Below are 72089 nucleotides of genomic sequence, written 5' to 3'. Positions count from 1 at the left end.
CACATTTATGTTAAAAAATAAATCATGATTCTATCCATTTTGAATAGCTTGAATACATGATTATATGCAATTGACAGATTGTTGATATTATTGACATTTGTTCTCAGTTAATAAGTAGTATGTTTAGAAATGGTAGTGGTACAGCCCACCCAGCTCGCTGTAACTTGTACTTGTTTAAAATAAAAAATATGTCGTAGCCCCGACCCCCCCCCCCCCTCCCCCCTACAAGGTGGTAGGGGTTCCCTGCTCCATCTCCCCATCAGTTTGGGGGTCCCCGGCCTGAAAACGTTGAAGACCCCTGCTGTAATAGACAAATATGCCATGAGTAGGCCTATTATGTAGATAGCTTTTTCTCTCTTTCTCCTTTATGGAAATTATGAGCTTCCACAAAATTGGACTTCACCCAAACAACTGTAAACCTAACAACTATGCTTCAAGTTCATCGTGACAAACAGTACATGATACATTTTAAATGTATTTTGCTGTACATGGGGGCTAAATGTATTTGTTTATGTTGGCGATGTTTGTAACCACTTAAGTACATTTGGATTGGGCATTTAACATAGTTAAGCTCCAGCTGATAAACATACAGAAACTGAAATGAACTTCAGCTACTAAAAGTCGACCTGCTAGCGTTAGCCATTGTGGTATACATGCCTGTGTGTTCTCTCCCCTTTGCTTTCTTTGTCGCTTTTCACAGATTTAGCAGCATCCATGTGAGCTGAAGGTCTGATGGAAACGTCATGACAAAACTTTGATTCAACTTCATCAAGCAGCTCATCCAAGTCGTCATCCATAGTGCTGGTGTTTAGCTAGCTCGCTAAAATGATAACACACTGTGGTAAGCAAGCACGCGTCCTGTTCGTTGCTAGGTAGCGACAACGAAAATGGCGGTCTGTGTCTCCAGAGGTCGCTGTTGAGCTATAAGCGTAACATTGAGTGCATTTGTGTGACATTCTAAATAAAATAATAAAGTCCCATCAATGGTGATTCATGATTAGCAGCAGCATGAATGAATAGACATTTTGACAAAAGCTGAGCCAAGAAACGAACCCTGTACATCCATGGCAGGCTGGAACGGAACCGATACAATAGTCAATAGGCACACATCTGTAGTGTAAAACAAAGCACCAGGATAGTCTACATTTCCTCGCGAAGGGTTAAATGTAGTTGTATTCGTTTGTAACCATGAAAAAAAAATAGAAAATAGAAAAGTAGATCGTTGTCGGCAGGATTCGAACCTGCGCGGGAAGATCCCAATGGATTTCTAGTCCATCGCCTTAACCACTCGGCCACGACAACTGGTTATTGGACTACCTCGTCATGTAGAACTTTGAATATAGTAACATAATTCGGGGTGTCATTCGATGTTATTAATGTGTCATGTGCTATAACATGCATTGTGGGTGATTTTACTGTAATTAAAGTCATTCTAGAATTTAGATACGTCACCTCCATGACCGGTAGGGTAAAGGGTTTCAAGAAAAGATTCTGAGCTGCGCTAAAATCGACTCTTGGTCAAATCAAAGAAAATACAGCAGAGGGCGCCGTTGTCCTTTTTTGCCGATGGGTTTACATGAGACAGTCAGCACCTCATCGATTCCTGCCTTCAACTTAGGAGAATTCTCAATGAATCAAGATATTTTTTCGTACAAGAGAAACCTACCGTTTCAGTTTGTATGAATTGAGTAAAAAGGGACCCCAATGCAAACAAGTCTAACAGCTTACTTGGGGGTCTTTATCCTTTTAGTTTTTTAGTTGACCTTGTAGACCCAGTGAACTGTTAGCCTGGCGGGGCCATACGTCATACTGTGTTGGAACTTGGAAGGAATGAGTGAGTGAACGCAGTGTGACGTCGGGCCCCGCCAGGCTAGTGAACTGTTAGGCCTACTGTCATTTTCCTATGCAAACTTGTAATAAAATAAATAAAATAAAATAAATTAAATAATAAATAGGCCCTATAGTGTTGTTTGTAGCAAAATATAGCCTACCGTCTACAACAGCCTACCCACCGCGGTCCTAGCCTAGCAGGCCCCAGCGCATGTTGGTCCAAAGTTAGCAGACAGTTTTCTTCTTTTACTGGAAGTTTTGACTTGCATAAACCCAACGTAAGAGCAGAATAAAATAAACAAACAAAAATGTTAAAGTTGTAAATACAAATAATACAATACACAATTAAAACAGAAGGATACCGCTCACAGCTGCAAAACCAGGCCATACCTTAATTAGTGTCAATTAGACGCAGCATGTGTTGCCAGTGCACCGTGGTGACGTTGGTAAAAATCAAACGAAGATGCTTAATTAACCACATTTTCACTGCAAACCTAATGTAGCCATAGATCCATTATGTAGCCTATGTAATTGATGCATCGCTGGTCTGCCGTTGCTGAAAACAGCCTACGGCATGTATGTCGATGTTCTAACTCTGAATTCTGACTAGTAGGCGTTAACTAACTATCAGCGTCACCGTCTAATTCTAATTTCTAAAGGTACCTTTCAAAATAAAATACAGATTGCAAGAACAAAAAAATATTTATGTTAAAAAACAAAAAACAAAAAAAAACATCTAAAACAGAACAAATTATACATAACATAGTATCAGTCACAGTGAGGTGGTACAATGTGAAATGGCAACCGGTCAGGTGGGCACCTCGGACATCTGGGCACCTCGTGGTAAGAGAGAGGTAAGAGTCAAGAGAGCACCATGCTGAAACATTTCGGGCCATAAATACCGTGCATGTTCACATCATGCAGGTAGGTTGTAGGCCTACATTTTCTTTGACTTAAGTCAATGTTTCTAATATTACATAGGAAAGTATAACAGCATCAAATATATAGGCATATAAGCAACACAACAGCCATAGCAACAAGCAGAGACAGAGAAACACGTACCCACCTATATATCCGTCCCCTCAATGGCGAGCCTTGGCCCTTGATGAGTTTCAGCTCTCCTCGCTCCCTTAATTAGTTTTACTGATGCTTTCCCTTTCCACACTGCAGACGGCACTGCAAACTTTTTTGACCGCTGTCTCTGTAGTCTCTCTCCTGATCATCTTATTGACAACAGCTGCTGCTCAGTACTTCTTTCAAAATAAAGGTTTCTTACTCATCTAGGCCTATACTATAATTTTGCGAATGTCTGAGTGAGTGTCTGTCTGAGTGTCTGAGTGTCTGTCACAGTGTTTCTCCTCAGTGGCTGGAGCAATTGATCTGAAATCGCATCACCATTAGCATATGAACACACCTGACATAACTGTGAAGCCCGTTTGTCACTTTCACAAATCATATGCTGTATATTAGCATTTTTATGGTGTATCTACTATCTATTCTGCATCTAGCATGAGGCACATCTATTCTGCATCTAGCATGAGGCAAAATGTTTAACCAGCTCTCTGTGTGTGTGTGTGTGTGTGTGTGTGTGTGTGTGTGTGTGTGTGTGTGTGTGTGTGTGTGTGTGTGTGTGCAGGCAGGCGGATGTGTGTGCAGGCGGGGGGGCGGGCGGGCTGGGGGGGGGGGGGGGGGGGGGACAGTATCTCTGTAGCCATTAAACGAAACGGGTTTCTTATATTGATGCTCCTACATCATGCAAGCACCAGTTAAAGTTACTTTCCATCCCTCATATACTGTATGCACAGTGCACAGTGCACATCCCATAACCCACACACTGCACATCATTTTGGAGCTCATATCTTTGAACGGGTAAGGGCTAGTTTAGGTAGGTTTTGATTTTCCTCCGAGGTGGAAAGACTGGTGATGCGAGGTTATAGTCCTGGAGCCGTGGGGGTGAACGTGGATTCGCCTGTAAAAGTTTTTTTCTCAACTGATTCTTGTAGCTTGGGGTCACCTCTTAAGGATTCAAGAGGATGACCAGTGATATCCATTGAGCATTTTTTATTATTAACCCCTTAATGCCTGAAACATGGGCTCCCATTGACTTTCTATACACGAGGAAAATACCCAGAAAAAGATTATTTTTCTGGGTAGGCCTATTTAAGGAGGATCTGAGGGGTCTAACTAGGGGTTTGTCATGATGCTGAATCCATTGCAGGCATTTGTTTTGCACAAAAAAAACATTCCGTGGGCTAGAAATAGCCTCAGAAAACAATACACGTATGGGTGAGTATTCATGTTAGTCGGAGGCCTTAGGGTTTTTTTTCTCGTGCTAATCAGTCTAAAAGTGCAAAATTTTGCACAGATGTAGCTCAGGGCATGCTCTAATGATTTAGCTAGGGCGCCCGAGTCGGCGACCTTCGGGGTCACCACAACACCCACAAAAGTGATGACTCATCACTTTTCATCACTAAAGTCGATGGGAGCCCAACTTGATTTGGCCGCTGTGGCGACCCCGAAGGTCGCCGACTCGGGCACCCTAGCTAAATCATTAGAGCAAGCCCTGAGGCCTGAGCTACATCTGTGCAAAATTTTGCACTTTTAGACTGATTAGCACACCCGTGTGAAGTGGAGCTGTGTGTGTGTGTGTGTGTGTGTGTGTGTGTGTGTGTGTGTGTAGATCATGTGTACCGATTTTTGTGACATTTGAAGAAAATATGTAGGAAAAGGAGCAAAAAGTGTGTTTTGGAGAAAATTCAAGATGGCGGAAAATCTATCTATCTATCTATCTAGAATTATCTAGAATCTAGAATTTTAATTTTCCGATCCACGGTTCAAGAGTTACGGGGCAAAACGTAAAGTGGGCCGTTATAGCGCCACCATGAGGCCGAGTGATGTAATTATTTTTAGATTCATTCTTAAAATCATTATGAATCTCCTCTCCGAGGTTTGAAACTGTAGCTCCTATGGTTTACGAGAGAAAAATACTTGAAAGTGATTTCTTGCATTGTCCCATTATAAGTCAATGGGGACAATTAAGCGTCGTTTTTTGCCGATTACGTCGGCATGGTAAGGCGGATCGGAACGAAAGGTAATAGAACACCATTCCCGGCCGAGCCGCACATTTTGATGTATATATTGCGCGAGTGGCGTAAATGGTGCGGCACTAGTTACGCGCCGAAGTCAGGCTACATACACACACACACACACAGACACACACACAGACAGACCCACACAGCCACGTATAGGGAGCCTGTGTTTCACACAGCTCCAAAAAAACCCTAAGGCCTCCGACTAACATGAATACTCACCCATACGTGTATTGTTTTCTGAGGCCATTTCTAGCCCACAGAATGTTTTTTGTGCAAAACAAATGCCTGCAATGTATTCAGCATCATGACAACCCCCTAGTTAGACCCCTCAGATCCTCCTTAAAGGGATAAGAAACCCCGCCTCTAATTTGTTTTATGGGATTTCAGAACATGAAAAGATTTCTAAAATGTAGGCGTGGTTATCTGCCGTTGTGGGGGGAGGGGGCGGAGTAATGCGTCTTGTAACAGAGAGAGACAGAGCGAAGCTGTCAGCAGTGGGCACTTGTTGCTTTTCTATTTCGGAAACATTTTTTAAAACCAGCCATTGGAGGTGTAAAAAGTATAAAGATTCGGCAACTCCATGTTCTGTAAGCTCCATGTTCAGCTCTGGACCACGGAACCAGTGAAGAATGGACGCTAGGCTCGCTATTTGCTGTGTAGTGTGTGTGTGTGTGTGTGTGTGTGTGTGTGTGTGTGTCGTGACAGTGCGTGCGCACACACAACGTCCACACACACGAAAACTAGCAGATCTACAAGCTCACAACGCGTCGCGGGGCGCGTTGTGAGCTTGTATATTAGCTATGTAGCTATGTAGCCTAGCTAACAGCCGTAGCAGCAATAGCTTCTCATGTAAACACGTTGGTTTCGGCTCTACGGCTATTAGCTAGGCTACATACATAGCCGATATACAAGCTCACAAGGCGTCGCTTTCGCGACGCGTTGTGAGGTTGTAGATCTGCTATTTTCCGTGTGTGGACGTTGTGTGTGTGCGTGCACTGTCACGACACGCACGCACACACACACACACACACACACACACACACACACACACACACAGGCTACACTACACGGAAAATAACACAGGCACTACACAGTGTAACTGTCTGTTGACAGAGAGCCTGCTCTTCTCTCTGGCTGAAACAAGCGTACAGTGAAACCACGCCCCCCCTTGATACGACTCTGTAAAACAAACGTTAATATTAATTGGATATGCCTACGTCACGTTACACCACAGAACATTGATAGCTAATATTTAATGAGTGGCACGAAATATTTCTTTTTGACCTAGAAACTGGAAGTACACAGAAATAGCTACAGAGACAGCAGAAAGCTCTGAATCCCCAAGCCTATGGGCAAATTGAACCATATCACTGCTCCCTATCACAAGTGACTCATTGATATAATATATATTTATAGAAAAAGTGATTTTGTGTTTCATGCTCCTTTAAATACCCAGAAAAATAATCTTTTTCTGGGTATTTTCCTCCTGTATAGAAAGTCAATGGGAGCCCATGTTTCAGGCATTAAGGGGTTAATAATAAAAAATGCTCAATGGATATCACTGGTCATCATCTTGAATCCTTAAGAGGTGACCCCAAGCTACAAGAATCAGTTGAGAAAAAAACTTTTACCATCGAAACCACGTTCAGCCAAAAATCACCCTTTTTTTCCCGGACTATTAGGTTTCGTCAGGCGTCAGCACACATTCTCAAATAATGTGAACAACAACAACAACAACAACTTACAACATAATTGATTGGATCAAGCTTATACAGACAGCATATTGGTTCGTTAAGATACATTATTTTTGATTGAATGCTTTAGTTACAGTTTGTAAAAAGTGCACAGTTGTAGGCTACAATAATGCTAAAAGGATAACACAAGCAGCCATGATGGCTTGTTTCCATTGTGGTCCTATGTAGGTTATTCAATCCATCAAGAAATCATCAATACTATGAGCAATAAAAGTATATTTACAGAAAAACAGTGGGGGGTAATTTATTTTGTGCTCAGTTATGAAGGAGGGTGGCCATTCCACGCTTGTGCCGAATCTGGGGAGAATGAGGTCAGTGGAGCTCCCATTGTGTTGTGCCTGTGGGTGTTTCTCACTCTTTTTAAGTAGTTTGACAGGTACGTGGACACTGGTCCCTTGAGTATCTTGTAAACCAGGCCCATTGTGAAAGCAAGTTACTCACACCTTTCCCTGAGTCCTAATGAGCAGCGGTCAGTCGAGTCCAGGTGTGAGGTCTAGTAGTCTGACTAGTTTGTTTTGAGAAGTTTGTAGTTTTGATTTAGTGTCTTTGAGGTGCATGCAGGACATTGGATGAGTGTTCCAGCTAGTGTCTTCCAGTGCATACTGACAAACGAAAAGATCCTTTCCAAAAATAGTATTCTTTGGTTGACTTTTGTTGCCATTTTATCACCAGAAACATTGTTATCTAAAACGTAATAATCTCTACATACAACTACATTTAAACGGGTTGATGTTGTGAATGGACATCAACTGTTCTCGTCCCTCCAGTTCATCAAAACTGATGGAGGTCTAACATGACCATGCAGCAGTATTTGCCCAAGACCACCTCATGTTTGATCAAATCGAGAAGGCAGGGGATAGTGGAATGTGATGTTCTAGAGACAGATTGGAATTTATTTATTAGTGTTCTGCAAGATATATGAATTAATAATCTTTTAATAAGATTCTATTTGGACAGTGTAGTCTGTAGTGCTTCATTACAAATCACAAATCTACTATTTTAGGCAGCAGATTCTATGGTCTTGAGCCACTGACCCAGGCTATCTCTTCTCAAGTTGTTGGGGATTGCACAAATCCCTCCAGGATCCTAAACATTTAACTTTGAAAACACAACAAACGATACAAAAGATGAACATTGTTGTTTGCATGCATTTATTTGGGCACTCATGCATAGGCTACAATAAGGTGTCTGCAGAGCAAAAAGTGCAATCGTTGTTTAGTAGTACAGTAGCTGCCACTTAGTTCACAGTATGCGGTCATTATAATAATAAATAACAATAATAGCTCAGATTTATGTAGCGCTTTTACCCAAAGTGACCAACATTGCTTTACATAAAGAAAAGGATGTGCAAGGATTGGGTCTCAAGGGGTGCATGCAGCTGGTATGCTGTAGTTTGGAGCTCAAACACATATTTGTTTCAGGTTCGATTTCAGGCATTTGGTACCCAACGTATGGATCAACATTAAGTCCTTCTTTTCTAGTGGTTTAAATGGTGAATTGGATGTTATTTCTTTATGGGTTGTAGTGTTCTTTTCTGTGAGTATTTTCCTCAGACAAGACTGCAATGAAAAGAAGAAAATATGTTCAGATTAGAGACACAACAGAATACAGAGACAGTTACTTAGTGTAATGATCTGGTCAGAACAGTTTATATCATACAGCTGTTTGACAGTTGATATTTACTTACATAACTCATGCAGAATATCAATAGAGCCAGTACCAGCAGTACTGTGGCAAAAATCACCATGTAAACATCTTCCATCTGGTCATCTGATGGACTGTCAGGACAACCTGTGAATGGAGAAACCATTTCCATTTTAATGTTTCCCCTTTCATCAGTTGCTGTACTAGCTAGAAAAGAGACAACAGAAATTCTAGAAAAATGCTGTCAGAGAAGTGTCTAATGGGATCAGTACCTGTTACAGTGAGGTGGACCTGTCCTTCCTGGTTCTGTTCACCCACTGGTGCAGACAGGAGGCACTTGTACGTGCCGCTGTCTTTGCATGTGATGTTTTGTAGAAGGATATCCCGTGAGTCATCCCACAGTTCCACTGCTCGCTCCAAACCAGCGTACCATTGAGTGGTGCCATTAGGAAGACTTCTCATCAAGAGCCCATTCAGTGAGCCATCCTCACCTATCTGTGAAATTTTAGCACATCGTCACTAAAGACATGCCTTTAAAATGTACTGTTGACTTGAGTGTTGACTTGTTTTATTTTAGTTTTATTGCTTAAAGCTCAATTCAATCAAAGATCCCCAAACGTTAATAATCATGTTTTACTTGATTTGGGGAGAGAATTGTAATCATGCTATTAATGTCTGATCTGTTATTATAATTTCTTTTTTTATTATAGAGTTAATACAATATTACGTTATGTATACAATCAGGGTGATTGTATTTTGTTTCCCTGCTATTCTATGAAACATTTAGATCATGTCAAAGGTCATGTCTCACCTAGACACAGGATCTGACACAAATCTTGACCTGAAGGTCAAGATTCAATTTATCCCAAGCAAGCAGGCAGACTCTATTAGGCCTAGTACAGTGGTAAAAATTGCAGCACTTTCGCAGGAGACCGGGTTCAATTCAAGAAGAGGAAAGTTACATAGTGCAGCTTTAAAGGAAGTTATAACTCCTTTTTATTATCTTGAAATCCAATCCAACCAATGAGATTACGCCATGTCCTCAAAATCTAAAAATATTAAATATATGTAAATCTAATACAAATATTTACACACATATAAACAAGCTGGACTCACCTTATACCACGTTACAGCGCGATACTGGACCCCACTTTTGTAATGAGCTGTACATCTCACAACACAATCCTCTCCATCGTTACACATCGTCTCTGCCCGCAAGTTGTTTATAGCCACACTGTCGATGTGACAGATACCTGATGAAAACAACAATTTTACAATGTACAGTCAGTGAGTGCTTTTCCCCCTTCATCTCACCGAAATGAGGATTTTAGATAAAGAATACTCACACAGTGCAAATAACACGACCCGGTGCATCATAACTGAAGGCATAGGATATTTACAAATAAAGATGTTAGGCTACAGACAGTCAGACAAGACTGTATGCTCTGAACTCTCTTGTTAAAAGTATCCACTCTTCTTATACTCCAATGTAGTACCAATCCTTTTATATAGGCTGGGACGGGAATAGTTTATCTGTTATTATCATGCTTTTGTTTCCCTTTCGGAAATCCCCATGTGGGTGTGCTTTTCTGTTTCACTTCAGCATGCAGTAGACCCCGCCCACTCCACAAGCTTTAGGGCTATTAGTAGAATATCAACAGCTTTCATGGCAGGCGGCTGCTGCTCACTGCTGCTATACAACCTGTGACTATAGAAGGAAGCAGAAGCAGGTGTAGTGTCGCAGTCGCTCCCATAGTGAAAATAATACGTTTTCCAAGCTGAAATGGATGCTAGTGTCTGTCAAAATATGAGACTAATAATGACCGTGTGCCTGTTTGCTTGTGTGCTTCGTGGTGAGTACAATTCTACAAAGTATAGAATAACATGTTGTCCATTCATTCATGTTGTTTAATTATTGCTGAACATTTATCTTTTTTTGAGCAGTGCTACAGTAACTGCTCATCTGGCTTTGTCTGTTTTGGTACGCTTAATGAAAAATGAGAAAGCACCGCTCACTTCACACTGGGTGTGATTTTTATTTTTATTTTATTGTTGGCAATAATTTAAGACCTTATGTCACTCATGGCTCCACTGTATAGTAGTATTAATGCAACCCAATATTCTGCATCGTATTGACACCATGCAGTCTCTCTCATTACTGTCTATATCGCTGAGTAAGATTGTTGTGCAAACAACATAAACAAATCAAGCGTTTTGTTTATAGTGTTTTTGCATCAAGTAGTAATAGCCCACTACGAGTGAAAGTAAACAATGTAAAAAGCCCCTGAAATTCCACCAGTCTAGTCATGCTGTCATGTCAGATAATATTACCCAGGTATTTCCCTCAATGGTATTTCCCCATTGTCACTGTCAGACTCAGCATTATGTGTCTCTGATGTCACGAAAGTGGTGAGGCAAGAGTAGGCGTGTTCTGTTGTGAGAGTGAGAGCAGTCGCTAAGGTGCAATAAAACAATCCTACAACTGGAGCCCACAGTGTGCGAGCGTTCTCTTTCTTTGTTGTGAGATACAGATTTATTTATTATTTAGGCAAACTATAGTGGAAACTGTAAAAGACAAACCAAAGATGTGGTGAATTCTTTTTGGCAGAAAGTGTGGAGTTAGGAGGTTTTGTCCCAAGCACTTTTTACTACTTTCCATTGGTTCAATATTATTTTAACCAACACTCAGATGTTAATTTGAAAGTGCCAAGACTTTTAAGGCCAAGCTGGAACAAATATTGTGATATTATCCTAGATAAAGTACTATGTTCTATCCGTCTGTCTTTCAATGTTATATGAGATACTTAAAGTGTGGTTCTGTGGAAATAAGCCTCGGCTTTCTAGGATCTCCTTTTAGTTGACCTTGTACCAGTGATTTGTACTGTCATGAAACTGTACTTTTTTCTATTGCAAACTTCTAATAAATTCTTCAATCAATCAATCAATCAATCAAAAAAGCCCTAGGCAGGGTTGTCCTATAAATCCTGATGTGAGACAGGCCACCCACCACATCTTTTGTTTGTCTTTTACAGTTTCCATAATAGTTTGACTAAATAATAAATAAATCTGTATCTCACAAGAAAGAAAGAGAACACTCGCACACTATGGGCTCCAGATTGGCCCTCTCTTTTTTTCATAAATATGTGCTATTGAACACCCTTTACGTCTGTGTGTTGGTTAAAATAATATTGAACCAATGAGAAGTAGTAAAAAGCCCTTCAGTCAAAACCTCCTAACTCCATTTGAGCTCATTTTCCCCCAAAATTACATTTTATAGTTAGGAGGTTTCGGCCCGACAGCAGAGATATTGAAGTTTAATGGTCGTAGGATTTGCAGTTATTAATGGTCCCTCAGGCAAGCACATCTTGGCATAACAACATTGTAAATATAGGATTGAACCATTTAACTCAACAAAATGTTTAATCTTCAAAAATGTCAGCATTTGATAATAACAGGCCTAGGGAACTTGATTAGGCTAGTTAAACATACATTTCTTTCATTCTGTCTCAGTGTCAAGTGCGACTATCGCTGAAGAGAGCAAAGTCTATTCCTGCTGTGGTGACCAACAGCCTGAGTTTGACGTCGACCCCCAGTGTGATCAGAGTTGGGAAATTGGAAGCTTGGTAAGTACTTTAGTGCAAGCCGACAACAATGGCTAATTCCTACAAAGAAACGGCCCACGTAAACTTTGTCATATGAATGTTTCTAAAATAATGCTATTGTTTCAGGCCATCGCCAGTTTCAACGGATTGAAAGAATGTGCATCTCCTTGCAAGGACGTAGACTCAGGAAGGATCTCCCTGTCCGAATGTGCCGACATAACAGTTACTGTCGTCTGCCCCCACGTATGTTTTTTATTTGTATCTATACTTTGTAATTGCAACTACATGCTATAATATACAAACTTAACATTAAAACATATTTGGCTTATAATGTATTTAGTACAAAAGGTTCAAAATGTGGGGATACTGCCTTCCAGACAAACTCCACCTCTTTGGCACTTCAAGAACACAATAACTTAAAAACTCTGAATAAAACAAGAAAGCATTTTCTTTAAATACCACTTGACCCAGAGGTCCAATCTATATTCACAGAAGCTGGATGCATCATATGTGTCAGAGAAAAGGATCTCTTTCCATGGCGAAGCTTGTTCAGACAAGAATGAAGGCACCAATCAACATGGACATCATGGTATGCTGTAGCTATAGACTTTTCATTATGATATAGTATGTTCTCTCTAAAAATGAATTAATCACTGAACATGGCAAAAATATCACCATTTGAATCATGGGAGCTGTGTAACTTAACGCTTTGTGAATTTGGACATGGCAGCATCAGTGATGTTAATTTCACTGTATGATAAGCATGCATGGTAAAACACGCTGCTTACCACTTACCAGAGACTGACAATTCTCTCACTCACTAGTCCAAGTGTTGTATCATACGGTATATCCAATCAAATTCAAATCCATACACAGCAACCACAAACTACTACTAATACAAAAATATTGAGCTTCAGTTAATAGATTTTTAACTTTAGCAATTTGAGCTTGTGCTTTGCTTTGGACATATGAGCAGAATATCACTCTATGTCATGTCTTTGACTCACAAACGCACGCACGCACGCACGCACGCACGCACGCACGCACACGCACACACACACACACACACACACACACACACACACACACACACACACACACACACACACACACACACACATACATTCATAACTCTGGACTGCATTGGGAATTGAAAATCTTGTCTTGAAGTACAGTTTCACACACACAATGTGAAACAATACAGATGATTATTATTCAGGGTATTTTCAAGCAATTACCCTTTTCTTCCCTGTAGGGTTCCTGATAATAGCACTGGCTGCAACGATCCTTATAACAGGTGAATAAACAAAATATGCTGCTGGTGTCAAGACGTAATCCCTGAGGATGGACTATACGGTATCTTGAAGAACACCCACAAATCTTTGTGCCTTCAGATTTCTATTAATTGCTGTACTCTTGAAGAAATATAAGCTGCATTCCATTCAGGTACAGAATATTTTTTTAGATAATATTGCTATCTATGCTTTTCATTGTAGCTTCTATGCACTTTCATATTATTCTTTAGAATTTCTATGCACTTTCACATTATCCTTTCTACTGTATTCTTAGATAACTGACCATTGCCTTTATATTAAGGGATTTATAAACTGAGGAACAACAAAATGTGAATCACTTAGGCGTCGCTGCTAAATTCACTGCCTTGCCTTGAAGTGTTATTTTGTTTAGCAAGTTTATGTACTATGATATATTTATCTCTTTAATACATTTAACTTATTCTATTTATCACAAAACGTGTAAGACAGGGGAATGAAAATGGAATATGTACATTAGTATATACTGTGTGTGTGTGTGTGTGTGTGTGTGTGTGTGTGTGTGTGTGTGTGTGTGTGTGTGTGTGTGTGTGTGTGTGTGTGTGTGTGTGTGTGTGTTTTATTCTAACATCAAACAGCATGGCAACATTATACATGGAGTGGAAACATATTACAGTATACACTATTTCTGCATATCACTCTAAATGGTTTGCATCCCATTGCATTCATTTATAAACTCGAATGCTTTTTTTGAAAAACAAACACCACTCAGTAGAAAAAACACTTTTTTTGTAATAGGCTTCTCCAGAAATGTGTTGTGTGCAATTGAATAACTTGGTCTTCATAGTTACTGTGTAGTTACATCTGCACCAATCAATTATCTTCCAGCAATAAGCCGCCTAGAAAACAGTTGAATAAGCTTGAGCCCATTCTATGTAAAGATTTACATTTAAATTACTACACATGAGTAATCTGAGAAAACCCTCTTGCTATGTGTGCTCGCAAGAGTATATGGTGCTTATCTACAGTATTATACACAGTTTAGAACATTTTGAGAAGAACAAATTAAGCTATGTATTCACCAAAGTTACTCTCCCAGCACAGAAAATGATATTCCTGTTAATGATAGACTTTGTTATTTAAAATTTTAGACCAGTCTATTTATTGTCTATCTTTAGTTTGTATGTTAAGCTACAAATTGTTTGTAAGTTGCCACTCAGGTGTAATTAAATATGTAATACACCTCTGATAAAACGTGAGTGGCTGGGATGTTATATTTGTATTTAGTACCCTAAACTTGTAATAAATAGAATATACCATAGCATTTGTCACATACTACATTATAATGACCTTTTATACAAATCTATATTTTTTATTTATACGTTTATATTTTATATTGATAAATGAATTGTTGTTTGAGCATTTTAACAAGTGCCTGCATGCTCTTTTCTTTCTCAGCTGTCATTACATTTACACTCTGAATTTGTTAAAATAAAGCTGTTGTGGATACAAATCTTTTGTCCAAATTTGTTTTAAAAAAACCTGTCACCAAATTACCTTCATAAATATGTATTATGTATTAACATATTTATCTTTTGCATCAATGCGACTGTAGGTTGCCGTTTACTATGAAACCCGTCACATCTTGTCAGTGGGTAACGTCAGTAACATCCGAGGGTATACGCCTCAATCTCTATAGCTGACCTCACATTGTTGTGACATCACATTTCATCCTTGTCCCTTGTATGCCCATACTGTATGGAGATCCCTGATGTACCGGTACAGTTGTACAAAACAAAACAGTAGAACTGCCGATCCAACCAATATGCCCATAAAAGGGGACAAGGACTGAGAGACAGATACTGACACGCACGGATGCATGTCTGGGGTCTCACAGCACATGGTAGGTTCTACAGACAGGGATCTCCATATATGGGCATACAAGGGATTGTATGTATGATGTGATGTCATAGGACAAGTAAAAACACAATCCTATGCTGTTGCTGCCATAGCAGGGTCAAAGTGTCACGCACATTGACAGTTATTTACAGAGAGGACACTGCTAATTCAATTTACCTGTCTTTCTCTATCTTAAAACATTAGTTAAGAATAAAAATGTTTGCACGATATCTGTATGGGAGCACAGTTGCATGCTGCATAGGTAGCTATAGGTCAGGATTGGTGTTCACTAACAAAAGGATCAGGTTATCTCAGGACCCCAATTGATGTATCACTTTTCATTTAACTCTGATGGCTAACAGGTCCATTTGGTTCCATCTGTCCACTCTCTGAGTTACATACACATAAGGGTCCATTTGGAACTCCCACAAGGACCTCTGGAGGTCCCCGGACCCCACTCTGAGAAGTCATGGTCTAGAAGACCCTCCGCATAACAAAGCTAAATAATAATCATAAAAATTATAGGTAGCTTTTTCCTACATAAATATAAACAATAATGTTAACATTGCTGAAATTGGAACGATACAGAGAAGATTAGCATGGTGCTAATGCGCCTTTCCACAAGAAATGCAATGCACAGCTGGCCCAACAACTGAAATGTGGTTCACTGAACAGTGATTAACATCTAAGACATTCCAATGAGTACATTCTACCAACTTTCGGCATCTATGAGTGACATTAGTGACAGATACAATTAAATATACTCAATAATTGAGAGCTGATTTTATTTAAAAAACAAAATGTGTGTAAAATGCAATTAATAATTAATTAAAATGGTATGAAATCTACTTCTCCCTTATGAGTAAAACTATTATACTGTATAACTGCATATTTGTAATTACTCAAAAATACTATTGCATTCTACTCAATGATTACCACCTGATTGAGCAAAATACAGCGCATTAATAGTTTAATTATAGATAGATAGAATAGAATACTTTATTATTTATTTTTATTCATAAAATCGCTAACATGGATGTACAAGAAAGCCAAAGCTTGTTTCCATTTTGGCCCAGTTTGGACATAAAACAAATACACAACATACAATACAAACAACCAAAGAACATAAGAGATTTGATCCTTATATAAATAAACGTATATACTATACAAATATACATATCTAGGACAATTCAGCTCTATTTAATTGTAAACTGTACATAGTCCTTTTTAATGTGTGTAATTTACTCATATTTATTTACTAAATATTAAATCACAACAGTCCCACTTTTTGCAGTGTGTGTTCTAGTGGTTTAAGTGGTGAATTCAAATCTATTTCTTTAGGGGATGTAGTGTCCTCTTCCATGAGTATTTTCTTCAGACACAGCTGCAGTGGAGTAAAGAATAAACAATGTTCAGATTAGGGATACAACAAAATAAAACAGTGCTCTTGTAATTAAGTATTCCCATAAACAAATTTGTTTAATAATCCATAGTGCTTTACAAAACAAAAGTGCCACCAAAAAGCTTTGAGGTGAAAACATTACCAGATTGTTCCTCAGTCTATGACGTTATGGAAGACTGAGGATGGTTTATTCTTTGTAAAGCACCTAAAGATTATTAAATACTTTATGCATCTGAAAACCTCAGTGTTGACATTTATTTTTTGTTGTACCGGTATATATCAGTTTGGATGTTTATAAGGCATTATAAACATGCTTATAGTTATAATGCATCGTAATCTGGTTACAGCACTGTATAGCTATTATACAAACTCAGATACTATAAAAATATTATGAAGCGTTGTGATTATGAGGTTTTTTTTTTTCAACTATAATCAACAGATTATAAAGCATTATACATTATGTTGCATCATGAACATGGGCTTTATAGGAAGTCTGACCCCAAAAGAAGAATTGAAAGAATATATCAACTTACAATGAATATGTAGACTATCACTATCGACACGACGATAGCAAATAACAACACACAAACATATTCCATCTGGTCTTCTTCTGATGGACAACCTGTGAATGGAGAAACCATTTCAAGTTACTGTGGTGGGTTAATAGCCAACAGACAATCAACATACAGACAGCAGAAAGTTCTAGAGAGAATACTATCACAGGAGTGTCTGGGATCAGTACCTGTTACAGTGAGGTGGACCTGTCCTTCCTGGTTCTGTTCACCCACTGATGCAGACAGGTTGCACTTGTAAGTGCCGCTGTCTTTGCACGTGAGGTTTCGCAGAAGGAGTTCCACTGCTCGCTCCACACCAGCGTACCATTGAGTGGTGCCATTAGAAAGACTTCTCATCAAGAGCCCATTCAGTTGAGGAGAGGCATCCTCGCCTATCTGTGAAATTAGCACACCATGACTAAAGACCTGCCTTTAAAATGTACTGTTGACTTGAGTGTTGATTTTAGTTTTATTGAGGAGAGGCATTACACTATCCATCAAGTCCTGCCTTGATGGAAAAACGGACTGTTTATTCTTCTTGTTTTATTCATGTGCTTTTATTTATTATGAGTGTGTGTGTGTGTGTGTGTGTGTGTGTGTGTGTGTGTGTGTGTGTGTGTGTGTGTGTGTGTGTGTGTGTGTGTGTGTGTGTGTGTGTGTGTGGGCTTGCAAAGCTATCTTTGTGGGGACCTCATGTCCCCACAAAGATAGTACAATTCAGGGGAAAAAACGTGTGGGGACAAATTAATACGTCCCCACAAGGTCTTTAGGGGTTAGGTTAAGGGTTAGGGTTAGGGTTAGGGTTAGGGTTAGGGTTTAGGGTTAGGGTTAAAATGAATGGAATGTCCCCACAAAGATAGTAGACTATGTGTAATGTCCCCACAAAGTAGCAATTGCAAACCTGTGTGTGTGTGTGTGTGTGTGTGTGTGTGTGTGTGTGTGTGTGTGTGTGTGTGTGTGTGTGTGTGTGTGTGTGTGTGTGTGCGTGCGCGTGCGTGCGTGCGTGCGTGCGTTGTGTGTGTGTGTGTGTGTGTGTGTGTGTGTGTGTGTGTGTGTGTGTGTGTGTGTGTGTGTGTGTGTGTATACCGGTATATATATACATACATACATACATACATACATACATACATACATACATATAGTATGACACCACCATATCAATTCTAATTTACATTGGACTTACAAATGGACTTACCTTATACCATGTTACAGCATGATACTGGACCCCACCTTTGAGATGAGCTGTAGGCCTACATCTCAACACACAATCCTCTCCACCGTTACACGTTGCCTCTTCTAAGAAGTTGTTAATGGCAGCACAGTCAATGTGACAGATACCTGATGAAAACAATTCTGTCAGTTAGGAATATAGGCCTACTGTTTTTCCCTTAAACTCATCGAAATGAGGACCAGTTGCCTTTAGATAGAAATACTCACACAATGCAATTAGCATGATCCAGGGCATTGAAGACATCTCAGCCACATCTCAGCCACACCAACTCAAAACGGCCAAAGACGGATTCTGTTCGGCGGTTCCCGACATTCGGTCGTGTTGGAAGTCACCATTATTACAGAAATATATACTGCATGCTATGCTGAACGTAATCCACTTAGTGTCATCTTTTCAAAATGCATATTTACCGTACAGTTTGTGTTTGTATGCTTATTTCGCAATACCTATTGCGCAATCCTCTGTAGAGTGAGTTTGTCATCATGGTCACAAGAGTATCGGGTTTCAAGAGGGAAGGGGGGGGTTAGAGAGAGAGAGAGAGGAGAGAGAGAAGAGAGAGAGAGAGAAAGAGAGAGAGAGAGAGAGAGAGAGGTACAGTAAGATACAGTAGATTACAGTACAGTAAGATACAGTACAGCAAGGTACAGCATAGTACAGTACAATACGGTACAGCAAGGTACAGTAGAGTACAGCAAAGTACAGTACAATACGGTACAGCAAGGTACAGTAGAGTACAGCAAAGTACAGTACAATACGGTACAGTCAGGTACAGTAGAGTAAGATACAGTAGATTACAGTACAGTAAGATACAGTACAGCAAGGTACAGCATAGTACAGTACAATACGGTACAGCAAGGTACAGTAGAGTACAGCAAAGTACAGTACAATACGGTACAGCAAGGTACAGTAGAGTACAGCAAAGTACAGTACAATACGGTACAGTCAGGTACAGTAGAGTAAAGCAAAGTACAGTAAGGTAAAGTAGAGTACAGTGCAATACGGTACAGTACAGTACAGTACAGTACAGTACAGCAAAGTACAGTACAGTACAATACGGTACAGTCAGGTACAGTAGAGTAAAGCAAAGTACAGTAAGGTAAAGTAGAGTACAGTGCAATACGGTACAGTACAGTACAGTACAGTACAGTACAGCAAAGTACAGTACAGTACAGTACAATACGGTACAGTCAGGTACAGTAGTGTACAGCAAAGTACAGTAAGGTAAAGTAGAGTACAGTAGAGTACAGCAAAGTACAGTAAGGTAAAGTAGAGTACAGTAGAGTACAGCAAAGTACAGTAAGGTAAAGTAGAGCACAGTAGAGTACAGGACAGTAAGGTAAAGTAGAGTACAGTAGAGTACATTAAAGTACAGTACAGTAAGGTAAAGTAGAGTACAGTAGAGTACATTAAAGTACAGTAAGGTAAAGTAAGGTACAGTAGAGTACATTAAAGTACAGGACAGTAAGGTAAAGTAGAGTACAGTAGAGTACATTAAAGTACATTAATGTACAAAGTACAATACAGTAAGGTACAGTAGAGTACAGTACAGTAAGGTACAGTAGAGTACATTAAAGTACAGTACAGTAAGGTACAGTAGAGTACATTAAAGTACAGTACAGTAAGGTACAGTAGAGTACATTAAAGTACAGTACAGTAAGGTACAGTAGAGTACAGTAGAGTACAGTAAAGTACAGTACAGTAGAGTACAGTAAAGTACAGTACAGTAAGTGGATGGATGGATGTGGATGGATGCATGGATGGATGGATGGATGGATGGATGGATGGATGGATGGATGTGGATGGATGGATCGATGGATGGATGGATGGATCGATGCATGGATGTGGATGGATGGATGGATGGATGGATGCATGGATGGATGGATGGATGGATGCGAATGGATGGATGTGGATGGATGGATGTGGATGGGTGGATGGATGTGGATGGATGGATGGATGGATGTGGATGGATGTGGATGGATGGATGTGGATGGATGGATGGATGGACAGACAGACAGATGGATGGATGGATGTGGATGGATGGATGGATGTGGATGGATGGATGCATGGATGGATGTGGATGGATGTGGATGGATGGATGGATGTGGATGGGTGGATGTGGATGGATGGATGCATGGATGGATGGATGTGGATGGATGGATGGATGGATGTGGTTGGATGCATGGATGGATGGATGGATGGATGTGGATGGATGGATGGATGGATGTGGATGGATGGATGGATGGATGTGGATGGATGGATGTGTGGATGGATGGATGGATGGATGGATGGATGGATGTGGATTGATGGATGTGGATGGATGGATGGATGTGTGGATGGATGGATGGATGTGGATGGATGGATGTGGATGGATGGATGGATGGATGTGGGTGGATCACTGCTGCAACGTAGCTGTGAGCGCCTGCGAAGCAGGCGCGATCTCTAGATGTGAGCGGCCCGAAGGGCCGCGAACCTCTAGTATTTACAATTAAAGGTTAAAATATTGCTATGAGAGCAGAGAGTAGAGACAAACTAGGCTCCTGATCCTCCCATCTAATGTATCCACACACTTTCTAGTCGTATTTATACTGTATAATTGCATCATCTGTGTCAAATAGAAACAGATGATAACACTGTCTAGCAGATGTGGATAAATAATTATGAAACCAATGAACTGTTTGACTGCATACCTGCATGTAATTGAATACTTGCCATACATGGCATGTATTCAATTACAGAAAGGCAATTGTCTGTCCTGGAAAGCTTTCACTTTCAAAGTTAAGCCATGCTCAACACGTTTATTTTAAATTTGCAGGTTGCAGGAAAAGCTGTGCCTCTACCGTGGGAACATCAAGCTGTATTCATGTGATTACTCACATTAATGGAGCCTCAAGCACACCTTGGCAGCAGAAATAAAGCTGTGATGTCTGAATGTTGACATGGCTCTACTAAAGTGAAAGTTGGCTTTACTAAAGCGATAGACAGCTTTCTGGACTTTGTCCAGAAAGCTGTCATCATTTTCACATCATGTATGCTGGCTCAGCCCCCTCTGGCCTCTGCGTGTAAGATGTCAACATGGGCATCATGATATGCTACAGACTTTTCATCTTGATATAGTATAGTGATTTACTCTATAAGTGATGTTACTATGTCCATAATTAGCTTAGTTAGCTTTATTTTTTATTTACACATTTACTGAGCATATACAAGTTTCCCAACCATGTTCTACTTTACACATGCACACACAGACACATTCTTATGCAGACACACGCACGCACGCACGCACACACGCACGCACACACACACACACACACACACACACACACACACACACACACACACACACACACACACACAGATTCACAAACTTAGGAACAACCAATTAAGCAGAATTAACCAAATAAATCTTTAAATAAATCAGCAATAAGCTTTTTCCACAAAATTCAGGTTAGGGTTAAATGAGCTGTAAAATATTTGAATTAGCACAACACTTTTACATTTTAATTACAATAGATTCTGATATTCTGAGACAAACAACTTGCTGGTTGTGCTTGAAACATTACTGTATTATGGTCCTTATCAGTTACAGGCCGGAAATGTGGCATTTTTTGCTGCATTATCAGCTTGCCTGGCGTTGCTGTTTTTTCTTTTTGCGCTAACAAGGTGCCGCAAAGTGATGTGTTCAGGTTAAGGTACCCAGCGTTGGTCGGGTTATTGCATGGGTGTATACTGTATTTTAGATAGGCCTACATTAGTAATGAAAAATAGTTATTTCAGTCTAATGACCACGTTTGTAATTCAATTGATATAAATGTGGTGGGAGTGGCCACTGTGCCCGAGGAATATGCAGAAAACAGAGACAGATGTAAACAAATGATCTAGTGGCGACCCCTGAGGAGAATTAGATGAAAGATGTATAAGTAGTTCAATTGACAAGACATAAATACCACTATGTATCAAGTCCTAAAAGTTTGATCTCAAATCAGTGAATAAACTAGAAGCAGTGCTCTTCCGAGCACAGGTCTCCACCAGGTCAGGCATGTAATGTGTTTTACATAAGTCGGCCTCCTGATGGCGCTATAAAAGGCTGATGTAAAAAATGCAGGGAAAAGGTTTTACCTTGGCTCTAAGGAGTGCGCATACAAAGTGTGACACTAATCGGTGGAGTTATAGGTGAAAACATGAATCGGCCTGTTATAGCGCCACCATGAGGCTGATTTGATTTTTCTTAAGTGGCATTTATTCCTCTGCCTATTGGGAATGTGCATGCACAATTTCACCAAAATCGCACACTGCGTTCAGGATTTCAGGCATTTTATTCAAAACTGACCAATCCTGCAAACTTTGAAAGCCAGTTTTAGCCAATCAGGATGGAATATGGAAAATCTGACACATCCATGTCGATCACATGACTGTAGAGATACTGTCTACTGATTTACGTGATTTTTGGACAAAATCTGTAGGAGTACTGGCAAAAGTTAGTTTTGCAAAAGTCGGCCTCCTGGTGGCGCTAGAACAGGCCCATGTGAAATATTTGGGGCAGAGGTTCTGAATTGGTGTCGAGGGAGTGTGTGTGCACAGTTTGGCAGCGACCGGGCCAACGGCGCCGGAGATTAGCTGGTAACGGACAAACGGACGGACGGACGGACGCACGCACGGACGGACGCACGCACGGGCGCACGCACGCACGGACGGACGGACGGAGGGGAAAACATACTCTCCCTCAGCCTTCGGCTGGTGGAGACAATAAAAGGACATGAATACAACAAGGTAGAATAAAAAGAAAACCATAAAACATTTTAATAAATAGATTTGTCACTTTGTTCTCAGAAGCAATTCAGTAAAGCAGTTATTTGAGCTTTTGTGGATATTCTTTTGATGGAAGGTCTGTCTGTGTTGAATTACTGATAAACTAGTTTGTTTCGCCGCCCCCCCCCCCCCCCAGTATTCAAATTGAATGCAATTTGAATACTGATGATTTGTTGGTTTGTATCTGTCTAGTAGCATTTCTGTCTTTTACAAATCAAACACATTCACTAGAGAAAATGACTGAAATACCCAGCTTTTTGCTTTGGGGTTTCAATTAAAATGAACTGAAGACTCATATTACAAAATGTGAGATGATTTATCTAAACATTTTTTTTCCAGACACAGTACATGTATTTCAGATACTTTACAAAAATATTTACATTGCATTTTTATTTTCATTTTGTTGTCACTTTCGAACCAGAAATAAAACAAGAAAACTGGAAATTAAGGATATTTTTTGTCTCCTTCTCAAGCATAGTTGGTCTGGAAACAGCTTTTGGCAGAATAAAAACTCGAACACATCAAATATAGGCCTACTTAAAGCCTTGTCTGGCTTAGATGGAATGTCCGTTCCGATGGCTTATTCTCTGTACAGAGTCCAGTATTTCTCACCACACCCGCCTGGAACTTGAGCACCCCAAGGAACTGTACTCGGCACAACTCCCCTCCTAACCCAACCGATATACAAATCATTTGGACACAAGTCTGAAATATAAGCATGTTTCCATTCAAACCCAGTGTCAAGTTCACTTCCCAAGTCACCTGGAATATTATTCAAACAAACCAAGATGTTGCAAATGAGGTGATTCTCCAAAGCCCAGAAGCAACAGAACAGCCCTCATAACCAGCACAAGCATCATGTCTGGAGTTAGGTCTTGTGGCTGAGGGGTCCCTTCACCAAGCCCTGCTCTTTGCGCATGACTGGCGCGTGAATGCTGCAGTCTCGCGCCTCACAGAACCCAGGCACTCCTGCATTCCCGGCCATGCCAGGTATGCCCATTGGTCCTGGGAACCCGCGGGGACCACGCGGCCCTGCCATGCCATCTTTGGGTTCTGCCGGGTGGCCTGGTAAACCTGAGGAGAAGATAACCATAGTTGAACATGAAATGTGAACCTGCAAAATAAACCCGTTTGAAAGCACCCCAAAGAGGAAAGCCTATTAAAGGGATATTTCACTTTCGAAAAAACCTTTGGTCATTTTAGCATCTAATCAGGCTTTTATGAACACCCTGGACAGATTTTAATTTGCTTGATTCCATATTTAGATATTTGATGTAAATGTATCAGGCCTTCCTCCTCCAGGGCTTCTCCCCATACACACCCATTGTAACTTCAAACTCAATTTATGATATAGATTCAGTAAAAACACCCATTATTTTATTTTTTCCTATTGACTCATCTACTCTCCTAATACATGAGCAGGCTGTGTTTTTTTTTCGATAACATTTTTCATTTATTTTTTATAATTATTTATTGTATTTACTTTTTTCATTTTCCCAAAGAATTATTAAAAAAACTGAAAAAAGTTATTGAAGAAACACGGCCTGCTCACGTATAACAGATTATGGGTGTTTTTGGAGCTGTGTGAAGCACAGGCTCCCTATACGTGGCCGTGTGGGTCTGTCTGTGTGTGTGTGTGTGTGTGTGTATGTAGCCTGAACTTCCTAAACTTCGGCACGCCACTAGTCCCACAGTTCTGCCACCACACACTCGCGCCATATGTCAAATCGACCGGCTTACTCGGGAATCGTGGGCTATTACTTTTCTAAGAGAAAGGTTCTATAGTTTAATTGATATTAATTTATTAGTGAATTAATTTTCCCCATTGACTTATAATGGGAATTGCAAAAACTCACATTCAATTATTTGTCTCTCGCAAACCATAGGGGCTAGAGTTTCAAGACTTGGAGAGGAGGTTCATAATGATTTCAAGGATTAAATAAAAAATAATTGTGTCATTTGGCCGCATGGTGGCGCCATAACACCCCACTTTACGTTTTGGCCTGTAACTCTTGAACCGTAGGTCGGAAAATTAAAATTATTTTTTCCCTGGATTCCTTGGGTCATGACGCATCTCCCCACGCCCATTTGCGCCATGATAGATTTTCCGCCATCTTGAATTTTCTCCAAAACACACTTTTTGCTCCTTTTCCTACATATTTTCTTCAAATGTCACAAAAATCGGTACACATGATCCACACACACACACACACACACACACACACACACACACACACACACACACACACACACACACACACACACACACACAGCTCCACTTCACACGGGTGTGATTTTTAATGAATCATCATGGTTAAAATGGAGTTTGAAGTTACATTGGGTGTGTATATGGGTAGCCCTGGGCCTGGAGGACCGGATAACATTTCCATCAAATATCTAAATATTGAATCAAGCAAATTAAAAACTGTTCAGGGTGTTCATAAAACCCTGATTAGATGATAAAATGACCAAAAGTTTTTTTGAAAGTGAAATATCCCTTTAAGTTTGTTCAATTTAACAGACCATTTGGTTTTAGAACTGCTCCCACTTCTTTGGCAGTGAACATTAGCTTAAAACTCATACAGTGCCATCCGGCCACAAGGGGTGCTAGAGTGCCAGAAATTTCTCCATTGACCTTCTTTATAGCTTTCGTCGACCCTCTCCCAACTGGCCTGTGTTTTCACTCCGGTCAATCCTATGGGTGTCCAGAGGAGGAAGCTAGCTGACACGTAGCCAAAATGCTAACCCATTTAGAAGCCCGATCTAAAGCTATTTCAGCCGCAAAAAACTTTCTCATTGGGTCTGGGGACACAATCCGGAGAAAATCCTGTCTATAAAGATGTGATTTATTATTGGAGTGGGCGGGCGATTCGGCCGTTAGCGCGAATACGGCCCGTGGATGGCCGAGTCTAAGTCCCGGCCAAGGATGGACGTCTAGACCGGGGCTTCGTTGAGGCCTCCGATAAAATAATTAATTTTATTAAATATCCCGGACATGTTCGGGATAGGCACCCTGGAATATGTCGCGCCGCCTACAATGAACATTTGGTGAACATTGGGGGGGGTCTAAACTTTATTTTAAACCATTTTCAATGGAATAAATCGTCGGAGCATCTAGCGTCTCTCGTTGGTGAGCGCTGGGCGAGCCGGGACCACCCACGTTGCTCCAAGCAGCTCGGGGTAAGTAAAATAGCAAATAAAAAATTGTTTTTGATCCCGAATATCCCGAACTAGTTCGGGATAGGCACTAAAAGGGTTAAGGACACCTGACTCAAGAAAACATTAAACCTATAGTTGCTTATTATTACCTACAGGCTATTGCTTGATAATAGAGAGTCACAGTCTGGGTTTGTACATACTTTTCCACAGTGTAAAAGTGAAAGAAAGAACAGCACCACACCTCTGATGCCTTGGTGTCCATCGTGTCCTGGCAGGCCTTTACCAGCATCCCCCCTGGCACCTTTAGCTCCTTTGGAACCTGTTGAGAAGAACGCAGTCAAGTGTCAAGTCTGACAAATAACACTAACAATGGTGTAATAACTAAAATTCTATATTTCATTGCTGGTGGGCAGAAACCTTGCATCTCCATCTTCCTTTCTATTTTTACATTTTTACAAATGAATGCCCTATATTTTATACGATTTGTCACTTTAACATGCTGTTTTCTAAACAGTGTGGTTCAAGGACCAAACGTTTGGGAAACCATTGCATTAAGATACTGCACCTATAGTTCACATGGACCTTATCAATGGTCTAAGAGTCACGATTGGGTACATATAATTTAAATGGGCAGAATTCCGAAAAGCCAGCCTATTATGTGAGGAGAACGTTGCCAGCCTGTCCTCTTCCTACCCAAGATGCAATGCGCTTTCTTTTTCTATTTCTATTCTCTCTCTGATCCAGAGGATTAAACTAATTAAAACATATATTTTCGGGGGGAAATTACTGTTTTTATGTAATTACTGTACCTTTTTCTTCCCTTTTTATTAATATCACGTAGATGTGTTTTTTTTGGTACTTTATATAGCTGTAATGAGGCTATGAAGGAAAAAAAATCCCATCCACTTCCACTATAAAAGAATCTGCAATAGTGATTCTGTCCCACTGGGATTAAACAAATTAAAACATATATTTTCGGGGAAACCCCCTGTTTTGCAATGTAACTACTGTACCTTTGTCTTCCCTTTTTATTAATATCACCTAGATGTTTTTCCTTTGGTACTTTATATAGCTGTAATGAGGCTATGAAAACATAAAAAAATCCCATTCACTGCCACTATAAAAACAATCTGCCCAGGGTCAAATGTCCCATCATAGTAACAGGGCAGAATGGGGCGGGATTTGCAAACTAGTGAATTGTGGACATACCTCTTTCACCCTGTGCTCCCAGCAGACCCTCCAGTCCTGTGTCCCCTTGGACACCCCTGGCTCCTTTGGCTCCAGCTTTACCTGCTTTGCCCTGACACAGGAACATGGGGACGGAAGAAATGTCCATTGATGTTGCCACTCTTATGGTTAAGTCAAGATTTGTTTATATCCAGAAAATGAATGCATACTAATAGTAATATCCAACATGTACTCTTGTACACTATTTCCTTGTACACTTGGACACTTGATTAAAAATACTTGTTCAGGAACTGGTATCAGAATCAATGTATCGTATTGGTATTGATAGGAACATTTTTGAATGCTACCCAGTCCTGACTAAGATGTGGGAGCAGATCTCACAGGAGCCTAGTATTGCATAATTGTAATGAAGTTCCCCATGTACTTATTGAATTATTCCCACATCACCACTGTATTAACAACGTCCTCCACTTATCACAGCCACACCTTGTCTGCAACCATCACCGTATAATTACACCTGCGCTTAATTGACTCATGTTTTTTTATGCTTCACGTCATCCACCCACAACTTCCTCCTTTCTGCTCAGTTCTCTCTCTCTCTAGTTCGCTCTCTAAGAACGCACGGGGGGGCAGTGAAGGAGCCATGACCACCGACCACTCCAGAGCAGAGAAACAATAGACCGTATTCACTTGGCGGGCATCTTCCCATTAAGTTAATGAAATGCCACCCCGGTTTTTCAATGCAAAATTCAAACATGGCCGTCCGGTGAATATAGTCTATGAGTGTCATCCTTCCCAGAGTTCCTCACCTCAACCTGCACTCTTGCTTGATAAACAATTAAAACATCAGTAGAGAGGTGTGGTCTCTTACTCATAAAAGATCTATCCACAAGTTTCCGCGGGAGTTTACTGGAGACTATCGGGACCAAACTTCCGGGTTTAACAGCAGACATACAAGCTCAAGTCGCGTCGCAGATGCAACCCGTTGTGAGCTTGTAAATCGGCGCCGGAAGCTCGGTACAGACGTCTGCGCAATGCACTATGGGGCGTTGGAAACTCGTGGATACAACCAATCTATTTCATTCAGATATAGGCTTGGGGAACGTACAGGTTTGCCTGCTGATCCAGACGGGCCTTTGGCTCCTGGCGGTCCTATGAGAGTTCGGTTGTTGATGGGGCAGCCCTGGGAGCACTTAGCCCTGATGGAGACGGCGTACTGTGAGATCTGAGCCGTCACAACCCCTCTGCAGAGCTGCAGCACCTGCTCATCAGTCAGACCTGGACCCTGAGTGGGAAGAAAGCATTCACTTCATCAGTTCATCTGTCAACATAATAATGTATACAACAAATATACACTTTTACTGTGCACCACTTATTCAATAAATACTTTGTTTTTCAGTAGGGATGCAAAAGACTAACACGTTTTGAGAATGTTACTCACAGCGGAACCTGGCATGCCTTTGGGTCCCGCACGGCCTTTGACACCCAAGTCACCACCAGGACCGGCTAATCCTCTAGTCCCTGGGATGCCGGGGGGTCCGATCCGGCCAGGGATGCCATCTTCACCGAGAGAACCCTTCTCTCCACGCTACCAGAGGAAAGGGACAACCAGAGATGGAGAGGGGAAAACAAAAGAGGAAGAAGCCATAGGAGAAGGAATGTGTGTTAAAGTGGAGACATCTATGAAGGTCCCTTACTAATTCCCACAGTGCACAAAAAATACATCATTTTAAAAATCGTTCTCAACTTATGTGAATAGCAGCGTCCATACCACAACGATAACGCCTACATAATTGATGTGAACGCTGATATATCGTTATAGTTATCTTTACGTTTTTTTTTTTATCTTCATCACTTCTTCCTCACTGCCACCTGTTCTCAGCTTCTTGATCTCAAAATAACTGAAAATGGTGAAAATTAAACATAAGAAACTAGTAATTACCTGTCCTTTGTCTCCACGGTCGCCTGGGGCTGCCTATGAGGAAGAAAACGCTGATTAACAACAGAAAGAGGAAGTGGAATAACATAGTTCTATAGTACAGTGGTTACTAAACCTTTCAGGTCGAGACTCGAGACCCAAAAGAGATTTGAGCTTTTGGCCGGAAAATTGCAAATCTACAAGCACGCAATGCCCACTTCAAGCCGTGTTGCAGGCTTGTAGATCGGCTATTTTCAGCACTTCTTAATTATATACATAATTGAGCGGTGCTCCTCGAAGGAGCTAAGCTCCAACATCTGGCTTTTTTCCAGGCTCTAAGTTTGGCCTACATCTTGCCACAAAGCGCTCAAAGTTTGTTGTATTCCCAAGGTGGCCAAGCTTAGCGGGATGCTTAATGAAATTAACTAAATAGTACGGCTCACTTCACACTAGGTGTGTTATTTTTATTCATGGCATTTCTTAGATTTGTTATATATTTTATTGTTTTATTTTAAAAGAAATCTTTTGAAATATATATATATTATTTTTTAATTAAAATAAAATCATGGGATTGTTACTCGTGAGTCGTGACCCATAAAGATTGGTCTGTGACCCACAAATGGGTCATGATAATAGATGGTCAATAAGATGTTATTACTGTACCTTCTCTCCTTTCACACCTTTGATGCCCCGTTTCCCTGCTGCACCCTAAGGGAAGGTAAATAAAGCCTTTAATGAGTGAGGAAGTTGTCACGAGGAATAAAACCACAAAGCAGTCACAAAGCAACCGGTGACATGCTGATCCTCATGACTTGTAAAAGGAAAACCCTAACAACAGCTGACCTCTAGCTTATCTCAGGTGCTCTTGTGATGTACAGTACAATGCTTCCACTTTTCACGTGTCAAATCTGAAAGTGTATACCTGCACTTTATCTAGTTAATCTTTTGACTTGCAGATAGATTTACAGACACAAAGATCGACTGATAGAAAACAACGATATTAATCCCTTGTGAAAGACAATGGAGAAGTTGTGTCATGAATAACAGGACACTACATACGACTTAAGCAAGGCACGAGGAAGACACAACACCAAACAAAATCTAAATAAACAACTGCTGATCATAGACGCCCAATTCACATGACAGCCAAATACGCAATTCACTACAGTGAAATAATAACGTCTGATGACTTTGTTATCTAGGTTTCTCTAACCAACTCAGCTCCTCTGCTTATATGATGTTTGTTTGCGTGACCATAGGTCACAGTTTAATGTTAATACAAAAGCAAATCAAATTCTACACATTGTGAACAAGAGTACCAGTTCTTTTTATTTTCTTACATTGTATAGATAAGCTAACTTCAAACATCCCATCCAGGATTCATCCAAGGCAGAGTTAATCTTTTATGCAAGGCACTGTAACACGGTTTTGCTGTTTTAATGAGGAGTTTCAATCAGAACTTACCGTCGGACCATCAGGTCCCGTCTCGCCTTTAGCTCCCTATAGAAAAAGAGATGTATTCCATTATTGTACCATTATTTAAACACATACCAGTAGTTTACCTGACTCTTTTCAGTAGGAAACAAGAGGGAAGGTGATGACTGAAAGGTTTTAGGGAGCTTAGATGAAGTGTGACTGAGTGGCTAGTGTGTATGATGTAAACATAAAGTACATATACACACAGGTTGGCCCTGCAGGCCCTTAGGTCCTGGTTTCCCTGGCACTCCAGCATCTCCTCGTGCTCCTTGAGGCCCCTGTGTGAGATAGGTAGATAGAACGGAGAGATAAATAACATGGACTGTCGTCGACAGCATACGATACAGCATAGGAATAAAATAATAAAAACAAGATACACAAAATGGAAAGAACCCTTTAACTCATTGCATGCCAGGCCCGATAGTCCCGAGATTATTTCAATGTCTTTCCCCGCCAGGCCCGATAATCCCGAGAAAAAAAACAAAAAAAAAAAACATTTTTTTCAAAAACCTTTTTTCAAAAAAAATGTTGGACCCCAAAAACTTTAGTAGGCATGATAGCAATTGCGAAATTGCATGTTTAACCCCCATAGCAACCCCATCTTTCAAACATGGCAGCCATCTTTGTTTACATTTTAGGAAAACATAATGGCTGCTATCTCATGAATGCCGGATTTCCATTCGGATTTTTTTGTTTGAAAGCTGTGCGCAATGTGCAGACACGTGGTGCATTATCTAGGCATGGGTGTGCACGGTCTGTGCACTATGAATTACATGGAAGTCTATGGAGACAGAGGCAGGGGAGAGTACGAAGGTATTGTTAAATGGCGGGGAATGTGTTTTAACACTCTGTAGCATAAATATGTATTGTCATTGTAGTATGTTTCAGTTGATAAATAAACCGATCTAAAACAAACAAAAACACAAATACACTACTGTGCAGCTGAAATAGCCATCGATGAACAGACAAGCTAAACGACAAGTAAAGACGAAGGTTATAGTGTATATAGGGGGGTCAGCCTCCCTCAGTTTAGGTTTGAGGTTAGGGTTTGGGTTGTCTTTGGGCTGAAGGAACAACCCATGAATGGCACCAATAACCATAATAATAACAAACACAATAATAATGTATCCAAAAAGGAATATTGATTCTATATGTTTTGTCATTGAACAGATAAGATAATATCTCAATTCTCCATCAAATTATATGAATTGTGTAGGAATTATTATCTTTTCTGTACCCTTAAAATAATCACCAAAACTCTAAGATACGTTCTTAGCCAATAGTGACTTATGCATTCTGAATCGAGGAACTATCACATTTCAATCACAAACATGTAAAGGTTATCCTTGCTCAGTTCATGATGTCTCTCTCAGTGACATTTCTTTTGAATGTCACAGACATTACTGTGTTCTAGGTACTTTCCCTGTTGGTTCTCCCTTTAATTCTTTGAAGGCCAACTGGATTTTTTCGCTTACATAACTCACCGCATGAAAAGACATGTCAGTTAGAAAAATTAGCAAGAAAATGTTCAATTAATGGGACTTTAAGTCCATGGGGGATCCCTCAGTATCCTAAATTTGATCTGAGTTCTGCATATAGTGTTGATGTTGCTGTGCACTTAGATTATCAAGGAAAGTCCTTTCGGCAGTGGTGGTACACCCACTTACATACTGTAGTCCAAGTAATAATCACCGGAGCGTAGCACTCACTTTCAGGGGTAATCACCACGTTGGCTTTTAGTGGACATTTTGGTCAAAAATATTTTTGTTTGCCACGGACATAAAAAATGAGTGGAAAATAATATTACCAGAAACACATAAAGAGAATGACTGAATGACCATAACCGGTCTGTAACTCTGAGTGTACACACTCTCAGAGTTAAGGGGATCCTTGCAAATAAAACATTTGAGAACTACAAACGTACTATTAGTGGACTCCCAATATGCCATGGTGTGGTAGTAAATCAGTGTCATACATATTCTGAAGAAAACCTGGAGACTGACATTCAGTAATTGGGTCTTATGATCAATATTATAATGGTGTGTAAAAAAGTAAAATCTTAAAATTTGCCACAGACAAGACCAAGGCTTTGCCATGGACACATGTGTCCGTGTACGGACATATTGATAACCCCTGCTCACTTTACTTAGAAAAGTAGGCAGGGGCAACATCTCAATTATACCAGGGATTTCTTTTGTCATTTCAGGGTCCAACGAGGCCTGAGGAGTTCTCTGACAGAATCTGTGAATCTTCAGTCATGTGACAGAACCTCTAATACACATACCCGTAAACCGCCCCCCCCCCCCCCCCCAACTCACCACCGCACCCACTCTCCCTGGAGGTCCTTTCACTCCAGGATCGCCTTTGCTGCCCTGCAAGAAACCAGGTACAATTTCAGTATCATCACATCACAATCACTCCCCCTATTTTGTATAGTATCTGGTAACATTAGCTCATACATTGCGGCAGGTGGACAAAAGTACCTCATATAGAGCAATAGGACAAAGGCATTATTGGTAGTGGATCCTGAACGTCTTTCATAATGAAGGTGTTGTTAATGTATTGTACAATGTGCTACAGCTACTGCAGATCAACTGAGACCGTCAAATAAGAAGCCATACACCACAAGTCTGTTGTGGTATTTTTCTTTCATTCATTTCATGACGTTCAGTATACAGTAAATCTTTTTGTGTGAATATTCTCTCCAAAAACACAACGTCTATAATGTTATACCTATGAATCCTTGAACGGCAACAACACAGTTCAGTGTTTGGAAAACCCTATCCCTACTAGAGAAGCTAAACCAAAGTCTGAGTGATGCAGTAGTGATCTATTGATGAAAAACAGGGTAATGAGCTGTCCATCGGGTGTTTGTTGGTGTTGGTGCAAGGTAATGTCATTCTCTAGACTGAGAATACAACATAGTAGTAACATCATCTGGCACCAACACCAGCCAACAGCAGATGTTTAGTTCAGTACCCTGCTTCACACCAAGTAGATTTTTGGCTTTACACAGATTTGGGTCTGAGGATTATTATAGGCCTATACAGCTGTAGGCTTAAATAAGTCTATTGCATCATTGTCTATTATGTCTGTATAAGTATGCACATGCGTAAGTACTGTGGTCTTGACACTGAAGAAGTTAGAAGACCAAATTTGTCTATCTTTACCTTGGTTCCAAATACTCCAGGCTCCCCCATGACACCAGGAACTCCAATAGGACCCTAGTAAAACAATTGATCAGGGATGAACAGAGATACAACATGTTGGGTAATAGTCTGGATGTATCTACAGAGCGCATATATTTCTTATTTTAACATCTATTTCACTGGTACTCAATGTGTGTTCCAGGGATGCCCAGGGTTCCCTTATGGGTTTGTATCTCTGAGAGTGTACACTGTACAGGGCCATTTGGTTCCATCTGTACACTGCAGGATTTTAACCTATTTAGGCCTAAAATTAGTGGATGCTTTAACTATTAAAAAATAGCAGATATACAAGCTCACAGTGTGGCGCTGCGAGCTTGTAGATCTGCTATTTTTGAAAAAGTCGTGAAAATGTGTGCAAATCTTTGAATATATGTATTTTCAAAGCGAACGTTTGTAACTCAAATTTTGCTTCTGGGTGGTCCCTGGAACTAAATATTTTGAGATGGGGGTCCGTGGCCAAATAAATATCATTTTGGGGGTCCTTCACATGAAAAGGTTTGAGCACCACTGACATAGTAGTCTCTCAAGAACAGACTAACTGAGCTCCAGTTAAGTGAAAAGGACCTTTTCTTTGACGATGGCTGGCCAGATTGCTGACATAGAAACATAGGTTTTTCAAAAAACCTTAGAAGGATTCAAAAGACACTTATAGAATCAGGTCACGATTTTTCAAAAAATAGCAGATCAACAAGCTCGCAGCGCGGCACTCAGTGCTGCGCTGTGAGCTTGTATATCTGCTATTTTTCAATTGTTAAAGCATAAAATAATGAAACACAAAATGTGTACCCGTTCTAAATGGGTTAATAAACTCTGAGGATTGTACTGTGTCAATTGGGGCCCTTAAAATGAAAAAAAAAAAGGTGAGAATTACTGGTCTATACTCACATCTTCCCCAGGATCCCCGTCACTACCTGGCAGGCCACCAAGGCCTGGGTCTCCCTTGGGAGACAGAAAGAGAGGGCGGAGGGGGAAAATAAGGACAGAGAGATAAAGGAAGGGCGTTAATGTTTCAACAAATTAACAAATGAGTGCTTTTCATTATCGGATAAATTGTTCAACTTAAAATAGACACTTTGAACTAGATAAAGACTTTGACCAACTTATCTATGAAAAGGCAGCAAAGTAGTCTATGGTTGTACTATAGCAATGATGATTGGGTAAAACAAGATTAAAGAATGCTGAACTTGGGGTGTACTATCAATGCTTTGTTTTGACACCAGCCAACAATAGTTTCATTTTCGAATGTTCACCCAAATGGAATGCCCCATACACATAAACACAACACACAAGTCATCGATGAAAGACATTCATTGTTTCTGTGTCTGTTTCACTCGTATGAAGCATACTTTCACTTTTACTTTTTACAGTTACTGTACTTCACTATGAGTTATCCTTCAATCAAGCTTTTGTACATCAACTGGGGAGGCATTGGAAGTAAAGTGTCACTGCGAGAAGATCTGCAGGAACACAAAAGGCAAAAATACATCAAGCCAGGACCAAGTGTGGAGAAGAGGGGTCACAGGTGCAGCGCGCAGCTTTAGCGGCTGGTGAGACGAAGGAGAGCTCCAGGCAGGAGGAACAACCCCACAGTACTGGAGATCACTATGCTATAAAAAATCACACTCGTGTGAACTGAGCGGTGGAGGCTGCGTGTGTGTGTGTGTGTGTGTGTGTGTGTGTGTGTGTGTGTGTGTGTGTGTGTGTGTGTGTGTGTGTGTGTGTGTGTGAGTGTGTGTGTGTGCGCGCGCGTGTGTGTGCGCGTGCGTGCGTGCGTGTATGTGTGTGAATGTGAGTGTGCCTGCCCCTGCCCTGAACAACAGAGCCCCTCCCTTAACATGTGTGGTCAGAAAAGGTATTGCAGGCTACATACAGACAGACAGACACGCACACATACATACCCACACACACGGCCACGTATAGGAGACGGTGTGACCACCGCTCAAAAATAGAGCAGGAGGGAGGAGTTTAGCCTTGTCCAGGAGGAGGAGATGGGCATTGATTTGGCCACCACTGCCGACCCTGCCATCGGGAGGTTGTAGTGGTTCACGGTCAAAACACCTGATCAACTCTTCCTGGCCAAGTCTACATTCACCAAACGCGAATGAAGGAGAAGCATCTTTAGATGTAATTATTATCATTGTACTAGAAACCCTATTTTACTCAAAAAGGAATGTATTCAACTTGAATTTAACCTAGAGAAATCCTGTTGACATAGTTGTCTACCAATAACTGGAATATACAACTCTTGTACTGGGGAGATGTGCTGGGGAAGAAGGAACATAGTAGTGACAATCTAAAAGCAATAACTGTAGGCTTTAGGTAAAGTCTGAAGGGAAACAAAGATTCCCTGCCAATCATATATAACACTTGGTGAATGGTGAGTGAGTGTACCTTTCCCCCAGAGGGTCCTCTGCCTCCTGGTTGTCCAGGATAGCCCTGTGATTGATTGAATACTTTATTAGCAGTTTGCAAAAAAAGCACAGGAAAGTACAGTACAATACAAGGTCTAATAAGAGGATTTTAAACCCAAGAAAGCCTATGGCTTATTTCCATTGGGGTCCTTTGTTGTACTACATTCATCGAAGAGTGGAAGAAAGGGACAGCCAACAATACATTCAGATTTTTAGCACTTCAACTCTCTTGGCAGAATTAGAGTTGTAAGAATGTTATACTGTAGGCTAGAGGAGTGCTTTGATTTCAATTGAATTGCACTCAAGACAGAGCTAAAATAACCTGATGGTCTATATTGATAGTACTAATACTAATAAAATCTGTTGCATACTGTATGTCTGTGTATGTCCGTATTTAGTTATGTTTTGGTATATACTTCTAAAAGTACTCACAAACAGCAGTACATGTATGTACAAGTTTCATGCACACCAAGTACATAGTTTTGTAGTGAATAAAACTCTTGTCAGCGGCCAGACTGGGCAAAACGTGACTTACGTGTGCACACGTGAACGCCTTAACTCCTACAAGGGCCTACATGTAGTTTCACGAAAATAGGGCACTGTCACTGGCATGCACATCTTACAGTAGAACAGAGAACGTTAGGTCCAGAGTAAAACCGTCACACTTCTGGCATATACAGCACAGAGTACATTAATAAAGTAGTTCTGGAGAATATATGAAAGTTAGATGACGGCGGCATAGATGAGTCAAATCTTACAGTGTAGCCTCGGTCCCCTACATCCCCTGTGAAGCCAGGTGCTCCGATCTGACCCTGTGAGGGACAGAACATGACAGAAGAAAATACTAATGAATGCTTGGTGTTTTCCTCTTTTGGTTTCAGCAGGTTGTCAGTCTTCTTGAAAGTGGAATAAGTGTGAACATGTACTGTATCTGACCAACATCTGCCATTGTGGTTTTCAATATCAAAAGTATCCCTTTGAAGTATACATTTGTGATCATAACATTTCCACACTTTAGAAAACGGCTTTAATGTTGAGCATTATTTATGGAGAACAACAATGTTGCCTAAGTGTGAATTAGTCTTCAGAACAGAGTTGTGGAAGTAGCTAAAATTCGGGTGGAAGGATCACATTTGATCACGCTAAGCTCATTAAATTTCAGATTCTATATCGACTGGACCTACTCCCATTCAGCCTTTAGCAGGACATGTTACTGAACCTTGTTTGGTCATGGCGCTGTACCTGTTACACCTAAATCCTTTGGGTTGACATGAATTTTCTTTCATATCAAAGTCTGTTATTTATTCGACATTTGAGCCACAGACCACCATTGAAATTTAGCCTCTCAGACCCAAAACGTAGGATATTTTGTTATTGTTGGTTAAGATTGTGTCCACAATTCCATAGTATTCATGTGATACCATAGGAGAGTTAACAGGCAAACATTGATCAAAATGTTTGCCAACATTCTCTAATTGGGTAGAATTTGTGTAAATTAAATACATTTACAACAATAATTTAACTTTTGAGGGCGTAAAATGGACCCATAAGGGTCATTTGGTTTAATTTTACGCTCACAATAGTTAAAGATCTATAAGGGTCCATTTGGTTGCCAACTCTCCATCATTTAGCTTGGGACCACTGAACCCCTTCAAGGACCACTGGTTGAAAACCACTGACTTAGGACATTGCTAAAACTAGGTCATGTAGATACCATAAAGGTTAAGGTCGATAAACATCTGACATACCTTGATTCCATCAGGTCCCTGAGGGCCTCGTTTCCCTACGACACCTTGTGATCCCTGTAGATAGCGTTTAACATTAAAAGAAATGTAAATGTTAGAAGAACTATGAATGCAGATCCATTACCAATTCATTCAGAGATATATAATTAAAACACAAGCTAAACTTTGTGTTTGTGTCAGGAGAGACCAGAACAATATAGGTCTTCACCCACTTGAAATGATCCCCTGACTAAATTTGAATTTGAATAACTAAACACTCAAACTGGCGTTCCATGTCATAGCAAACATTTTCAAAGATAAACTAGAAGAAGTGCTCTTCCGAGCACAGGTCTCCACCAGGCCACACGTTCTGGTGGTGCTACTGTATAATAGGCAAATGTAAAAAGGGTGGCATGTGTTCTTCAACAAACGTAGACCTTTCATGGCACCACCATGAGGCTGATTTGAACATTTTGCAGGGTAATTTCTTCCTTGGCCTTTTACAATTGCACGCTGTGTTTGATTTTAGGCATTTTGTTCGAAACGGATCAATCCTGCAAAGTTTGGAGGCCAATCTTAGCCAATCAGGATGGAATATTTAATATGGGACAGATCCGTCTTGATCATATGACCGTAGAGATACTGTGTACTGATTTGTGTTAATTGTGGGTAAAATCTGAAGGAGTAATATCCAAAAATGTGTCTTACATAAATCTGCCTCCTGGTGGCGCTATAAAAGGCTGATGCGAAAAAGGCAAGGAAAGGGTTTTTCCTTGGCCTATAGGGAGTGCGCTTACAAAGTTTGAAACTGATCGGTGGAGTTATAGGTAAAACCACAAATTGGCCTGTTATAGCGCCACCATGAGCTGATTTCAAAAATTTGAAGTGGCATTTCTTCCTCGGCCTAGTGGGAACGTGTGTGCGCGATTTCATGTTAATTGCACTCTGCGTTTGTCCAAAACGGACCAATCTTACAAACTTTGAAAGCCAATCTCAGCCAATCAGGATGGAATATGGACAATCAGACAGATCCATGTCGATCACATGACTGTAGAGATACTGTCTACCGATTTGCGCGATTTTTGGACAAAATCTGTAGGAGTACTGGCCAAAAGGTCTTTTTGCACAAATTGGCCTCCTGGTGGTGCTAGAACAGGGCCATTTGAAAAATGTGGGGCAGAGGTTCTGAATTGGCATCCAAGGAGTATGTGTGCTCATTTTGGCAGCGACCGGGCCAATGGTGCCGGAGATTAGCTGGTAACAAACTTGGAGGACGGACGGACGCACGGTCGGTGGAGGCAAAAAGCAGATCCACAAGCTTGTAGATGGGCTATCTTCGCTTTTCATCGTGCAACAAAATATAGTAGGGCTTAAGTGGTAGTAAATAAAAAATCAAACCTCGGTTCGAAGTGAAGCGGTGGACAGATAAAACCTCTATTCTGAATGTATTTTTCATCTGTTTTGATAATCTGCAATAGATACTGCATGTACAAGACAGATAAACCCTGAAGGCCAAATTATCATGTGAAGCTTGACCAATCCTCAAAGTATCCATTCATTTAACCGGGAGGGACACCACACATTTTGCTTTTTGAAAAAGCCTATTCATTCTGGACTGATATTTTACACGTACGGGACAGGAAAAACCTGTTCATTCTGGCCTGGAGTGACCATATATGGACATAAGGTAACATACTTTGTGTTTTTGAAAAACCCTGTTCATTCTGGACTGACATCACCATATATGGTAATTAAACGGACATTCTGTTTTTGAAAAAGCCTGTTCATTCTGGACTGAAATGACCATATATGGGCGTGATACACACAAAGCCATTCATTGGAAGCGGTTTTCACCGCTTCAAAAATATCAAGAGTGAGATGTGAAGAACTTAAAGACATGCTTATGATATCAGGACTTAAACGGCAGTATAATTTTGCAATCAAACGTCTCATAATTACCTTGATGCCTTTGCCTCCCTTACTACCCAAGGTCCCAACTTCACCACGAGGGCCCTAAAATAAAAGAAATACACAGCGTTAGGAAGACTACACAGCTTAAACCTGTAGGGGCCATTTCAAAATATCACCCTGAAAATCACCCTGAAAGTATAATTTTACCTTTGACCTTTACCAACTAGAACCTGCAACCTATAGTCCCCATCAGATGTAGCAGTGGTTGGGATTGGGTTTTACGGTCATAGTAACCTACAAAGTTAGTTTGGTCATCCTAGGCCATTGTTACATAATGAGATATTCTTAGTACAATATATCAGACACATAGAGGTATGGATGTTAGACTGATGCTATCTCTTAACTATCCTATTTAAAAATGGTGATTTCTGAGGCACTTACTGTAAGTCACTCTGGATAAAGAGCATCTGCTAAATGCCTAAATTGTATTGTAATGTATTTTAAGAAGCTATTTAAAGGGTAACAATGCTTTTACATTGAGCATCTATCTGCAGGGAGACTAATGATTTCTAAATGTCAGAAAAACAACATGTATATGCCCCAAATGTGCAACCCATTTGCTACTATAATTGGCAAAAATAATTTCTAAAATGGAATTACCACAGAAAAGAATAATCATAATTTGACAGTGTTGTGTTACACTACTGCACGGATCTTGGTTTAATTTTCTTGTCTTGTGTCAATCGCATAAAATGTCAAAAGAAAACAAAAATGGCATAGCGACCACAAAATGTACGTGTCTGGATTGCGCAGATGATATTTTGTTAACATTTGTTACGTTTTTCAGCAAATTCACCAGTCTAACATCAAAGAGGACACAGTTTGACTACCTGTAGAACTGTGGAAGATAATAAGAGTGACTTCCCCTGCATGCTATGATACTATCTATCATAAGGTCATATGTACTAGTTTTATCTAGCACTACTTACATGACTCAACCTTACAGACCTTGTGAGTACACAGTAAAATCCTTAGAGAGTGTACAAATGTACTTTAACATAGGAAACCAGCACTCACTTAGATCCAAGTAGGATTCTTCTTGTTTATTTAAGGGCTCTCCCCCAGCAGATCAAACCCAACTTTTGGCCCGCAGGCCTTCATTCACGCTGAGGAAGGACTGTGCACCCGATACACAAGTATTGTGAACAACTCGCTGATGAGTGCTCCTCTTTCTCTTTTTCAAGTGTACAAATGTAACCAAATGGACCTACAGTACAAAGGTTCATTTGGTTACATTTGTACAGTCTCAGAGTTCTAAATAGGTCAATTAACACAGAGGATTTTCCTGCATATTGTGCCTGAGGATTTTAGAGCGTAGACAAAAGGGCTCAAGCTGATCTGGGTACCACTGACTCATTGGCTGAGATGAATTCACTAGGAGATCATTATCTGTACTTACTACATCTCCATATGCACCAACTCCTCCGCGGGGTCCCTCCATACCGATGTCACCCTGTTAGGAATGCAGGATATGATTGTGCTATTGAACTGGTGTGAGAGCCACTATGGTATTAGAACTAGGCTTTACAGTATACATGTTCCATATTGTTACACACCAAACTCACACACCTTAGGAACCTTGTATTTGTGCTGTTGTCTGTTGTTTGTGTGGTTTAGTGGTGTGTTGAAATGATGGTATTTACCTTCACACCTAGATCTCCTGCAGCACCTGGGTCTCCAGGTATTCCAGGGACCCCCTTGTTGGCAACAGAAAGAGAAAGGTTGAAGTTAAAATGTCAAAAAAAACGTGGGTTGATGGATGGATGGATGGGTGGATATGGATGGGTGGGTGTTTGACTTTGTTTCACTGGAGATTTTATTTTGTCACCATTAAAGAAACAATGTGAGAGAGACAGGCTGAGACAGAGAATGGGAGAGAGGAAGGAAAATAAATAAAATAATACATAATTCTGCATACCGTATGGCTCATACTGCCACCTATTGGTGTGTTGTAACTTGTATCTAACCAATAACAACTGAACAGTACAGTAACAGGATAACTGTTGGTCACAACTGATATTGAGTCGAGAGAACTGTTAAATATAAACATGGCTTACGAGAATATGATATATAATATGAACAGTATGGATTTGAGGTTTCACTTGGTGTGGCAATGAGGAATGAGCAATAGAGGCCAGTGGAAGCAGCTTATGTCGCAGATCTTGAGGGCACTCGAATGATGACGATGACGCCCTCTCTGTCTTTTATATTTTATAATATTTCATATTAACAATACATTTTCTGACATTATGTTTGATTGATTGTTTGAATACTTTATTAGACATAAATGTAAACAGATGTAGATGTGTTGGATAGGGGGAATGTGCTGTATTTTGTTTAATGTTCCAAACCTGAAAGGTATATACTATACAGCAAAGCTAATACTTTTTAAATTCTCTAAACAAACATGGTATAATAACAGCAAGGATCCCAAGCAGTCAGCTTGTGACAGCAGTTGTCAATGATGTATCCATGACGTAGACTCCACATTTGGATTTGGGCAAGGCTTCTGATCCCATCCAAGGCCATATTCGAACAGTGGCCATTTTGTTCTTACGTCATACTTTGGATTGGAACACCAACAGGATCGGAGGTCAGATAACATCATAAGTAGCGGTCTGGGTCATTTTTGAAAAATATTCCTTTGCAAGTTCATATAATATTGGTCGTCGCTAGTGCTCAGTATAAGATGGTACCATTTCTGTCTGTGTGGGCTGTGGATAGTTTGGACATGGAGGATGGACATACATACATACCTACATACAAACACTGTTCAAGATGGCTCTCCTCCTTGGGGCCACGGTGTAAAAATATTGATGTCAAAAGCAGCCAAATGTTCGAGCTATCCACAGACCACAGTCCACCTTTGAGACACAGAGCGTGTAAACAGAATGGTACCGTCCTATAGTGAGCATTAGTGGGGACTCATATATTAAGGTTAAAGGTTCAAAGACCTTGGTGGCCTTGCCAAACTTCCTCAGTGGCCTGAGAATGTAGAGGAGTTGTTGTGCCTTTTTCACCACCCATTCAGTGTGTACTGTACGGTATATGTCCCAGGTGAATTTCTCAGTTTCCCATCTATTGTGCTGAGTAGAGGTTTTAGACCCCAACCTCACCACTTCTCGTCGTTCTGGCAGAAAGTCCAGTATGCAGCTGCACATTTGCTCACTTTGGGTGCGAGTGGTACAGAGTACATCTAAATGGAGACGATGTTTATGATTATTATGAAACAATAATCTAATGATGGGCTGGCTCCCTTGGGGCCAGCTGGCAGCTGTGATGTCAGTTATCTATGACGTATCTATGATGTATGACCCACAATGTGGTCAAGGTTTTTCTAGCCTGATCCGAGCCACTTTGGCTTCCATTATAAAATGTAAAGTTACGTTAAACATTTCAAAAATACATAAAATATAATGAGAAAAAGAATGTCTTTGACCTACTGGCCGTGTGCATAAAGACACAAACAAACACAGACAGACACACAGGCCATCTTATAGACTGCTAATTATACAGAGCCTTTAAGAGCAGTCAATATGAAGAATCAGTTTCAAACACTCTTAAAAACACAAGTGTCATTTCCCTTTTTAAGGGAACACATTTAAAAGTATCTCCAGATGTGACATCCTTAGACACATGGAAAATCACATGCTTTTGTAAACTGTGCAGAAGACCGTATACTCCAGTATACTCCTCACCATGCCTCCAGAGAAACCAGAGCCGCCATCTTCACCATCAGCCCCATTGTCTCCCTACAAAAGCAAAAGGACAAAGTGAAGAAAAGCTTTGTTGAATACTGTGCGTCACATCAACCACCCTTTATATAAATGAGTCTCACCATAATGGTGAGTGTTATAACACAGAATATTGGTGCTGATTGATAGATAGCATCCACAGCAGCCGCTCACCCATGGATTAAATATCTCCATAATCCAGCACAGGAAAAAAAAAACTATTTTCTTTTTGCAGTGCATAGCAAAATTACTATTAATTAAGAAAGCAGAGCTTTTTTCTGAAGATTTTATGAAATAGGCCTATAGTATATTAAATATACTAGTTAGCTATAAGGACGGAAGGGATCAAAAAAAGATATTTGTTCTCACCATAATAACTACTGGACATTATAGCTAGTTAAGCTTGTTGTTATTGTTTGTTGAGTTAAAATCCATCCATATCAGACCTTGGCCAGAAGTATGGATGGTATGATTTTCTTACCACTGGTCCGGTGTCTCCTCCTCTTCCTCTGACCCCTTTGAATCCCCTGTAACCCTGTAACCAATAATACAATAAACATTACAAATAATGTCATGACAATGTACTCATTATTAAATTAGGCCTACAATAATCTCCTCCTACACAATTAAAGAATGATTTTTGTGAGTGAGTGAGTGTGTGTGTGTGTGTGTGTGTGTGTGTGTGTGTGTGTGTGTGTGTGTGTGTGTGTGTGTGTGTGTGTGTGTGTGTGTGTGTGTGTGTGTGTGTGTGCACACGCGCGCGCACGTGTGTGTGTGTGTGTGTGTGTGTGTGTGTGTGTACAGTGCTACGATTATATAAGATAACACAAAAAGCCTTGAGGGCTTAATTCATTGTGGTCCTGTCTATTCAATGCATGTGTGTACTGTAGAGGCAGTAAACATAGTATTGCAAGAACACAAACTCCAATGTGCCTTTGTCATGGCTTTTAGCCATTCCATATGGATCAAACATTGCTTTGTATAATAATGTGTTTGATACTTACCTCCCTTCCTTGAATCCCTGGGAGGCCTGTTTTACCCTGCAGCCCTCTACTGCCCTAAAAGGATATGAAAGACCATCATGTGTGAGAGAGACGCGCCATTCATTGCAGCAGGGTATGAAAAATAAACTTATTGTTTTTCAAAGTTGTGTAGTATGGATTGATTTGAAGTCTAACTGAAAATAGTCCCTGGAGAAAAGATTTGTATTTATTACAGTTGAAATTCAAATGTCCATCATTTATTAACTGCACAATGATGTTTAGACAAGGCAGGGCGAGGCAAAGCAAGGCAAAGAAAGGCATAGCAAGTGTATTTGTATAGCACATTTAGACATTTCAAACATTTTATTCAATTATTCATTTATTAAGTTTGGTAACCTGAGAATCCTTCTAGACTGGAAAAAACAACATTCACCAGGTCTAAACCAGACCTGTGGTTTCAAGGTCCGATGTTATATATAAACTTTGAGAAAGTCAAATATCTTCTGCAATGCTCTCCAGGAGAATTTAGGTCTTCCTGGGGTCCCGTTGTAGTAATGTACCTTAATAACCTGAGACAACTTCCTGATGCCTTATAGGGCTTTATCTCTCAACGTTGGTATTTCCCTTTGTTATTATAGGTATTAAATGTGTACTGTAAGAAATGAGGTTGTACTGTAACAGTCTGATAATGATGTTGCCTGCCTGTCAAATCGTTAGCTATTGATAGCATTCTTATGTGTGCAGCCTGTGAACCAATCGCTGGCTTCAGTGTCGATAGTTTGTGGAGCATATAGCTGTTCTCTGCTGCGTGGAGTTACACAGGGCAGTACACAAACTCTACACTAGATGGCTTGGCCAATTCCATTCTTGCCTTCAAATGCTGCACGTTCATAGTGCCATTAAGACGGTGACTACCTTGGGTCCAGCAAAGCCTGCAAAGCCGGGCTCACCGGGCTCACAGTTGCAGTCTGTGGGCCCCTCCTGTCCCAGAGTGGCATCAGCACCCGACTCCTCCTCAGAGGAGTCTGTATCAGGACCTGCTGGAGGGTACTCATATGGAACCTGAAATACATGACAATACACCATGAGATACAGCAGGTGACAGGTGGCAAGCATGCCTTGTACTGCTATACACATTCAGCTGATTTCCATTTAGTACTAACTCCAAACCATCAACAATAGATGCCTATAATTTTCAAATTTATATCCCCTAACGTAACTGCAACTGTAATTCCAGTCCCTAACCCTAAAACAGCCAATGTACGCATGCACACATGTACGTACGCACGCACGCACACACACAAAACAGTCATGTAGGCCTACATTATCGCTCTAGTCTATAATGTGTGTGTCTAGCTAGTAGCTACAGTAGTGTCTATATTCTATAACATTAGTGCAATGAAAACTGTGATCGGATTCCTTTCAAATCTCAAATCACATGATATAATATGGGACACTGTCTGTAATCAATGATAATTCTCTGTCCATTTGAGCGGTCAGGGACAGGTTCCCTCCTATGCATCTATGGCAGTGGTTCCCAAACTTGTCAGGTTGAGACCTCAAAGAGAGATTAGACATTTGCCCGGGACCCACACATAGAGAAAATAGTATATTATAATATAAATATATATTATTATTAAGGCTGGGACTTTAACTGATTAATTGCGATTAATTAATTACAGAAAATTAACGCGATTAAAAAAATTAACGCATTTTAATCGCACTTAGTTTTTGCACCACAGAACCTTCAGTTGGGCATACCGATCATAGTGATGCCGATCAGAGCGCTTTGCTTGGCCCAGTGGATGCGAAATTTAGATTTAAAAAACTCACTCGTTGGTTCACTCGTACAACAAAATGTGTTTTACCTGAAAATCCTTCTCAGGTCAAATATCGATGTGCGATTAAAATGCGATTAATTAATCATAGAGCCTGTAATTAAATAGATTAACATTTTTAATCACATCCCAGCCCTAGTATTTTTATAACTACGTATTTGAATGTGGATGTGGAGTGGTATTGTATTGTATATATATATATATATATATATATATATATATATATATATATATATATTAATGTAGGAAAAGGAAATGGGATTGAGTCGTGACCCATAAAAATGGTGTCTCTCTACCTGAGTGGTCATGGTGGTGTCTCTCTACCTGAGTGGTCATGGTGGTGTCTCTCTACCCGAGTGGTCATGGTGGTGTCTCTCTACCTGAGTGGTCATGGTGGTGTCTCTCTACCTGAGTGGTCATGGTGGTATCTCTACCTGAGTGGTCATGGTGGTGTCTCTCTACCTGAGTGGTCATGGTGGTGTCTCTCTACCTGAGTGGTCATGGTGGTGTCTCTCTACCTGAGTGGTCATGGTGGTGTCCTCTTTGGCGTAGTAGGCCTCGGTGGTGGTGGCGTAGGGGTATTCATCCTCAGTGATCATGGTGACCGGGTCATAATCCTCTGGCTCTTGGGGGGGCTCCAGTGGATCGGCTATCGGCACAAAAGACAGACCAAGTATATTGTAATTCTAATTCCTCTTGGGGTAGATGAATCTACTCAGTTGTCCCACAATCTGCATGCGGAAGCTATATATGATTCAACTTGAAAACCACAATAATGAGGAATACTATGATGCTGTGATGTTCACCTGGATCAGGCAAGGCGGAGCCCTCGTAGGTGTGTTCTTCACCTGGTTGAACACAGAAATTGTGTGAGCGTATTGCAACCCTATTCTTGAGACAAGTCACACGGACAAATCACACATTTATTATGATAGCTAGAAATATCAATCTAGAAATATAAAGTAGGTAGACCGAGCACCCAATCAATAAAAAGCTTTACATAAAAACCTAAAAATAAAAATAAAAAGTGCTATTGGCCTAGGTGAAGTCTGAATAGGTAAGTCTTCAGGCCATGGCGGAAGTTGGGTAGTGAGTCTGTTGTTCTAGGTGAGACAGGGAGTTTATTTGTCTTATTGTGGATTATGTAGTGCTTCAACAGTATAGTAATTTAAAAACAAGTTCATAATAAGGTATTATGCATTTGTAATTACATTTCTTAATTTCTTAGTTATGTCAATTAACCCAAATGTAGTACTAATGTATTGTAGTCCCTGTCACTGCTGACCCCTACAGTTGGCCTTGTGAAGGGCACGTAGACAACCATGGGTCTCCTCCTAGATGTGCGTTAATGTGCGCTTTTGTTGTCCTGTCCTACATGTTCATCAACATAGGGACATAACATGTAATGTCAAATGTGATGTCAAATGAAATGAAATGAAACAATGTTACATGTTTTTTGACTCAATAAAGTAAAAAAAAAAAAAAAGAATACATGTTCATGAAATAACTGAGAATGATAACAGTAAGTGACCAGAAGGCTCTTTCATGTGACATCTCCCAAGCGCTGACCTGAGTGTTCGTCAGCAGAGTATTCATCCTGGGCATGAGAGGAGAGGGCACACAGAATGAACACAAGCAACAGCGAGGGAACGGACACCTGTAAAGGCATGTGGAAAAAAAGACAACAAAAGACAAAAAAACAAAACACATTTTAAGATTTTTATAACAAAGCTTTTGCAGATATAAATTGTAATTATTATCGTTTCATTATGTAGCCTTTAAGATGGCACATTTTGTTTCTAGAGCCTGGTATAGAAGACAGTCTCAGCTTTTACATGGGTTCAAGTCAGGTCTCCTGTTAAAATTTGAGGTAACAGGCCCAATGTTTTATTTTAAGTTGTATTTATGAAATCTGCCATGTACAGTATGAAGCTTATTCGTTTCATCATTCTCCTTTTTTATATTAACCACTTGAACCCATTATTTCCATATTCTGAGAACTTTAGATGAAAATAGCCAATCTACAAGCTCACAAGGCCTCGCGCTGCGGCAAAGAGGTTTGGTGTAGAGGGGAAAAAGAGCAGACCAAGTACAGAGTGAAAGATCAAGTTTATTAAGTATTTATTAAGTATGCGGTTCAAGTGGTTAAATATCTGAAAACTGATCCTAAAAATCCAAAATACACTGATGATCGTGCTGTCAAACGATGAAACTATTATGGAATCTATAAAAAGGATGTGGGGTTCCCTGCTTCATTTGAGTGATACGAGACCATATCACTCCCATACTGGCTGCACTGGCTACCGGGGCTTATAAAGCATGACCTGGCCCCCACCTACATACGGGATATGCTGCCCCCTCGCGAATCAGGGCGCATCCCTCAGGTCTTCGGACATGTGCCTGTTAAAAGGACTTAATACTAACCTGGTAACCCGGAGCGATCGTGCTTTCGCCACTCGGGCACCCAGGATATGGAATGAACTGCCAGTGGAACTACGGTTAGCACCATCCCTGCCTAGGTTCAAGTCACTATTGAAAACGTACCTTTACACCAAATGTTTCTTATAATTGTGTAAAGAAGTGTTTTTGTACACTGTATATTGATATTTGTGTATCATAAGTGTTCTATGCTTTGTTGTGTTTTTTTGCTGTATGTTGTTGTTTTTAATTATGTTCTGTGAAGCACTTTGTAACTCTGTTTGGAAAAGTGCTATACAAATAAAATTCATTATCATTATTATCATTATCATTTCTCTCTCAACTAAGGGGTCCTTGGCCTGGAAACGTTGAAGACCCCTGGTCTATGTCAAATGAAATGTAAAAGTGTCTCTTAAGTCCATATGGGCTGGGCTTCCTTGGAATCATGACACTTTAATAAAGAAAAACCAATCAATCTGTAAACTATCCTCCTGTATGATCCATTGGACATGTTCATTTTGCCCATTTAGGCTATTATTTCAAGCTAATGTTTGTATAGCATTCAGGGTGAAGCAGATTACCGTGGCGTAGAGTAGACTCAGTGATAAATGGCCATTTTGTTAAGAATAATACATACTAGTTTGTCACTTCAAATTCATACTAACATTACAGAAAAGAGAACTTCAAACCATCCACTACTCAGGTGACATCTCTTTGACGTACATACAAATCTTGAAACAATTTTTATGGTGTGGCTCTGAAGGAGCCTATCCATCTTAAAGAGGGATCTGTCTTGTGTCTGTGTATCTATGTGTCTGATCAAATGTCTGTATTAGGATCTCCTTTTTGATGGGGTCCCAACATAAATACATGTCACAGTCGTTACATGTATACAGATTTGACAAAACAAGTCATATACTGTACATACCAACATACATGGGCGTGAAGAAACAATAACCATTGCGAACATTGAAAACACCACAGCCTTAGCATGGCATAAAATCCAGTAATAGAACACATTTTAAAATGTGCGAAATTAAAGTAATGATATATAAGCCCTATTCACGGCCCGCCCACTCAGCATCCCCCCGGTGCCGAAGTCACGTTTTGAAGGGGTAAAACCCTGCTAAGCCCATAGAGTTAACACAGAAATCGCAAATTTAATGCAATTTCCGAATAGTACAGTATAAAATACGGCTAGCATGAACAAGAACACAAGATAGTAAAAGGCACAAAGCATTATAATTTACTTTACCGTTCGAAATAATGATTTATTGGCTTTAAGTCCAGCTATTTCTGTATTAATTTCCCCTTCTAAATTGACGTCACACCAGGAAGTTGCTGAGAAATTTGCTGAGTGGGCGGGCCGTGAATAGGGCTCATTATGACAGGATAATAGTGTGTCTGTTCGGAGCTTACCCCACTTCACTCCACCCACTCCATATATTTGTTTTATATTTTAAACTATTTAATTTAGTAATGGAAGTACACTGGGCTCAGAACTGCCTCAAACTGTGTCCTAATTTTTAGATGACTGACATCATTGATATATAACAAAAATAAATTAGAATAAAAACCTAGTCCATGCATGCACATTTCTTGTCATTACGTGGCATTAGGAGCAACTAGGGCTGTCACGATTATGACATTTTACATACATAATTGCGATTAACGATTTAATTGTGTCTTTGTCATTGACAATTACATTTCTGTTTGGCTTTTAGGCTTTGAAGTTGCACATGGTAGATATGACACATAACCTAAATATACAAAGAAATGAAGGACATATTTGACAACTTTATACTTAAAAAAGAACATTGATAGTGGAAATAGCCGATCTACAAGCTCACAACGCGTCGCGATGCGACTTGTTGTGAGCTTGTAGATCTGCTATTTCCACTATTTTTTCCAAACGATTATGACGATTATGAAAAATAATCGCGATTATGTCAAATAATTGCGATTAGACGATTATGTAATAATTGTGACAGCCGTAGAAGCTACTTTTGCCTTCCAATCCAACGCCTGCTTCCATTGGAAAGACTGACGTCATCATCATGTCAGACACCCCCATGGGAGCCACGCTCTTATTGGACCCTGTCTGTTGTTGTTTATAACATGTGGCGTTTCTTTCCATACTTGATAGCAGAACTTCTAATGTGCTGAAAGATTATTTCACTAAGGTTTAAGGGGTATAAAGATTTAGTAGTCAATAGTCAATCGTTACACTCAAAGTTAGTGTGTTGTTGATTGTTAATGTAAACAGTCAAAAAATAGGGGCTGCGATCATTATATCATGAGCAACCAACACTAAGAACTGGGCAAGCATGCTCCCCGCCAAAAAATCATGGATGTAAGTGAAACATTAAGAGCCTGTCGCCACTCATCACAGTTACTTGTTCCGGGGCCAATTCTCGCATATACTGTAGCTACTTTGGTCCATGACGGCAGCACCTTCTGCTCTGTCAAGCACTCACAGTGCATGCATGTCTGATAGTGTATGTGTGTTTGTGTGTGTGTGTGTGTGTGTGTGTGTGTGTGTGTGTGTGTGTGTGTGTGTGTGTGTGTGTGTGTGTGTGTGTGTGTGTGTGTGTGTGTGTGTGTGTGTGTGTGTGTGTGCGCGCGTGCACGCATCTGCAAGAAGAGGAACAATGTGTTGCACACTCCTGCTGTGTATTTCTCATGAATGTATCATGCTTCAAGAAGAAAACACACTCTTCTCTTATAAGTCAGAGATGTGAGGGACGTCACTAATAGTAGGCCTACACTTGTGTCAGACATGATTCAGTTTGTCAACTTCAGCTAGAGTTCAATTGAGAATGCGCTGGGATCTAAACACTCAGAGAGCTCTTTGTCTGGACGCGACCACACCGCAGCAGTTCTCAAACTCATCTCACATTCCAGAACATTCCCAAGTAGTTTGAAGACTGCTAGGTCCCTGCCTCACCTCTGTGAGAGAGTTGGTGGTCTTTGACATGGTTTCTACAATGGCAATTCCAAATAGCCTTTCCCAAGGTTTTGTTTTTCTGTAAGTAGGGTATTTAAAATGGCAAACTATGACATAACTGCTTTGAAATGCAGTACATTAACATACAGTGTATATACTGTATCGGCTGGCTGTAGAATTTGAATTTCCACAATGACATCAGGCAAATCCCTTTGAATTATATAATATCATTGTAATTCACTAATGGGAATTACAATTATATTATATAAACTCATCTTTGATGAAGGTTGTTCGATCCCTGGTTCTATCCGATGCATACTGCACTTTTAGAGACAATTTTATTTCAGTTCGGTTCGGGGAGTCACAAAATCCCGGCAGCACCAAACAGACGAATTAATGACGGTACTCGCCCCCCCTCTGAATGACATCATATTGTAATTTAGACAGAGCTGAGTTTAGTCTTAGTCTGTCCTTGAGCAAGACACTAAACCCCTAACTGCTAGTGCCTTGCAGCGTTTCCTCCTCTGTCTGTGTGTGAATGGGTGAACGTAATGCACATGTAACACGCTTTGGATAAAAGCCACTATATAAACACCATTTGACCAAAACTTCCGTTCCTCCCAAGATTGGGAGAATTTGAATGTTCTACAGTGAGCATTCAATAGATCTATGAATGGGTGTGTACCCAGGATCCTTTGTGTGGGTGGAGCTTGCTGTCATGGATGTTGACCTGCAGGTCCCCTGGGACAGTAAGGTGAAGCATTCATTTCATACTCTTTCAATCCATTTCTAACAGCACAGAATAGACTGTTTAAAATGTAAATTTATTTCCCACAATTATCATTTGATTTAAAATGAGCCTTTCTTACATCAAAATGTGTCTCAGACATGTCTTGAAATTCGGTCAAGGGCCCAAAGTTCAGTCAGCCAGTTCCCATAAACAATTATGTTAAAACATCTGCCATCTAATAGAAAAAAATGCAGTGTACATTCCTGTGTAGTTAAATACATGGCTTTAGAGGGATGAATTTATCTCCTAATTTAGGAAGCAAGACAACAATGACACTGCTATAAATGCCACACAAACATAGCAAGCCCAACAGATAGCAATGTTATAAACCATGCTAAGACCCAGACTTGATCTCTTTAGCAGGCTCAGAAATTAACAACCAAGGTGGTCCCTAATGAATGTTCACTCAGAATGTCCTTCGAGGCCCGTCTCTACTTTGAGCGGCACAACCACTTCCCATGGCCCTGGTTTCTGGCAGCTACATCCTCGCTTACCTGAACCCTGGTGACTCCCATGGTGCCGGTTCTGTCCGTTTGGTGATGTAAAATCCACTCAAACCAGCCTGCTCGGGGTACAAGATGCTTGCAGACCCCTAGAAAAAGCAGAGGGAGAATCTTCTGGCTTTTTCTTTCCTTGAAGCCCGCTCCTTACAGCATTCTTAATCCCCGTCCTCATCGATGGTCCCCCTGCCGTCTCTCTCCCTTTCTTTTCTTTCACTTATCTCTCTGCCCAGGGATCCGTCAGGTTCCCAGGCACTAACGGGCTCCTCTCTCTCTCTCTCCTCCTTCACAGGGTGAGAAATACCTGAGTCTGTAGGGAGAGAGTGATAAAGTGGGTCAGTTAAAGAGAGGGAGATGGAGACTCACAGATAAACTGCTGTGTGTTCATTACTTTTCAGTGTGACCACTAATTGTTGAACAGAAAATGTAATGAACTTCAAATGAGATTCACCCAGTGAAATCAACCACAATGCCATCAATGGGTGTCAGCAGAAAACGTTAAACAGAAAAGAATACAATACACAAACCTGAGCATACCTTTCTTATTTAAGCAATGCATTGTCATTTTAAATTATCTATTCACTTTGAAAGTATGGTATTTGATATGGTAGATGTCAGACAATAAAATGTTTTTATTATAACAGACATGGAGCATGATGGAGGAATCGGGGCCTTCACAAAGTTTTGTTTGTGAACAAAAATATGACCTCTTAAAGGTATGATGGCTACATCTAGATAATGTAATGGGCAGAATATAGTCAAAAGGGGATTTTCTATCAACTACCCCTTTGCCAAAACACAGCAAAATAGGTGCTGTATTTAGCCACATAAGTACATTCTCTGATTTTAATCAAATATGATTTTACTTTACTGCACTAGAACATTCACTGAATAAAATAATCCCCATCCTAAAGATTTGCAGACATACAGTAGCTTGAGGTCTGACCTCCAATGACCTTTTGGCCTGGTGGTAAAGGTGTGTCAGCTATGACACTACTTCACAACATTCTATGCAGTCTGTTGTTCTTTCAGACAGCCCTATGTGGGGCTCAGCCTATCTGGTGGATGTGGGAGGGACCTTTCTGTCATAAAAGTAACTATGCTAGATTAGATATAACAAAATAATACTGACAAGAAAAGGGGCCTAAGTGGAGCACACATCTCCACCAGGAGGAGGCATGACCCTACCTCCCCATGTGTCTGTGTGTGTCAAGTTGAAATATCCCAGCTTGAGTGAAGTCCACTTCACAATCAGAGTGAATTTTTAGATAGTGTTAGAGTTAGACCGTCTCCTGCAGAGCCACACTGTAAAAATCATGTTTCTGCAACATTGTCTTTCGCTTTTTAAAAAGACTAGAAACCTCTGTGTTCTAGTTATACTAAATGTAAAAGTATAACCAATGCCACATTACCCATAGTTCCTCTATAGCAGACAAAGTATGTATCTGCATTCAGAGATCTGTGTATGCCTCCAATGCTACCTTAGGAATCCAACTACCAACCCACAAAATATTCAAGACTAAATATCAAACCACGGTTCGAAGTGAAGCAGTGAATTTTCATTCTATGTGTTCTAGAGCTATGAAATCTGTGTTCTAGATCTATACTTTCTATGTGTTTTAGTTCTATATTTTTATGAATTCTTAATGAATTCATTATTTTGTCTGGAGGGCCAAATTGTCATGTGAAGCTTGACCATTCCTCAATACTGCATGCACGGGACATGACACGGACACAGGACTCCTTGGAAGCCTATGGGACAGACTGTACGGGACGCGAGTTTCTAAATTCTAGCGTACGGGACAGACAAAGCCACTCCTTGGAAGCGTTTGCTTTCACCGCTTCGAAAAAATATATCAAAATAGATAGGCTATAGGCTTGGCCGCTAAGCTATGACAGAACTTCAGTGTTCTGAATGTTTCAGGTTAGGCCTATAATCGACTGATCGACTTCAAACTAGGCTTTATGCAAGGTTAGGCACACACATTGGGGTGCAAGGATCAAGAGTGATATGTAGAGTGGGAAGCCAGTTGGATTGGCAGTTGAGCAAAGAACATGGTTTTATCAGAAAATCCCCATAGGCCTATATGGCAATGATGACATCAAAGGCACATCATATCTATGACGACTATTATTAGTCTGGCATGGACTCCATATTTGGGCATGAAACTCGATATAAATGGGACTGACCGGGGGCCCCAGAGGTCACATGCCCAAATTGCCATCTTTATTCATAGAATCATACTTATATGATAGGTTTGCGAGTGCGACGTCTACTGTGACGTCCGCTTTTCACCCAAGGCACATTTTAAAATAGGCTCCCATTTTATTTTGAAGTCTAGACCCGGACGTCCTGTTTCTTTTCAGTAGCGGTGTCTATAGCTCCCTTCTCCGCCGACGTTCACGCATGTTTACCCCGGTCCAAGAAAGATAAACTTGGCACCTCAAACTACACATGCGACACAAGACAGGACCCACAAACTATTTGAACCCGCAACAAACCTCCACAGATCGCTTTCCGCTACGAAATCGGCGGAAGCACCGATCCAAATCGCAAACTAAACAACTCAACACACATCTCCACAGCAATGGCAGCGCCCTGCAGTGAAAACAACCAGAACCAGAACCATGCGGGATCAGGGAAGCTGCAGTTCAGCCTGGAGGTTCCGTTCCCCTCTGCGACCGAAGCCAACATCGCTCTCCGGTCTCTGCAGCCCGACAAGGAGCCGAGGAAGGGGGGCATCAGCAAGGACCTGACCGTCTCTGGGAGCGTTCTGTCTGCGAGGTGGACTGCGGACGAGACCCGGATCCTCCGCGTGTCTGTCAACTCTTTTCTGGATCATCTGACACTGGTTCTGGAGACTATGGAGGCGTTTGGACCTCCTGCGGTTCCTCTCTAGCGCATCTGCTTATGTTGCTTTGTATGCGATTGTTTGCTGATAACATGGACATTAGAACTGTTTTTTTTTTCTCTCCCAGGATTTGTTTTTACGGGTTTGACAAAAATGCATATGATCATGTTTGTCAAAAGGATAAAACAAAAAGCTTGAACGCATTTCCATAGTGGTCCTTTCTTTGCAGATGTGTGTAAACTAAGTGCCATGCCATGTGTTAGCCTACGGTATTATTTTGGAGGGGTTGGCATCATAACTCTTGTAGAGGTAGTTTATATTGGGACGTTTAGAGAGTAAACGCCAGGGTTGACAGACACACATACAACTAAATTAATGTCAACTTATAGTCTGTCTAGCTAGACTAACAAAAAAAAGGGATATTTAACCCCCTCTCAATAGGGTTGGCCAGACAAGTGATAAGACTGGGTACATTTCAAATGATACGATCATGAACCACCTGTTCAGTAGAATGCCATTCAGGTCTGTTCCGTATTTGAGACTCTTAATAAATGGAATGGCTACTCTGTCTTAATATTATGAAACATGGATACATATGAGATGCTTTCCACTAAATCTGGCATTATAATGCATATCACAATACAGTTCAGTGTTGTGATACTATAAGCAATGCATAATGTAGTTTAAACATAGCCTGATTTCAGACTCAGTCCTCTCAGAGAGGGTCTATGGGCTGGAGGGAGCCAGGCAAGTTTAAACAATTTAAAATGTTAAAATGTAATCAGAACAGTACTATTAGTATTCAGCACGGTCCCTACAACATCCGATATTTAACATTGTGCCCATATCTGGGGGCGGGAAGTGATTGTTTTTGAGAATCGATTATATTTAGTTATACTAAACATAAGGGCCGATTCATACTCCACTTTTAGAGCCAAATTTATTTTTATATGACGCCATTCAGAGGTTCGGGGGGCAGGCAGTCATTAATTCAGCTGTTCGGTGCCACAGAGATTTTGTGACTCCCCGAACCGAAATAAACAAGCCTCTAAAATTGCATGAATCGTCCCTAAGTAGCAACATTTTCTTACATCCCCAATACTTATACTTTACCATACCTTGTGTTGCTGGCAAAAACAAAAAAAAAACGAATTGCCGACCAAAATACTTGATAAAACACATCTCATACATATGATTTCGTTTTGAATCTTTTAAACAATAATGTAAAATGACAAAAGAACTGCATGTTTACAAACCTTTATTACAACTCTTTAAACAACTTACTTCAAACCCCCTAATTATATCTTGATAAAACATCACTAACTATCACAAGAAGGTGTGGTAAATGTCACCACAACCTTCTTCACCTTTTGTATCTTTAAACGGGTGAGAGAATCTTCTTTTAAACATCCTCCAAGGAACTGATTCAGGAGTATCACTCCCTGTCATCTTTCTTCTTCTTTTTCTTTCGGTCATGTCTGTCATCTGGGGAACGAGAATCCCTGCACAAAGATAAAACATTATTTTTTTTAATCAGGCTGGTCATTTAAGAACACACTCTTAACTCTTCGAACGGAATATGTTATATTCATAAAGACATTTATGTTTTCACAACCTTTCTGTAAGCACCAATGTTAAGTCAGTCCATTTATAATCAACTAGACTGGAAGAGCATTGGCACGTTAACATATTTAAAAAAGGGCTCATTGTTGCAGCCGTGGCTCATCCCCTCACCAAATAAACATACATTCCATCTTATGAAGCTAGACTTTTCACCTCTTCTTTCTCTTTTTCTTCTTCTTGCTCTCCTTGGCTTGACTGTGCTCCCTGCTATGATGGCGTCTGCTGTGAGAGCCATGTCTCTCCCTGGAGTGACGCTGGGGTGACTCTGGGGAGGACGACCGTCCATCATCTGACCTCCGTCTGACAAGATGAACAACAAATTGAAACACGGAGATACAAGGTTTCTTCCAAACAGTGACAATGTTTAAAAAAACAGTTACACCAGGTTTCAGATCTTATGATTCAGGAACTGAAAATGACATTAGGCGTTTCTGCTGGACGTACACCATGAACACAACGTGAGCCACCAGGTGTGAAGGGATAGAAGACATTAACACTAGCATGACTAACAGGTCATTTTGACCTGTTTTTGAGATTTAGAAATGGAATTAGAATGCGCAGGGAACACTCAAAACATTTTATTTCATATTTACAAAACATCTCAAAAGGTAGAAAAAAACAAGCCTTTGCTTGTATGATAAGGAAAAATCATGAAAGGGAAAATTTCTCAGAGTTTCCTGAGCAAAACCAAACCACCTCAAAATCTCAAAATCAGGTTCAGTCGTACAAGTGTTTTAACTAGATAGAAACTGAAGTGAAGCAATGAAAAAAAGAAAAAAGTGCTGGTGGCCAAATGAAAACAAAAAACTACGATAAAATGTATACTAATAATTCTAGACAAATCAGCTTTATCTGTAAATGTCAAAAACACCTTTGGGAGGAATGCATGGCTCTTCTGGCTGCCTCTTCTTCTCGCTCGTCCTCTCTCCACTGCCTGGACAGCTCACCAGAGTGTACGTCAATCACCTCTCGAATGACCTGTGGGTGGAAAGAATGATATCATTCACATTAGCCATAAGATTAACATGTCCTTCCTGAAGTTACTGGGATTCAAACTCAGGTCTCTCAAACAGGCCTTCTTTCCGGGCTTGTTTAGAGCATCCTGAACTGAAGGTTTGGCCAAAAGTGTTTTACTAGGTACAGCTCCGCTCCGGGTTCTGAACATTAGACCCACCCACTGTGACTGTATACCCAGCTGGAATGTTTTCTTTTTTCTTTTTTCCCCAGTCACAGATATCAGCTGTTTGTTTACATTAACCGCATATTCATTCCTAATTCATAAACATCATGCACTTTGAGACAAGTTTTAGATTTTTGGCATGGTGTTGGTATGGGCATAAGGTTTTCAAAAATCATCACAAACAAGTTGGGCTCGCCCCCTTGTTTGAAATTAATCAGTATATTTTTCAATGGATTCTGTTACTATTGGGTATGCAAAATAACATACTAAACATCTCTGGAAAGGCATCATTTTCAAGCATGCGTCCACGTTACGATGGCTACCGGGAGCTTAAAATGCCTATAACAATTGTGCACTTGATGAAAAGGCATCATTTTTAAGATGGCGCCTATTCCCTCCCAACTTAAAAATGAGAGAGTGTTTTTTACTGGTGATTCAGTCAGAGTGTATGAAAGGGTGCGCTCGTTTTATTGTCCACGACATTGCAAGCGGCGCGAAGGCCAGCGGACCTTGGTCCTGCTCTTCGCCCCCGAGGGGCAGGCGCGAGTGGCCGCGAAGAGCGGGCCAGGGCCGCGCGGCCGGCGGAGCGCCGCGCGAGTTACGAAGCCGTGGTGAATGCAATCGTTATATTTATGCCCAGGCCGTAAGGCCTGGGCAAGCCCACGATAAACGCCCGCGCAGTCCGGTGCGCATTTCCGAACGCACCCTTTCCCCACACTCTGACTGAAACACCAGTAAAAAACACCATCCCCTTAAAAATCTTGAAAATGTCTTCAAAAGTGCACAATCCTGATTTCTGACGAATTCCCTCACAGCTAATCTGTTTGTTTTAAGTGACCTGCCGCAGCCAAAATAAATGTTCTAGTTTCTGTGGACTATGCCGCAGCCTTAAGATGAGGAGATATTGCGGTTTGAGCTTCTTCCGGCAATACCACTTGAACTGAAGTAGGGTTTAAGAGGTTAGCCGTCATGGCAAAAATGAACCACTAGAATGTTCACCTCTGTGTAAGGATGTTCATGTACATACATGTACAACATTTCTTCAGTCCACTCAATTAGTTGTGATTACAGAAAGTGCTGACAGGCATACTTCACCAGTTTGGAGTGGGTGTAAAGCCAGCACAGTATTATAAGACACACTCACCTCAGTGTAGGACTTCTTGGTGATGTGGACGTTCTTGGCTCGGTAGGACTGACGCCTCCTCTTGTAGTCCCTCATCTCAGCCATCAGCTCCAAGTGTGATTTGGGCTCATTGGCCTGCTCATCTAAGCAACATTAGATTTGATCTTTTACATTGTTGTTTGTAACAACATTGTGCGTAACATTTCTTAATTGTGAGTAACATATCAAAAAGCTTGCTTTGTTGCTCTGAGACAACATGATAACTTGTGTGTTTTCACTGAAATGTCTTATTGGATATGTTGAGTGTTTAATCTATTATAACTTTACATTACATTTTAGGCTTCTGATAACAAGCTTTCAAGCAACGAGTACAGTTACTACAGTAAGCTATGCATGCATGGTGAAAGATAGAACACCCTAGACCAGTGGTTTTTCAACAGATGTAACAAATATTATTTACTGACTAAATTACAAAAAGGTTTTCCATTTGTGACATTGAATGTGTGCTCATCACATGCGCTTCCCTACCCTTTTTGAGCTTGGCCACCAAATCCACATAGAGATCGTCGTTATTAGCTGTGGCAGTTTGATCCCTCTGCTGGCTCGTCACATGATCAAACAGAGCCAACCGATCGGCCACCGTGAGGTCGCTGACGGCTCGCTTGTGATTCTGAGGAACCTCAATAGGCTGGCTGGAGTACTGACCTGGTGGACAAGGAAGCATGTGTTACACACCAACATACTGTAGGTAGAGCTAACACACACACACACACACACACACACACACACACACACACACACACACACACACACACACACACACACACACACACACACACACACACACACACACACACACACACACACACACACACACACACACTAAGGAAAACAGGATGGGACAATATGAAAATTTCATGTCAGAATTATTGTGACCAATATTTGATCGCGATAACTCCTGGGGCAGAACATTTGCCAAAATCATCAAAAGATCACAACGCTACGCGTTGTGAGCTTGTAGATCGTCTATTTTTTGGCAGAGACTTGGTAGAGAGTGAAAGCAATTACAGTTTAAATGTTACCGGATATGCAGCTCTGCAAATAAAAAGTTGAATTGCTCCCAGTGCATGACGGAGGACAATACCACGATACATTTTAGTCTCCACGATATGATTATTTTGAGTGTTTCTTTATCACAAATCACGATAATATTATCGTCCCATCCCATAACACACACAAACATTATCTAACACACACACACCCCACGTGGACTGTTTCAACACAAAAACACAGTAATTAAATGGTCAGTCTTACTACAAGTAACCACAAATGGAGCCTTTCCCCAACACGTAAAGGGGACAAGTCTGTGTGTGTTATGTATGTTTGCATGCAAGTATGGGTGTTGTGGGGTGTACTGGTCGTGTAATTGTGTGCGTCCTGTCATTTAACCTTCCTTTTGAAAGGATATGGTATTAAAGGATACTGCACGTAATAAGGCAAGCCTGAACCAGAACAGCTGTACTGACATAGAGCCCAGCTCCTCTCTAATACTCACCCTGTCACTGGAAACAAAACACACAACACATACACATAGATATTATACCGTATTTGATCAAGTCCAAAGAAAATTAAAAATAAATCCATCTATAATGATGAATATTGTTCAGCGTGATGAAGGTCATAAAAAGGTAAAACAAACAAAGCAACAGTACAAATGTGAATCCTCCAAGAAGTGAAAGAGGAGTACTTATTCTTCCACAAACTGTATTCTGGAATTTCAAGTGTTTTAGCCATCACAGCAACAGTGTTAGCATTAAGAAGAATGTTGCCTTTTAGTGCCATCTACTGGACAACCTTTATAAATACTTAAATCGTTTCTATGTAACAACCAAGATAAAAGGTCATAAGAAACCAAGCTCTTACCTTGCCAAAAAACTCCTTCCATTCTCATTAGTGGTGCAGCAGCTCTTGCCTGGAGAATAATCTGTTGCTGGGTGGATTTATCTGTATAGATAACACAAACGGGAATAGTATGAAATTATAATTTCTTTATACAGTAATAAAGTATAAGGAAGAAATAAAGTTGAGCTGAACAGTTTCCTTGTGCCATTGCTCTCTGGCAGTGTAGCCTAATCTAATAACATTCTGGAACAAATCTTCAGTTGGCACCACTTCCATTGCGATGTTTGCGAAAGGACCCCCACTCCCCTACTTGCAAGGTTTAACAGCCAACTCCTGTCTGTATCCCACTCTCTGCCCCGCTTTCCGCCCTCCCGTTGCTATTAATGTGCGACACATGACTGAGCTGGCTCATTTGGCTAGCAAAGCCTCACTACAACCTAAAGCCATGTACTGTACACACCGCCTACCTACACATTTCTACAGATTCTACAGCTACAGATCTAATCACTGGTTTCTTTCAAAACTGCCCTGGAAAATCACCTATCAGGGGACCACCAGGGGACATGAATGCAATTCTTTACAGAAAGGAGGGGTCATTCCTAGTCTCCTCCAGACCTTTTTTGTGTTATCCTTTTAGCCTTAATGTCTGACTGTACCACGAGCTGTTTACATTTGTGACTAATATGTAAAATGTGACATTCAATGTACCGGACTGTAAGGTCAACATGGCCTATCATTATATGGTACAGGGAGGGAGTCCCCCCCATCAGATTTTAATCCGTTTTAGTTTACCCACATGGGTAAGTATTTTACCCACAATAACATAAAATATTTCATCCAGGCACCCAAACAATTCAACATTGGCTTAAGTTACATTTCAATACGTCAATGCATTTGATGCAATTACTCACCCATTGTAAAGGTACGAATGTTGGCATTTTCATAACACACAGTGGTGTCATACATCTCTGCCTAGAGAACAATAAATGGAACAGGTTTTGTAGACGGGTCACGGTTAATTCCTGATTTGCTCTCCAATAGATTTTCAAAAACCGTAACAGATTGAACTTACATAAACATACAACAGCTCAGGGATTGACACTAACGGCTAACCGTGGCAGGTAAATAAAACACGAAGGCAGGTTTGCTTTCGGGTTGCCCGAACCGGCAAGTGCCTCTGAGACCTCAGTGTCAACCCCAGCACATACAAATTTGACATTATGCGAAGTTGATAGTTTAATTCAGTGGTTTTCAACCCTTTTCATATAAAGGTTCATTATTTATTCAGCATTTGAGCCACGGACCATCATTTGATGAGTTTTAGCCTCTCTGACCAAAAACGTTGTTATCGTTGGATAAACTTTTGTGCTGTATTGATGTGGTACCATAGGAGTTAAAAGGCAAACAATCAAAATAATTCTTCTCCATTCTCCACAATTGGGGACCACCTGGAACCCCCTCAGGGACCACTGGTGGTTCCCGGACCACTGGTTTAATTTATTATGAATTGAGTTATATTTGACATTTATTTTTAATCTGGTGAATCTAGGGTTGCAATATCTCCCATAGGGATTCAATGCATCAACATGTGTGTTGCAATTTGCGGCTAGCGTGTTACCTGTTCCTCGTGTGAATAGCCCATTCTGCTGAGGTTACAGGAGGCTTTGTGTCTCTCCATGCTTCTGGCAGGGACTCTGTGGTTGGGGTCGTAGGGACACTGCTCCATCACTTCCTACACACACACACACACACACACACACACACACACACACACACACACACACACACAGACATGGTGTGGAAATGAAAATACATGTATCTGAGTAAGTGACAAATAGACCCTTCCTGATTCTAGAACAGAGAGACAGGCATGGTGATGATCTAATAACAGTCCCAAGACAGTACAGTACAGTTCAGATACAAGGTCTACTAGTAGGATTTAAACCATAGATCTAAACCCAAGAAAGCACAATGGCTTGTCTACTTTGGGGTCCTTTTGTACTCAATTCATAGTGTCTCCCCTTGCTGTTCCACTTAGAGCTTTGTGGGTGTAGCCGTAAATTGCAACACTAGATTTTTTTTTTAATCTGATGAATCTATGGTTGTAATACCTCCCATAGGGATTCAATGCATCAAAACGTTTGTTTGCTATCTGATTGTATTAAACAACGCCAAATTCACCAACATTGGGGCTGTATGGAAAGCTTGAATTATCCTCTTTCTATCTGCAAAGTGTTTATTTCATAAAAATCCACCATAGACATGTTATGAGCTGCTACTCTGTCAAGAAATTCAGTTCAGGTGATTACTTTTTCTAAATATTGGAGTTTGGAAGCGCTTGTAGTAAATCACCACCTGGTTCTAAATGTCATATAATGCAGGAGGCTGCGGGACGTTTCCTTATTGAATACAAGCGCTTCCAAAGTTCAAAAAACATGTCTGCTAGGATTTCTTGACAGAAAACTCGTATGTCTACGGTGGCTAGTATGTCATGTGTCTAGATTCAGCCGATTTAAAAACATCTAGTGTTGCAATTTGAGGCTAAACATGAATGTAACGTTCTACCTGAGGAGGTCGCGGGTCGTCGTCTTGCTTCCATCCCAAAGCGTCGAACAGTTCGTTTATTTGCTTCTTGCAGTTCTCTGTGAACTCGGTCAGCTCTTGTAGACGGTTCAGTCGATCTTGAAGCGTTTGCGTTTCTAAAGAGTCTGTCATTTTTGTAGAGTTTTCAAGGGACTGAGCCATAGAGTTAGGACTGAGCCCACCATTTTCATTTGTTGTTGTTGTCGTGGTCGTCGCGCTCATAGTCTCTGGCGCAGAATGATGACGTACACACTACACAGACATGAACGCGTGATTCCTAAACCCACCAGGCTTGAGTTAAGACCCGCCTCGCGGAAACGCGAGGACTTCCAGGAGTGGCTGAAATCCCTGCCTGACACATGGAGGGTGGATAAAGTCAGAGGCATGAAGACTTGTACTTGAGAAAAGCCTGCATTTGCACAATGCACAGCTATTAATTTCTCACTACAGTGCTCAAAATAAACTGTGCTAAAAAAAAACTTGAAACTGACTTAATTGTACTGTGCTTATTTAATAAAGGGAAAACTTTGTAACGTTGCTAAAGAGAAAAACGTACTGAGAAAGCTATTAATTTGTCACTACTGTGCTCAAAATAAAAACTGTTACTGATTATCAGTTAAATTGTTATGGTTTGGATATGGCTTTGGGCGTATTATGCTGCGTGTATTATTGTAATGGATCCTAGGTAGTAGGTACTTTGCACTTGAGCGAGCAGCACGTTCATGGGCACTTTCCTACTCAAGATTATCGAGAGGAGGCGGGTCTTATCTCAATCCTGGTGGGTTTAGGAATCACGCGACATGAACCAGAGCCTTTTAGAATGGAGAGTTGTGTCAAGTCACTCTGACATTAGTCTCGCGTGGCCAGACGGTTGCCTCCGCGATTTGGTCAAATGCTCGACTACTCTGACATGAATGCTGCCAGTTGGAAAAGCATAAATGTCAGTAGAACAAGGGGTTACCCTACTTCCAAAACGTCAAGGATGTCCACAGTTACAACACCAGCAGCGCCACAGACCATGTCCAACCCGGATTTGGCTCAAACAAAGGGTCAAATGTGTTAGGTCTACCACTAAAATGTGGAACGCCTTAAAGGTGTGTAAATCCCTAACTTTCTTAACTGCTCTGAAAAACCACTTACAGGCGGTTGCCACTCGAAACTGGTAAACCTAGCGTAACCTTACCCTCCCCTGACCCTACTTTTTATTTTGCATTATTGTCTTTTTTATTATTGTCAGTTTTTTTCTGATGATATGATATATAGGCCTATTGCATGGTGTTGTATCTGTCTGTCATTCAATGTTATATGATTTAAAGAGAAGGATCTCAATGGAAATAATCCTCAAAGTTTCCTTTAGTTGACCTTGTACGGTACCAGTGAACCGTACCATCATGAAACTTTGCCTATAAAAACTTCTAAAAAATACTTATACCTCAATACATCCACAGCTGCACACTGTGGAAAAGAATATTGCAGCGTCTTGGGACGGACATCACAAGATACCTGCTGGAGAGCTGTGCCTTGTTTGTGTCACTCCCTCCTGTGTGTTCAGGTGTGTGGCGTTCCAGTGTATGACAGGTAGGCCTGCAACTAATAATTTAGAAAGACTACAACCGTTACTATTATAGTCTACCAACAAATGGTTGGTAAGATTTTTTTTAAATGATTTGTTATATTAAACTAAATTGATTGGTCTGATTTACCACTTATACTCTATTTTTTATATTTATATAGCATCGCCGTGCTGAGGCCGCTGCACAAGGGGTCTGTCATTACGCGTAAAAGGACGACCATCCTCATCGTGTTTTCCTGGGTGTCCAGTTTCCTCCTGGCTGTGTCTCCGATGCTTTTTAGCGGGGATATTGCGCTCGAGTACAACCCATGCAGCCGCATGTGCAATTACGCACTGGGCACCATTGGCGCGTTTCCGAACCAAGCGTGGAAGATTCTCCTCCTGTTCCCGGCTTTTGACTTCACTCTTCTAGGGGGGACTGTGGTTATCAACATGATTTCTCTGTCAACCATTAGGCAACACTCGAAGCGAAGGAAGCACCTGGCCCAACGCGACTGTAAAAGCGTCACAAAACCGACCTTTTATACTTTGTCACCAAAAAAGGTTAAAGGAAAAGTTCCATTGAACTTTGTGGTATTGCTACTATTTATATTACAAGCAGTAAAATAAATAGTAAGACAGAATTCATTTCCCATAGGAATTCACTGGCAAACTGTTTCTTTTTATCTCAAAAATCAAACCTCGGTTCGAAGTGAAGCGGTGAACCTTTATTCTATGTGTTCTAGAGCTTAAGAATTCTGAATTCTGAATGATTTTATCTGGAGGGCCGAATTGTCATGTGAAGCTTGACCAATCCTCAAAGTATGGTCTCATTGGACATTTGTAATCATCCAATCATCAGACCTGGACGGACACTACACACATATTCTGGACGTACAGGACAGATAAAACCTGTTCATTCTGGACTGAAATGACCATATATGGACATGGGGGACACACATTTACGGACAGATAAAGCCAGTTCATTCTGGACTGAAATGACCATATATGGACATGGGGGACACACAAAGCCACTCCTTGGAAGCGGCTTTCACCACTTCAAAAAGTATAAAAGATTGAAGCACACAGAACTGTGTAAAGATGAAGTTTGTCAGAGTGACATCACATTTCCCAGTGACATAATCGACACATCGGCAGACGCTGCTATTTAAGGCTGTGTGTTGTAATCTGCAATGATGCTGGTTATTGTGTTTGACTGTCCGACTAAGGAGATTAAATACAGTGCTAACAGTAATAAGCCAGTTATAAACAGTTATTTGGTGAAAGAGAATGGAGGAACAGGGACTGGAGGGACATGGCTTGGAGGAGGTTCCGGAGACGAAGAGGGCATCACCAATGCAGGCCGACTCCTCCCCCGCAAGGCAGACGTGGACCCGACAGCTGGACTTCGTCATGACCTGCATAGGCTCCGCCGTGGGCCTGGGCAACGTGTGGCGCTTCCCCTACCTGTGCTACAAGAACGGCGGAGGAGCGTTTCTGATCCCCTACCTGCTGTTTGTGTTCCTGGCGGGCATTCCTATCTTCTTCCTGGAGTTAGCCGTGGGTCAGTTCATGAAGAAAGGAGGCATCAACACGTGGAACATCGCTCCTCTGTTTAGCGGTCTGGGGTACGCCTCCATGGTGCTCGGGTTTATTTTAAACACCTACTACATCATCATCATAACCTGGGCGTCCTACTACTTCATTGTATCCTTGTCCTCCACCTTCAGCTGGTCCGCCCTCCCCTGGAGCACCTGCGTCAACGAGTGGAACACGCTGAAGTGCGTGGACCCCGTTACCGAGTTCTGGGAGAACAAGGTGCTGGCCATCTCCAACGGTTTGGATCAACCCGGTGCACTGAGATGGGAGCTGGCCTTGTGTCTGCTGGCAGCTTGGGTCATCGTGTATTTCATCATATGGAAGGGAATCAAGTCCGCCGGCAAGGTTGCGTACTTCACGGCAATCTTCCCCTATGTGATTCTCTTCATCTTGCTGGGAAAAGGACTCTCGCTTCACGGAGCTTACGACGGCATAGTGTACTACCTCAACCCCGACTGGTCCAAACTGGGCGACGTGCAGATTTGGGTCGACGCCGCAACTCAGATATTCTTCTCCTATTCCATCGGAATGGGAACCCTGAGTGCTCTGGGCAGCTACAACCCGTTCAACTATAACTGCTACAGAGACACCTACATTCTGGCCCTGATAAACAGCGGAACCAGCTTCTTGGCTGGGTTTGTCGTCTTTTCCATACTGGGATTCATGGCCAACGAACAGGGAGTGAGTATCTCCGAGGTGGCCGAGTCGGGCCCGGGGCTGGCGTTCATAGCGTACCCCAAAGCCGTGTCAATGATGCCCGGAGCGCCCATCTGGGCCGCTTTGTTCTTCTTCATGCTGATTCTGCTGGGAATGGGCAGCCAGTTTCCACTCGTCGAAGGGGTCGTAACGGGGTTGCTGGACATGCTTCCAAGGAGATTCGACCATCGCTATCGACGGGAGATAGTGGCGGTGCTCTACTCTTTACTGTGCTTCATCATTGGCCTCTCCATGATAACACAGGGGGGTATGTATGTGTTACAGCTATTTGACTCCTATGGCGTCTCAGGAATTACGCTGCTCTGGCAATCATCGTGGCAATGTATAGTGGTGGCCTGGGTCTATGGAGCCAATCGCTTCATGGATGACGTTGCTCGCATGATCGGCTACAGGCCGTGGCTGACATTGTTTATTAAATGCTGTTGGTCCTTCCTCGCCCCCTGCATCTCTTTGGGAGTCGTCTTATTTTACCTGATTGACTACACGCCCTTGACCTACAACAAAACGTATGTGTATCCATGGTGGGGCCAGATGATCGGCTGGTGCCTTTCTCTGTCCTCGATATTCTGTTTTCCTGCTATCCTGCTCTACAAGCTCTGTCGCGCCAAAGGCACGTTGAAGAAGCGTTGGGTACTTCTGACCGCCCCTGTGTGGGGTCCTCATCATCTGGAGGACATGTCTCCAGACACGGACATAAGGTCTCTGCCGGACAAGAGAGCATTGTCTGGTATGGATGACGAGAGTGTTGTTTAGGCCCGAGCAAGAGCCTTGTGTGTGTGCATGTGTAATGTAGGGCCTACAGGACACACATCCATATAGTAGCCTACACTGTAGGCTACTATATGGAAGAGAACCGTACAAATAAAGAGTGCCATGTCTCCGGGGGAACGGTGGCACCATCAGTGCTGTCGCCTCACAGCTAGAAGGTCCTGGGTTCGTTTCCTGCTGGGGACGCTGTGTTCTCTCCTCCTCGTCATCAGTGCCCATAGTGGGGTTGGCAAAAGGGCCTTCCTGTGTGGTGTTTGCATGTTCTCCCCGTGTCTCCTAGGGTTGGTACCCTCACAAAAAACATGCAGTAATCCTGATGGAGGGGAAAGGAACTCGTTGAAATAACGTGTTCCTTCCATACGCTACGTCCAAGGGGGGGAAACTCCCTCCTGTCAAGTGAAAAGAAGCACCTTGGACTCCTCATGCATAGAAGGAAACATGAGGTCAGTCCATTGTCGCCCCAGATTGGCAGAGGGGGTGTAGCACCCAGGATTACAATAGATTATTGACACTAGTAAAAAGTTAGTGAAAAATGGGTTACAAAATTGTGGGATAAATATTTAGAAAAAAAAAAAGAGTGCTGTGCCCTTTACATGGTTTTCAGCAGAGCTTCTTTGGCCAGTCAGGGTGCCCGGGCTGAAATCTGTAGCACCTGGCCAAGACGCAGACCAAAAAGCCCTAAACGTCACCAGTGGAATAGCTTCTTTTCATCACACATGTCCAGTGCAACCCACCCTAACAGGAGAGTGTGCACCGGGGCTTTAACAGTGTGCCGAATAAATAAAGATGTTTTTATTTTAAACCACTACTAGTACATTTTGTGAGTTGGGACTACTCGCAAAATGTGCTGCGATGGGGGCCAGGCACAAAGCAGCCTTTCCTCCTCTGTGGAAATCCTTTTGCAAGGTTAATCTTCAGTTAAGGGCAGCCACTGGCATACTTTTTAAGTCGGTTTCATGTTTAAGAAATGCAGCCAATATATGTACTGTAGGAAAATCCTGCTTTCTTTAAAATATATATATTGCCCTTCACCAAAGGGAAATGTGGGGGTAACAATAAAAACAGTTTAAATTTGAACACAGGTCTCCACCAGGTCAGGTATGTTATTGCGACCTCCTGGTAGCGCTATAATAGGACAATGTGAAAAGGGTGCCATTGCCATGTCTTCTTCAGCCTTTCACGGCGATCAGAAGCTGTAGTGCATGCATGATTTGAGGCATTAGCCTATATGTTCCAAAAATGAGTTTTGCAAAAGTGGACATGCTGGTGGCGCTATAACAGGCCAATGTGAAAAGGGTGCCATTTGTTCCTTGACCTAATGGGAATCTGTGTGCAAGATTTCTCCGAAATGGGAAGCTCCGTTCATGATTTGAGGCATTTTGTTCAAAATGGACCAATCATGCAAACTTTGGAAGACAATGTTAGCCAATTAGGATGGAATATGAAATAGTAAAAAAATGTGTTTTACATAATTCGGCCTCCTGGTGGCACTAGAAATGTCTGATGTGAAAAATGCAGGGCAAAGGTTTTTCCTTGGCCTCTAGGGACTGCGCGAATGTTTTACACTGATCAGTGGAGTTAAAAAATCACACTCGTGTGAACTGAGCGGTGGTGTGTGTGTGTGTGTGTGTGTGTGTGCCCCCTGTGTGTGTGTGTGTGTGTGTGTGCCCCCTGTGTGTGTGTGTGTTTGTGTGTGAGTGTGCCTGGCCTATGCCTGGCCTATCCTGAACAACAGCGCCCCTCCCTTAACATGTGTGGTCAGAAAAGGTTACTGCAGGCAGGCTACATACCCGGAGACAGACAGACAAACAGACAAACAGACAAACAGACAGACAGACCCACACACACAGCCACGTATAGGAGCGTTGTGACCACCGCTCAAAAAAAAAACACAAATTGCCCTGTTATAGCATCATCATGAGGATGAAAATATTGAAGTGGCATCGTATATTAGGAATGTGCATGCACAATTTCACCAAAAATGTACACTTTCTTATTTGAGGTATTTTTCTGTGTCACTCTGACACACACTGACAAATGGACACTTGTTTGGCTCTACACTTGGGTTGTGTTGGTAGTATTGAGTTTTATTGCTTGTGTTACTGACTAACACTGACTGTTTGGACACTTTTTTGTTTGGCGCTGCATTGCATTTGCTGCCTCTGGGCGACAGATTTTCCGTAATGTACAGCTGTTGTGACCCACACTCAGCACGAGCTTCCCTAACCCAGCCTGAAAAAGACAAATGTTCTTGGTCAAAACACTGAGGCCCCACCAGTCATCACCATCAACAACTATGAACTGGATGCTGTTCATCAGTTCACCTAGCCCTGAATACATATGATAGTCATGTATTCAGGGCTACAGTTCACCTACCTCAGGTCAGCTATCAGTGACAACCTCTCCCTGGACATTGAAATCGATGAGAGGATTGGGAAAGCAGCAACAACACTCTCCCGCCTCACCAAACGAGTGTGGGAAAACACAAAGCTGACAGTTAAAACTAAGATGGCTGTGTACGACGCCTGTGTTGTCAGCACTCTATTGTATGGCAGCGAGACGTGGACAACCTTATGCCAGGCAGGAGAGAAGACTCAACACGTTCCATCTGAGAAGCTACCGGCGCATCCTGGGCATATCCTAGCAAGACAAAGCGTAGACTGCACAGGTTGGGCCATGTGCATTCTTATGGAGGATGGTCGCAGTCCCAAAGACCTCGTCTATGGAGAACTAGCACGCGGGAAGAGAACAACAGGCCATCCCCACTGCGATACAGAGATGTCTGCAAGAGAGACATTAATGCTCTTGACATCAACTTTAAGTCCTGGTAGGCCCTCGC

The 72089-nt window shown here is 41.2% G+C and overlaps 6 protein-coding genes and 1 long non-coding RNA gene across 8 annotated transcripts in view; 3 read left to right on the top strand and 4 right to left on the bottom strand.

Moving 5' to 3' along the window:
• Positions 1-797, bottom strand: part of cfap418 (cilia and flagella associated protein 418) — a gene marked incomplete at both ends in the record, with an annotated part of 5050 nt that extends 4253 nt beyond the window's left edge. The window contains one exon of the mRNA XM_080742015.1: positions 658-797. Coding sequence (XP_080598141.1) covers positions 658-797 — 140 coding nt within the window. The remainder of the gene's footprint in view (positions 1-657) is intronic.
• A 7245-nt stretch (positions 798-8042) lies between these two features.
• LOC308295425 (CD83 antigen-like) lies at positions 8043-9766 on the bottom strand. The gene is made up of 5 exons (XM_080738479.1): positions 9667-9766; positions 9437-9573; positions 8593-8815; positions 8364-8467; positions 8043-8235 (listed from the first exon to the last, which is right to left on the bottom strand). The coding sequence occupies exons 1-5, from the start codon at positions 9707-9709 to the stop codon at positions 8077-8079; spliced, it is 666 nt and encodes a 221-aa protein (XP_080594605.1). The 5' UTR covers positions 9710-9766; the 3' UTR covers positions 8043-8076.
• Positions 9767-10034: 268 nt separating this feature from the next.
• LOC308295444 lies at positions 10035-12513 on the top strand. Its single transcript, XR_013962582.1, has 4 exons — positions 10035-10173; positions 11831-11943; positions 12049-12165; positions 12415-12513. It is a non-coding gene; the product is annotated as an uncharacterized lncRNA (long non-coding RNA).
• A 10845-nt stretch (positions 12514-23358) lies between these two features.
• LOC308295281 (uncharacterized protein) lies at positions 23359-55996 on the bottom strand. 2 transcript variants are annotated; one of them, XM_080738309.1, is made up of 27 exons: positions 55928-55996; positions 53346-53661; positions 48266-48353; positions 47503-47544; positions 47215-47345; positions 45774-45920; positions 44880-44933; positions 44357-44410; positions 43840-43893; positions 41785-41838; positions 41541-41594; positions 40130-40183; positions 38195-38248; positions 37205-37258; positions 36427-36471; positions 34921-34974; positions 33997-34050; positions 33145-33198; positions 31033-31104; positions 30815-30850; positions 30014-30058; positions 29375-29407; positions 28874-29020; positions 28541-28717; positions 27454-27544; positions 26486-26563; positions 23359-24159 (listed from the first exon to the last, which is right to left on the bottom strand). In XM_080738309.1, exons 2-27 carry the CDS (start codon positions 53364-53366, stop codon positions 23954-23956), a joined length of 1953 nt encoding a protein of 650 aa, XP_080594435.1. In that variant the 5' UTR covers positions 53367-53661; positions 55928-55996; the 3' UTR covers positions 23359-23953. The 2 variants fall into 2 exon arrangements, with proteins under 2 accessions (XP_080594435.1, XP_080594434.1); XM_080738308.1 differs by having other exon boundaries at positions 55854-55952.
• On the top strand, positions 55404-56375 carry lage3 (L antigen family member 3). Its single transcript, XM_080738449.1, has one exon. The coding sequence runs from the start codon at positions 55940-55942 to the stop codon at positions 56249-56251; it is 312 nt and encodes a 103-aa protein (XP_080594575.1). The 5' UTR covers positions 55404-55939; the 3' UTR covers positions 56252-56375.
• A 1069-nt stretch (positions 56376-57444) lies between these two features.
• snrnp48 (small nuclear ribonucleoprotein 48 (U11/U12)) lies at positions 57445-64811 on the bottom strand. The gene is made up of 9 exons (XM_080738387.1): positions 64597-64811; positions 63650-63763; positions 62943-63003; positions 62053-62133; positions 60658-60834; positions 60151-60272; positions 58698-58804; positions 57980-58126; positions 57445-57705 (listed from the first exon to the last, which is right to left on the bottom strand). Exons 1-9 carry the CDS (start codon positions 64774-64776, stop codon positions 57639-57641), a joined length of 1056 nt encoding a protein of 351 aa, XP_080594513.1. The 5' UTR covers positions 64777-64811; the 3' UTR covers positions 57445-57638.
• Positions 64812-67546: 2735 nt separating this feature from the next.
• LOC308298412 (sodium- and chloride-dependent creatine transporter 1-like) lies at positions 67547-69235 on the top strand (the record flags this gene model as incomplete). The annotated part of the gene is made up of 1 exon (XM_080742004.1): positions 67547-69235. The coding sequence occupies exon 1, from the start codon at positions 67580-67582 to the stop codon at positions 69233-69235; it is 1656 nt and encodes a 551-aa protein (XP_080598130.1). The 5' UTR covers positions 67547-67579.
• Positions 69236-72089: the final 2854 nt, after the last annotated feature.

The sequence above is a fragment of the Nannobrachium achirus genome (genome assembly GCF_963921795.1).
Source record: "Nannobrachium achirus genome assembly, chromosome: 2".
NCBI classification, from domain to species: Eukaryota; Metazoa; Chordata; class Actinopteri; order Myctophiformes; family Myctophidae; genus Nannobrachium; species Nannobrachium achirus.
This window is presented reverse-complemented; position numbering and strand designations above follow the sequence as displayed.

Excerpts from the sequence above, each read along its gene's own strand:
- LOC308295425 (XM_080738479.1), bottom strand. The coding sequence starts at position 9,709 with ATGCCTTCAGTTATGATGCACCGGGTCGTGTTATTTGCACTGT. Across the intron at positions 8,468-8,592 it reads GGTCCACCTCACTGTAACAG|GTTGTCCTGACAGTCCATCA; the intron begins GTACTGATCCCA and ends CTCCATTCACAG. Across the intron at positions 8,236-8,363 it reads TGATATTCTGCATGAGTTAT|TCTTGTCTGAGGAAAATACT; the intron begins GTAAGTAAATAT and ends TTTTCATTGCAG.
- LOC308295281 (XM_080738309.1), bottom strand. The coding sequence starts at position 53,366 with ATGGGAGTCACCAGGGTTCAG. Across the intron at positions 44,411-44,879 it reads CAGGGATTCAAGGAAGGGAG|GGTTACAGGGGATTCAAAGG; the intron begins GTAAGTATCAAA and ends TATTGGTTACAG. Across the intron at positions 30,059-30,814 it reads CGGGACCTGATGGTCCGACG|GGTGCAGCAGGGAAACGGGG; the intron begins GTAAGTTCTGAT and ends ACCTTCCCTTAG.
- lage3 (XM_080738449.1), top strand. The coding sequence starts at position 55,940 with ATGGCAGCGCCCTGCAGTGAAAACAACCAGAACCAGAACCATGCGGGA.
- snrnp48 (XM_080738387.1), bottom strand. The coding sequence starts at position 64,776 with ATGGCTCAGTCCCTTGAAAACTCTACAAAAATGACAGACTCTTTAGAA. Across the intron at positions 60,835-62,052 it reads GGAAGGAGTTTTTTGGCAAG|GTCAGTACTCCAGCCAGCCT; the intron begins GTAAGAGCTTGG and ends CTTGTCCACCAG. Across the intron at positions 60,273-60,657 it reads GGTGGCCAAGCTCAAAAAGG|ATGAGCAGGCCAATGAGCCC; the intron begins GTAGGGAAGCGC and ends AATGTTGCTTAG.